At 37.4% G+C, this 60,948-nt stretch overlaps 2 protein-coding genes and 1 long non-coding RNA gene across 5 annotated transcripts; all 3 read left to right on the forward strand.

Annotated features, from left to right (window-relative positions):
- The first annotated feature begins 26,521 nt into the window (after nt 1-26,521).
- On the forward strand, nt 26,522-27,927 carry LOC145033594 (uncharacterized). Of its 3 annotated transcripts, none has more exons than XR_013677616.1 (3): nt 26,522-26,718; nt 27,121-27,460; nt 27,557-27,927. It is a non-coding gene; the product is annotated as an uncharacterized LOC145033594 (long non-coding RNA). The 3 variants fall into 3 exon arrangements; XR_013677615.1 differs by having other exon boundaries at nt 27,145-27,460; XR_013677617.1 differs by having other exon boundaries at nt 27,161-27,460.
- A 1,373-nt stretch (nt 27,928-29,300) lies between these two features.
- Nucleotides 29,301-31,980, forward strand: LOC145035781 (uncharacterized). The gene has a single exon (XM_078984291.1). It carries the CDS (start codon nt 30,947-30,949, stop codon nt 31,841-31,843), a length of 897 nt encoding a protein of 298 aa, XP_078840417.1. The 5' UTR covers nt 29,301-30,946; the 3' UTR covers nt 31,844-31,980.
- Nucleotides 31,981-50,566: 18,586 nt separating this feature from the next.
- On the forward strand, nt 50,567-53,887 carry XK-1 (xylulose kinase-1). Its single transcript, XM_078984293.1, has 10 exons — nt 50,567-50,703; nt 50,802-50,897; nt 51,041-51,219; nt 51,323-51,462; nt 51,536-51,794; nt 51,885-52,017; nt 52,119-52,207; nt 52,452-52,729; nt 53,186-53,255; nt 53,479-53,887. Exons 1-10 carry the CDS (start codon nt 50,646-50,648, stop codon nt 53,668-53,670), a joined length of 1,494 nt encoding a protein of 497 aa, XP_078840419.1. The 5' UTR covers nt 50,567-50,645; the 3' UTR covers nt 53,671-53,887.
- Nucleotides 53,888-60,948: the final 7,061 nt, after the last annotated feature.

The raw sequence follows: 60,948 nt of genomic DNA on the forward strand, positions 1-60,948 counted from the left end.
ACACTATCATTTCTAATAATTCACCCCATTGTAAATCTTTGGTCCTTGATACCGGTTGTGGTATTCACATTTGTTGTGACTTGCAGGGACTAAGAAGAAGTGAGAATGTGGAGCAAGGAAGAATAAACTTAATTATGGGGAATAGGAAAGTTACACCTGTCACTAAGATTGGAGTTTATACTTTATCGCTAAGTGGTGGGTTAAATTTAGATTTGAATAAATGTTGTTATTCGCCAGAAATGGCAAGAAATATTATTTCATTTCATGCATTGTATAAACAAGGTTTCACCTTTTCATTTGATAATGAAGTTGGTTCGATTAATGCTTTCTTTAATAATGTTCTTTATTTTAAAGCATTACCTTGTGATGGTGTGTATGAAGCTGTATCTGTTGTAGATAACTTAGGAAATAATGTTTTGTGTATTGATTCTCTTAATAATAATAACTTGGATAAAGCATCATTATGGCATTGTCATCTTGGACATATAAGCAAGAAACGCATAGGCCAACTCCAAAAGGATGGAGTCTTGGAGTCGTTTGACCTAAATTCAAATGATAGTTGCGAATCATGCTTACTTGGAAAAATGACGAAGTCACCCTTCACAGGATCGTGTGAGAGGGGTGAAGGTTTGTTGGACCTTGTACACACGGATGTGTGTGGACCATTCAAACATGCCACAAGGGATGCTAATCGTTATTATTTGACTTTTACTGATGATTACAGTAGATATGGATATGTCTACTTAATCAAGCATAAGTCAGAGACTTTCGAAAGGTTTAAGGAATTTAAACAGGAAGTCGGGAATCAATTGGGCAGGAACATTAAGATGCTTTGATCCGATCAAGGTGGTGAGTATCTTAGTTCAGAGTTCCTCGACTATCTAAGGGAATGTGGGATTGTCTCACCATTGACACCTCCCAGGACACCGCAGTTGAATGGTGTGGCTGAGAGGCGTAATCGAACCTTGTTAGACATGGTTCGTTCCATGATGAGTCAAGCTTCGCTACCAATCTCATTCTGGGGGTATGCCTTAGAGACTGCCACCCATATCCTTAATCTAGTCCCTACAAAGAAAGTTGCCAAAACTCCTCACGAGATGTGGACTGGTATAGTACCCAAACTAGACCACATCAAGATTTGGGGTTGCGAGGCTTTCGTGAGACGCGAGACTCATGATAAGCTCGAACCTCAAAGCGAGAGGTGTATTTTCATCGGCTACCCACAGCAATCCTTTGGTCACCTCATCTACAGACCTAGTGATAATGTGGTCTTCGTAGCAAGAAGAGGAGTCTTTCGAGAAAGAGAGTTTATAAGCCAAGGAGACAGTGGGAGGCAAATTGATCTTGAAGAAATTCAAGAGTCAAGTGGTGAAGGAACTTCAAACTCTGGCCCTCAACTTGAGGAGGAAACTCCTGTTGAGCCAATTGATGAATCTGTACCTCTGAGGCGTTCCACGAGAGTTAGGAGTGCACCTGATGTCACACCCCAAAACCAAGAACGGCGGAAACGTTCTGGGGCGGAAGACGTCATGTAAAGTATCACAACACAGTAAATGTAAATAAGCAAACAACATCATCCATTGCATTAAATATATATAATTTTAATACAAGCGTGTTCTTTACAGTTTTAGACACCAAAAATATAATGCGAATCAAAATAATATGATGAGTCTTGAAATGCGCTCCATCTTCTCAAAAGTTAGCATCGGTACCTGTCTACTGATGACCTGAGAATACAAGTTATTTTGAAAGAGTTTGTCAGCTTTAAGCTGGTGAGTTCATAAGTATTTTAGTGTCGATGTTCGTTTTCAAAACGTTTGAACCTGTGGTAAGTATAAGTTGTAAACTGTATGTAATTGTTTGTAAAAGTTTGAATCTCTCAGAAAAACCTATATTTTCTGTTAATGTAGCCTTCTACCAAGGCTTAACTGTTTTGTATACTCGTTTGTTGTAAAAGTGTGTAATTTCCCAAGTGTAACTATTTTTAACAAAATATAGTTTGTACATTTAAGTTTAAGTGAGGTTATCACTAAAATGTAATGGGTAAATCATTGTAGTACTATAGTTTTGTTTTATAGGAACTACTGCTGTACTAACTACCTTAAACCGTGTTTATATTAAGGTATCATGTGATAAATTGCACCATACTATCGACTGGTAACAACGACAACGTATAGTCGAAAAATAAGGTATGACGTTTGGCACCCGCAGACCTGTCGGTCCCACTGTAGCTAGCAGCGAGGTGTAGGATAGTCAATCCAGTATAGATCTATACGCAAACTCAAACTCTCCCTCCAAGAGACTCTGGCTACAACTCGGGTCATGACAATTAAGACATGCTCCCATACAGTGGATCACAATTGTTAACGTATTCATGTATATGCAATATAATTTTACTTGTTCTAGTATCGTTGTATATGTTCTCTTAGTAATAAGTATTGACTCCTGAATGAACTGACTCGTTGATCTAGAAATTGTAGTAGTATGATCTTGTGTTACCCCGATGGTAACTTACTAATGATGTGCTGATGAGTATGAGTATAGAAGTACTTTTATGTCTATATATGTATAGTTGATATATAATTAATATTGAAACGACCTTCGGATGGTTACCCGAAATCCCACCAGACCACATCTCAATGCGCGAAAAGGAAATAAGGTGGATAGCCTTCCTAAGCCCTTTAAACATTTCTTATATATTTATACATATATGGGCATGCAATTTATAAAAAGTAAAACTAAGTTTAATAAAAGCATTTGATAAGTAGAAGAGTTTGTAAAACATTTTGAAGTGAAACCGTTTGATAAACAGTTTGAACAGTGATAAAATCATTGGTTTTCTAGTTATTAATCACATGTGATTAAATCAATCACATGTGATTGATGCAATAACTGTAAGTGTTTAACTTGTATCCCCCCCATAAGATATTTAAAACATTTAAAAGCATTTCAAAGGTTGAATAAAGGGGTATGAACTCACTTGATTGAAGTGGTCGATTTGAAGTAGTCGAGAGAAGAATCGAGCAGAACTTCGACAGGAAGAGTTGAAAACGCGGGAAAATCTCGGGATTCTCGGGAATCTCGGGAACAAAAAACCTTCCTTCGGGACTTGAAGGTGAAAACCGGGGCTTTAGGAGGGTCTCGGGGGCTTAAACGCAGAGTTTCGGCGCGAGAAAGAAAAGAATGGAGCACCTAAACCCAACACCCCAAGAGTTCTATTTATAGGGCTGTTTCTTGTGTGCCACGTCGTGGCTAAGGTTGGCCACGTAGTGGGGAGCAAGCCTTATCCTCTTCCGTTGATGGGACGCTCTCAGTCACTTGCCGGGTCGCGGCCAAGCTGTGCCACGTCGTGGCAAGCCTGACAGCCTCGGATTTCGGACCCCGAACTTGTAAAATCCGTAACTTTCGCATACGAGCTCCGTTTTCGATGTTCTTTATATGCACGCGTAGCTAAAAACATGATCTACAACTCTCATTTAGACTTCATCGGCAAATTTTGACTTTATTTTTAATTATTTATTTTTAATTGGCCGGGACACGAAAAATCCGTATAAAATCCATAACTTCTTCATCTGATGTCCGTTTTCGTCAGACTTTTCGCTGTTGCGCTAAAAATGTTGAGACCTTCGATTCTCATTTAGGTTGTCTTGGTCAAAAGTCTCTCGAGCTCTATTTCGAGTTTTTAGCTGTCAACTGCTATATTCGGATCTTGGAAAAATCATAACTTTCTCATACGAAGTCAGATTTGGACGTTCTTTTCGTGTACACTCACGGTTTAATGTTATCTATAACTTTCATTTAGATACCTAAGGCTAAATGCTATTGCATTGAAACTTTGCGTTTTTCGTTTAATTGGTGTTGTCGGTTTTGTCGGAAATCTTAGAATGGTCATAATTTCTTCGTTGTAACTCGGATTTTAGTGTTCTTAGTATTTATGTAAACCTTGACACAATGTCTAACATAATAGATATTCTTATAAAGATTCTTACATATTTCATCTTCGAAGTTAATTTCATTATTTCAAAAGTAGCTACAATACTTGACTTTTCAGGCATTACAAAGAGTTGAAATATCGGGTTGTCACATCATCCCCCGTTAGAGGGAATTTCGTCCCGAAATTTAAAGTAAGAAAACACTTGTGGATTAGGGAAACAGATGTGGGTACTTGCGTTGCATCTGATCTTCGCGTTCCGATGTGAATTCAGGTCCTCGCTTTGCATTCCAGTGGACCTTCACGATAGGATGCAACTTTGCTTGGTTTGTTTGACCTCTCCGGATCCAAAATTCACATTTCGAGAACTTCGCATAAAGCTTCTCTTTTCGTAATGTCTCTAGAACTTGTTGTAGGTGATCGCCATGCTCTTTCTTACTTCGGGAGTAGATCAGGATGTCGTCAATGAAAACGATGACGAACTGATCCAAATAAGGTCGGCATACTCTATTCATCAGATCCATGAAGATTGCGGGCGCATTGATCAACCCGAATGGCATCACCACGAACTCGTAATGTCCGTAACGAGTTCGGAAGGCTGTCTTCGGCACATCCTCCACTAGCACTCGTAACTGGTGATATCCGGATCTCAGATCAATCTTAGAAAAATAGTTCGCCCCTTGCAGTTGGTCAAACAGATCATCTATGCGAGGCAGAGGGTAACGATTCTTGACCTTCAGTTTGTTGAGTTCTCTGTAGTCAATACACATACGGAATGATCCGTCTTTCTTCTTAACGAACAAGACCGGTGCTCCCCAAGGTGAGAAGCTTGGTCTTATGAAGCCCTTGCTGAGCAGTTCATTAAGTTGACCAGAGAGTTCCTGCATTTCAGCCGGTGCTAAGCGGTAGGGCGACTTGGCTACTGGGGTAGCTCCTGGGACTAAGTCGATTCTGAACTTGACCTGTCGTTGCGGAGGTAACCCGGGTAGTTCTTCTGGGAAAATGTCGGGGAAGTCGCTCACTACAGGGATGTTCTTTAGTTCTTTCGTTTCGAGGCTCGTGTCGATGACGTGAGCAAGGAATGCATGGTATTCCTTACGCAGATACTTCTGTGCTTGAATACTTGATATGATGTGAAGACTTGCACCGGGTTTGTCGCCGTAGACTATAAGAGTTTCGTTAGACGGAAGGTTTAGACGGACTGCTTTCTTGTAGCACATGATGTCGGCGCGATGAAGGCTTAACCAATCCATGCCAATGATAACGTCGAAACTTTTTATTGAGACTGGCATGAGGTCGATTGGGAATGAATGGTTATCTAGAGTTAGGGTACAACCTAAGTATATGCTACTCGTACTTTCAGTTTTTCCATTAGCCATTTCTACTGTGAATAGTTCTTTGAGTGCGTGCGGTGGTTGATTAAGCATGCGAGCAAATTTATGGTTTACGAAGCTTCGCTCCGCTCCACTATCGAATAGAAGGCATGCATAGGAGTTATCGAGGAGGAACGTACCAGTCACCACCGTCGGGTCAGCAACTGCTTCCCCGTGGCCTATAGCTAGTACCCTTCCTGCTCCACCAACATTCTTTGCTTTGGGGCAGTCTCTCTTATAGTGGCCTGCTTCGCCACATCCATAGCAGGTCGGGCTCGCGCCAGAGCCGGGGACTTGGGCGATCGGTCTCGCCGGAGATTTACAGAAACGGACTGTGTGTCCTCTCCTGTGGCAGTTAGAGCACTGCATTTCATGGCAGGGGCCATTGTGGTGGTAGTTGCATTTGTTGCACTTGGGCAAACCTCCAGCATTCTGTTCTATCGGAGCAGTAGTAGCAGCAACAACAGGGGTTATTGCAGCATGCACTGCCACAATTTGTTGCTTTTTGGAAGCTCGATTCGTCTTCTTCCTTTCCTCCCAGAGTTTCCGCTTTGTGTCAGCGGGTTTGGAGGGTTCTGAGATGGCTAGCGTTGTTGTTGTTGTAGGGGTTTTGTCCCCATGGTCAATGAGTCGTTGTGCCAGTCGTTTGGCACTGTCGAAGGTAGCGGGGTTTGATGATAGGACGTTCCCCTGATACGGAGGCACTAGCCCCATATGTACATTTCGATCTTTTTCCCTTCAGTGGGAACCATATTAGGGCAGAGGGCCACCAGTTCACTGAATCTGGCGGTATAAGCAACAATGTTGGTGCCCTTCATGGTCAGGCTCCAAAGCTCTTGCTCTAGTTTCTGGATCTCGCCCCTCGGGCAGTATTCCTTAATCATGAGGTCTTTCATCGTTTCCTAGCCTATGTCGTTGGCTACAACGAGAGTTAGAGATTTAACGTGGCCGTTCCACCACGTCAGGGCCTTTCCTTCAAAGGTGCATGCAACATATTTCACTTTGCTCGCAGCAGGGCATGAACAAATTTTGAAGACTGCTTCAGTCTTCTCGAACCATTGCGAGAGGGCAATGACTCCGCCGGTCCCATGGAAGGACTTCGGCTTGCAGTTGGTGAAATCCTTGTAAGAGCACTCTCTCGAGCGCACAGGGGTTTCAACTGGGATTGATTCCACAGGGGTCCCACCTCTGCTGGCATCAGAAGAGTGATACTGAGCCATGGCAGTTGCCACCGCTGCAGCTACGGCAGCATTCAGGGCTATAGTATCGATGACCGGAGGCGGAGGAGGTGGTGGTGCAGGATTATTCCTGGGAGATTTGCGAGGAGGCATCTTTCAGCTATAAGTTTATAAAGATAAGAAAAATGGTAAGAATCAATTTGTAAGCAACGTGAGAGTGACACATGGACTAACTAACCATAGCCCAACAGTTGAATGAGTGTTTGAAATCACAATAAGAAATATTAGCAGGAAAGCACAAGTGTATAGATTTTTCCCACAGATGAGATAGATTTCAATAATGATGGTATTACGGATGTAATAAGTTCAAGGAAAATCGACCTAACAGTAGGTCTTACATCATACCATATAGAAAAGTTTGATAGTTCTAGATTCCTAATTAGAGTACTGAAAGTTAGGAATATTTTACAGACAAGTGCTACTTAGAGCACAGATGTTAAAGGCTATTCTTTAATCTAGAAGATAATGATGTACTAGACATCATCTAACGGCGATGAATATTCCTCGGGAGAACCCTAAGGTCTCTCATCTGACGGACCACCTCTTGAAGGTGTCGCTCATGAGCCCTTTGACGAGCTCGAAGTTCCATGACTTCTGCTTGAGAGGCAACCAGACGTTGCTGTAGGGTTTCATTGGTTCTCCGGGTCCGTTCCATGTCTTCTTCAAGACGGCAGATGCGGACTGTGTTGACACCTGAGTTGGCATCAATCTCCATAACCGGGTCGATGGCTGCTCGACCTTGCTCGACATTACGAGCTATTCTGCGGATAATGACAGGCAGAGCTCGGTCAGCAGCGCCACCCTCGCTGACGTTGTAAAAGCTTCGGTCCCCAAAGTATGGTAAGGGTTGACCCTGTTCATCACTCCAGCGATTTAAGTTGTTTGCCCACAAGGGAGTAGGACCTGGAAAAGTTGGTCGAGGGTTGTTGTTCGGGGCTTGACCTACGAGCGGTAGGTTGTTGACTTCAAGCTCGGAGTCAGATCCATTAGAAAGGCCTTCTGCAAGGTGATCATCCAAAGGGATTGGATGGTCAACTTCGGGCTCTTCATCGATCCACCCAGCATTGCCTTCATTTGGAAAGTACGAGTCGCCGTGATGGACTCCAGCCATTTAGATCTACGCGAGAAGAGAGGTATAAGAATATAGTATACGTGTAACTAGTAGTACAAAATACACCTATAGTATTTAAAGTTTAAGTTCTACTGATCTTCCTGTGGTATTGTTGGTAAGTTTTTAGACTTGTTAACACATCACAACCATTCTAGGGCATATGCTAATCACTCCTCGGACCAGCATAGTTGATCAGGCTATGCTATTCCCAGGACTGACCATACATCCCCTAGCTTACCTGTGATATTTAACAATCGTAATACTTTTGTTCTTGTCGTTGTGACACTGGTTTTAGTATGAATGCAGACTAGTATACTTAATTAACTATTTTAGTATTTATAGTATAGACTCTCGGTCAGAGTGTTTTAATCCTAAATGGGTTTATAGTTTAGTATATCTTTTATGGGTTGATATACTTGATTCACTATAAACAATGCTTTGATACCAATCTGTCACACCCTAAAACCAAGAATGGCGGAAACGTTCTGGGGCGGAAGACGTCATGTAAAGTATCACAACACAGTAAATGTAAATAAGCAAACAGCATCATCCATTGCATTAAATATATATAATTTTAATACAAGCGTGTTCTTTACAGTTTTAGACACCAAAAATATAATGCGAATCAAAATAATATGATGAGTCTTGAAATGCGCTCCATCTTCTCAAAAGTTGGCATCGGTACCTGTCTACTGATGACCTGAGAATACAAGTTATTTTGAAAGAGTTTGTCAGCTTTAAGCTGGTGAGTTCATAAGTATTTTAGTGTCGATGTTCGTTTTCAAAACGTTTGAACCTGTGGTAAGTATAAGTTGTAAACTGTATGTAATTGTTTGTAAAAGTTTGAATCTCTCAGAAAAACCTATATTTTCTGTTAATGTAGCCTTCTACCAAGGCTTAACTGTTTTGTATACTCGTTTGTTGTAAAAGTGTGTAATTTCCCAAGTGTAACTATTTTTAACAAAATATAGTTTGTACATTTAAGTTTAAGTGAGGTTATCACTAAAATATAATGGGTAAATCATTGTAGTACTATAGTTTTGTTTTATAGGAACTACTGCTGTACTAACTACCTTAAACCGTGTTTATATTAAGGTATCATGTGATAAATTGCACCATACTATCGACTGGTAACAACGACAACGTATAGTCGAAAAATAAGGTATGACGTTTGGCACCCGCAGACCTGTCGGTCCCACTGTAGCTAGCAGCGAGGTGTAGGATAGTCAATCCAGTATAGATCTATACGCAAACTCAAACTCTCCCTCCAAGAGACTCTGGCTACAACTCGGGTCATGACAATTAAGACATGCTCCCATACAGTGGATCACAATTGTTAACGTATTCGTGTATATGCAATATAATGTTACTTGTTCTAGTATCGTTTTATATGTTCTCTTAGTAATAAGTATTGACTCCTGAATGAACTGACTCGTTGATCTAGAAATTGTAGTAGTATGATCTTGTGTTACCCCGATGGTAACTTACTAATGATGTGCTGATGAGTATGAGTATAGAAGTACTTTTATGTCTATATATGTATAGTTGATATATAATTAATATTGAAACGACCTTCGGATGGTTACCCGAAATCCCACCAGACCACATCTCAATGCGCGAAAAGGAAATAGGGTGGATAGCCTTCCTAAGCCCTTTAAACATTTCTTATATATTTATACATATATGGGCATGCAATTTATAAAAAGTAAAACTAAATTTAATAAAAGCATTTGATAAGTAGAAGAGTTTGTAAAACATTTTAAAGTGAAACCATTAGATAAACAGTTTGAACAGTGATAAAATCATTGGTTTTCTAGTTATTAATCACATGTGATTAAATCAATCACATGTGATTGATGCAATAACTGTAAGTGTTTAACTTGTATCCCCCCATAAGATATTTAAAACATTTAAAAGCATTTCAAAGGTTAAATAAAGGGGTATGAACTCACTTGATTGAAGTGGTCGATTTGAAGTAGTCGAGAGAAGAATCGAGCAGAACTTCGACAGGAAGAGTTGAAAACGCGGGAAAATCTCGGGAATCTCGGGAATCTCGGGAACACAAAACCTTCCTTCGGGACTTGAAGGTGAAAACCGGGGCTTTGGGAGGGTCTCGGGGGTTTAAACGCAGAGTTTCGGCGCGAGAAAGAGAAGAATGGAGCACCTAAACCCGGCACCCCAAGAGTTCTATTTATAGGGCTGTTTCTGGTGTGCCACATCGTGGCTAAGGTTGGCCACGTTGTGGGGAGCAAGCCTTATCCTCTTCCGTTGATGGGACGCTCTTAGTCACTTGTTGGGTCGCGGCCAAGCTGTGCCACGTCGTGGCAAGCCTGACAGCCTCGGATTTCGGACCGCGAACTTGTAAAATCCGTAACTTTCGCATACGAGCTCCGTTTTCGACGTTCTTTATATGCACGCGTAGCTAAAAACATGATCTACAACTCTCGTTTAGACTTCATCGGCAAATTTTGACTTTATTTTTAATTATTTATTTTTAACGGGCCGGGACACGAAAAATCCGTATAAAATCCATAACTTCTTCATCTGATGTCCGTTTTCGTCAGACTTTTCGCTGTTGCGCTACAAATGTTGAGACCTTCAATTATCATTTAGGTTGTTTTGGTCAAAAGTCTCTCGAGCTCTATTTCGAGTTTTTAGCTGTCTACTGTTATATTCGGATCTTGGAAAAATCATAACTTTCTCATACGAAGTCAGATTTGGACGTTCTTTTCGTGTACGCTCATGGTTTAATGTTATCTATAACTTTCATTTAGATACCTAAGGCTAAATGCTATTGCATTGAAACTTCGTATTTTTCGTTTAATCGGTGTTGTCGGTTTTGTCGGAAATCTTAGAATGGTCATAATTTCATCGTTGTAACTCGGATTTTAGTGTTCTTAGTATTTATGTAAACCTTGACACAATGTCTAACATAATAGATATTCTTATAAAGATTCTTACATATTTCATCTTTGAAGTTAATTTCATTATTTCAAAAGTAGCTACAATACTTGACTTTTTAGGTCATTACAAAGAGTTGAAATATCGGGTTGTCACACCTGAGCATTACTAGGGATTCCATATTATTGCAGAAGGTGAGACACTTATTAGTTATGGGACACTAGTAAGTCAAGATGACCCTAACAGCTATGAGGAAGCCATGGCAGTCCCCGAGTTTACTAAATGGAAAGAGGCTATGGATAGCGAGATACAATCCATGTATGACAATCAAGTTTGGAACTTGGTTGAGAATGTACCAGGTCGTAAGACAGTAGGGTGCAAATGTATCTTCAAGAAGAAGACCGACATGGATGGTAATGTACACACTTATAAGGCTCGACTGGTCGCAAAGGGCTTCTCTCAAATTCCTGGAGTGGATTATGATGAGACCTTTTCTCCAGTAGCCAAGATTAAGTCTATTAGGGTTATGTTAGCCATAGCCGCATTTCATGACTATGAAATTTGGCAAATGGATGTCAAAACCGCTTTCCTTAATGGAAAGTTGACTGAAGATGTTTACATGAGTCAGACAGAAGGTTTTGTCAGCATCGAGTACCCTAATAGAGTATGTAAGCTTGAGAAATCCATCTATGGATTAAAGCAAGCACCTCGCAGATGGAATCTTTGCTTTGATGAAAAGGTCAAGGAATTTGGCTTTTCTAGGAGTGAAGATGAATCTTGTGTGTATGTCAAGGCTAATGGGAGTATAGTTAGCTTTTTGGTATTGTATGTGGATGACATACTACTCATAGGAAACGACATTCCAACCCTGCAGGAAGTAAAGTCCTGGCTTGGGAAGTGTTTCGCTATGAAGGACCTTGGTGAAGCTGCCTATATTTTAGGGATAAGGATCTTGAGAGATCGGAGTAAAAGACTAATTGGACTTAGTCAGAGTACCTACTTGGATAAGGTGCTGAAGAGATTCAGCATGCACGACTCCAAGAAAGGAGAGTTACCCATCCAGAGTAACGCCAAATTGAGTAAGACACAAAGCCCTAGCACTGAGGCTGAGATAGCAGAAATGAGTCGAATACCTTATGCTTCGGCTGTAGGATCGATCATGTATGCTATGACGTGTACTCAACCTGATGTAGCCTTTTCCCTGAGCATGGATAGCATGTTTCAGGGGAACCCTGGCTAGGCACACTAGATTGCGGTAAAGAATATTCTCAAGTACCTACGAAGGACTAAGGACTGTGTCCTTACCCTCGGTGGGAGTGATGACTTGAGATTTGTATGGTATAGTGATGCTAGCTTCCAGACTGATAGGGATAATTTCCGCTCTCAGTCGAGCTGGGTCTTTACCCTAAACGGAGGAGCAATTTCTTGGAAGAGTTCCAAGCAAGAGACAGTGGCTGATTCAACTTGCGAATCAGAGTATATTGCAGCGAGCGAGGCGGCAAAGGAGGCTATATGGCTAAAGAACTTCATCGGAGACCTTGGAGTTGTACCAGCTATTAAAGAGCCAATGGAAATTTTCTGTGATAGTGAAAGCGCTGTTGCCTTAGCCAAAGAACCAAGGGATCACGGGAGATCCAGACACATCGATAGAAAATACCATTTTATTAGACATCGAATAGAAGAAGGACTCCTCGTGGAAAAGAGGGTATCATCGGATGAGAACCCAGCAGATCCCCTCACGAAGGGACTGACTCGGGTTAAGCATCTCCAGCATGCTCGGAGCATAAGGCTGAAGAATGATATTAGATTTAGTAGTTAGGTAACCTCGAAGTTTGTAAAGTGTAATTGACATTATATGATGAATAAAAGGTGTTTTATTTATGAGTAAAGTGTTGCTATCTCTTGTCAATTGTTTACTATATTTCTTTTGCATGTTTTGACTTCCAGAATAATTTTGTTTGGTATATCATATTATTCAAACCTCCACAGTCGGTCATATGTCGGAAGTAGGTATGAATCAAGACTGTCATGATTGGTTTGCAGAGGTCTAAGGTGTTAGACAAGGCTACAACAATCTTGATTGCTCATAAGTTCCGAGCATTGGAATCAACCCACGCTCACTGGAATCACTTCATGGAATTCTATCTCGAGTGATCGTGAGACGGTAATATCATATAAGTCTTTAAACCTAGAGATATGATTTGTTACTTACAAGTTGGTTATGCATTGATTGTACGAAAACGCATTGGTAACTCGATGTTATAAATCGTGCTTTTGTGTGTAATTCAATGAGTGGTAGAACAAACATATGAGTCAAAGTTTATCTGTTCCTTCTTGGATTAGAAGCTGATATATGGGCCCCTCGATGATTTTGTTTTGACCTATGTACCGGGCCCGGTCAGAACTAAGTTGATGTGTTCAATTAAGTTCTTTGTCAAACAAATCGGAAATCGGGAAACAAACTGTTGGACAATAAGTAAAGACATTGCTCCATGTATTTGTCCGACTGATATCTAGAACAGAGGATTATATGATCACTTATCTTAAATGACGTACCATCATCTTCTCAGTTCCGAGAAACCTTCAAAAGAGCTACGATTGCCGATCGGTTCCTGAAGTCATACTTGCAGTAATAGTTATTAGACTTATCCAAGTGGGAGACTGTTGGATAAGGTGTCTAAGTCCATAACTATTTCTGGTATGTACTTGACCCGACCCGGCATGGTCCATTTGGGTTGCATGGCACCATGCAATTGGATAGACTAAATGAGAGAAATAACACTTGGAGATTATTAATATATTATAAGTTCTAATATATTAATAATATTATTTGATTAGTTTGATCAAGAATTAATTTAGAATTAATTAAGTGATCAAAAGATAACTAATTAAATATATGGGTTGATTATGTAAATCATCCATATCTTGTATAGTGGGCTAAGAGGCTCCATGGATTATCAAGTTGGGTTCCACCCATAGGATGCTCCATGGGAGTTACAAACCCATGGGTCATGGAAATGAAGAGTCATGACACATTAGGGTTTACATGGTGTAACCCTAGATGTGTCAACATTATATAAGAATCATATTCTCCACCAAAATCGGCTACACATGTGAAACAAGAGGGCTAGGCCGATTTCAAGTAGTGTGCATTCTCTCAAAAGTCTTTCCAAGAGCACTTGGTGTTGTGTGAAGCATTTGAGGCATCATACTTGGGGTGCTAGGCTCATAAGGTTTCAAGGAACATAAGCAACAACAAGGTAAGTTATTCTATCTATCATTCAAGTTAAAATTGTTCCCCATGTATGCTAGATAGGAATATAGCCTTGGAATTCAACTTTGCATGATAATTAGACAAACATAGATCTAAGGTTATTATGGTTGCATGTACACTTAGGAAGTGTTAGAATGCTCAAAATCCAACATTAAGTCCATCACTCTTCTAAATAAATCATATCGTGTGATTGGGCTTCATACATAGTCCAATTCCAAAGGCCTAAATGTGGGTCCCGAAGTCCAAAGCCCATAAATCCAATATTTGGGTTTTCTAAACCCTTATTAGGGTTTCCAACCCCATCTTAGCCCAATAGACCCAATAGCTAGGTCCTTTGATAAATTAAGGTTCATTAAGCCCATTGGGGTTTCACTAGGCCCATTCGTCACATGCTTAGACTTTTAAGTCAATTAGGGATTCATTGGGATCCTTAGGGTTTCATCCCCTTGTCCAAACATCCTAAACGAATCACAATACAAACGAGGCATACCGCCACCGACATGGCATACCGCCACCGACATCCTAAATTGTAGTTTCATCCCCTTGTCCAAACATCCTAAACGAATCACAATACAAACGAGGCATACCGCCACCGACAGCCACCACCTTACGGTGGTGGTTATGAATTTTTCTATTATTATTTTTATACAAACTACAATTTACAGCCCAATCCGAATAAAGTCGCCACCACCTTACGGTGGTGGTTATGAATTTTTCTATTATTATTTTTATACAAACTACAATTTACAGCCCAATCCGAATAACATACTCACACGCTAATCTAATAAAAACACACACATAGTCGCATTGTGGTGGCAGATGGTGGTAGATGGTGGCAGCCACCACCTCACAGTGGTGGTGGTGGATTTTCTCATGAAATTGGGCCAAGATAATCATACACACATTCTTGTATGTTTGCAAATGAGTCCATCCACCCACCTGGTGGCGCACGACGATGAATGTTACACAAGGAAGTGGCAGCAACGGTAATAGTTTCGTTAGCGGTGGTAGCCACCATGGCCAGAAGCCATGGTGGTTTGTCTTTGGGTTTTTCTATGCATCAAGCGTCCATATCTCAATCTGGAACCCAAAAATACTCCTATGCTCGCGATACACGGGATGAAACACTTACACAACAGCCACCCTTGGGGTGGCAGATGTTGATCGGAGTAGAAATTACACAGGCGGGAGCGACGACATGAATGGCTATATCCGGACTGAAATGTCGCCCTAATGGTGGCCTTCGTTCCTAGCCATAACAGGAACAGTGACGGCTGGAGAAAGCATGGGTTGCATGGATTACCACTGATAGGAAAATAGAATTCTAAAATGAATTTATGTATAGTGCTACTCCAATTACCAAAGACTGTTATACAGAATGATAGCATTTGGGTAATAGTCGACCGAGTGACTAAGAGTGCATATTTTCTTGCCATGCGTGAAACAGGTCCAATAGAGAAATATGCACAAGTATACTTGGATAAAACTTTTGCAAGACATGTTGTGCCGCTAAAGATTATTTCTGATCGTGATACTCGCTTCACTTCTCATTTTTGGACGAGTATGCAATGTGAAATGAGATCTCGTGTTACTCTTAGCACAACTTATCATCCCCAGACAGATGGTCAGAAGAGAACAATCCAAACAGTAGAAAATATATATTGAAGTTATATGAAGCATTGTATGCGCGTAAATGTCATACTCCATTATGTTGGTGCAATGTAGGATAGAAAGTCCTTAGTAGCCCTGAAATGATTCAAGAAAACACCGATAATATTCAAATTGTACAAGAAAGAGTGAAAGCGGCCCAGGATTAACAGAGGTCCTATGCAAAAAAGAAGAGACGACCCATAGAAATTCGAGGTGGGTGATTTTGTAATGCTTAAGGTATCCCCATGGAAAGGAATTATGAGATTTGGGAAGAAAGAAAAATTGAGTCCCAGATTGGTTGGTCCTTTCAAAATCATCCTGAGAATTGGTAAACAAGCATACCGCTTGGAATTGCCGGAATATTTGGCAGGTATTCATGATGTGTTTCATGTGAGTTATCTGCGTAAATGTTTGAGCATATATGATGAAACGATTCCGTTATCCGAGGTGAAACTGGATAATAGGTTATGATATGTAGAAGAACCTGAAGAAATATTAAATGAAAGAACAATTGAATTGCGTAATAAATAAATAGAGTTGGTGCTTGTCAAATGGAAACACCATCGACGCCCAAATTATACTTGGGAAAATAAGAATGAGATAAGAGCGAAATATCCCTAGTTATTTAACTCATTTTGATTTCGGGGACGAAATCCTCAAAATGAGGAGGTATTTGTAAAATACACATTCACTTATCGTGTTTTATAATAAATAATATTATGAAATATTTTATGAATTTGAGTATTGAGTTCTAACAAATAGTTTTTACTAGAGTTGAAGTAAAACTATGTTTAATATCATCAGAATGTTTTGGAAGTCTTATGAGATTCCAATCAAATGTCAGTTATTGAAATTAGCAAAAAAAATGAAGTTGGAAATAAGTGAAGATAATGTTAATGAAAGTTGTAAAGAATCTCGTTAGAAACATTTAGATAAAATCTCATCGAAATCCTAGTTATAACGAAGAAGTCATGACTTATTGAAGTTTCGCGACAGAACCAGCACAACACTATTTAGCGTAAAAATTGAGTTTTCGATAAACTACTTTTTTAGATTTAATGATCTAAATACAAGTCTTAGTATTCGTTAAACCGAGAACTTTCATAAAAAGAACGTCCAAATCTGACTTCGTATGAGGAAATGATTTTTTTAAGTTTCGGTATAACAGTAGACAGCTAAAAACTTGAAATAAAGATCGAGTGATTTTTATCCGATGCAACCTAAACGAGAATCGAAGGTCTAATCAATAGTAGTACAACAGTAAAAAAGACAGACTAAAACGATCGTTGGATGAAGAAGTTATGAATTTTTAACGGATTTTTCCTGTCCCGGCCCGTTAAATATATAATAATAAAAATAAAGTCAAAATTAGTCGATGGAATCTAAACGAAAGTTGTAGAGCATAATTTTACCTACGTGTGGATATAAAGAACGTAAAAAACATAGTTCGTATGTGAAATATACAAAATTTTGAAGTTTATGGCACAAATTACGAGGCTAGTCTGAAGGGTACGCCCAACGTACAGTACTTACACCCAACGTACTTGATCCGATGAACACATATCATGCACTCTTGACACGTCTAAGGCTCGGATTCCGATCAGTCGACAACTCGTAGGTACGCCCCGCGTATGAGGGGTACGCCCGCTTAGAGGACCGCCAAGCAGTACGCACAGCATACCGAGGAACTACCCCCCGCGTAGTGAGCTACTTTGGACCCTATATAAAGGATGTGAAGGCTGTCATATTTTGTTTACAAAATATCTCATTTTACACCCTATACTCTCTCTAAATTTACCCTAACACCCCCCGAAGTCCTGGTATCATCCCCAATAACCGAAGCAAGTCCCGACGCTCCGAAGTTCCTGAGAAAATCATATTTTTCAAGTCAAAACTCTGCCCGAGTAAGGCCGGTTTTCAACTAAAAACCCCAGTTTCATCACAGAAAGTCATATTTAGAGTCGAAGTGCTGCCCAAATTAATCCCCGGTTATTTCACGGTGAGTTCAATATATATGAACAATTATATGTTATGTGTTATATGTATTATGTGATTTTCCGTGTTATTATCTCATGTTATTATTTCATGCTATTATGGTAGCAAAAGTTGTACCTTTGACCATGTGATCAGTGAAAGGACTTAGATTTACGAGGGTATTGGTATGTAGCCTCTGGCCGTGTAGAGCATGCCTCGTAAGAGAATGACTTCTACCTTTTTGGCATTGGTAGATGGTTAGATAAGGCTAAAAGCCTGAATTCTACCAAAATGTTTAATCAGAAAATTTATGTCTGTTGTGCCATTTGGGCCGAAGCTTTATTGATGTATATCAAGTATGGAAATTGTTATGTCTCATTGATTGTATATCTTTGAATAAAATTATTGATTGATATGGAAAGCTTGTCACATGATTCACATATGCCTTTGTTGATCCTTGTTCCTCTTTGCTTCTGCCATATTGAAGTGTGTGTGTGTGTATATATATATATACATACATACATACATATATATATATATATATATATATATATATATATATATATATATGACATAACGTTATATTGTATCTATTATTGAACTCACTAAGCGTCACCGTTTATCCCTCTCAGTGTTTAACCCTTGCAAGTAATAAGGAACCAGTATAGACATATAGTGTTAGAATATTTTGAATAGATAATACTATTACTCGTGTGATTAGTGTTCATGTATGTATAAAACTATAGTATCCTAGGTGGTTGTGTAATATATAACACTTTGTAATAGTCGGTTTGTATCCAATCGTTTGTAATCAAACTATCAATGTAAAAATACTATTTATAAATATGCATGTAGCATTTTTTTGAAGTAATTTGGAGTAACTTGGAATAAAAATGTTTCAATTATGAAAGTGTAGGTGTTTCACAATGCCAGATCTCGAATCTAATAAATGACTTAGAGTCATGAACATGAGATGAAATCCATGTATGAGAATCAAGTATGGGTTTGATTAAAATTTATCCCTATAGCAAGGCTAGAAGGAGTAAATGATTCTTCTAGAAAGAATAAATTATATGGATAACCATACACATTTAAAGCAAGGTTTGTAGTAAAAGGATTCTCTTACATTAACGTTATTGACTGTGGTCCTCATCATACTCATGACATTGACTGTGATCAAACCTTTTTTCACAAGTAGCTATGATTAGATCAACAAGGATATTATTTTCTATAAATTTATATTCTTAATATGAGATATAGTAAACAGATTTCAAGAAAGATTGCTTTTCTTTATAGACATCTACTAGAAGATATCTATATAGAGTAGCATGGAGGTTTTCTTAATTCAAGTTATCCTAAAAAAATGTGTAGAGCTTGAGATCCACTTGTGGATATAAAGCAAACATCTAAATGTTATAATCATCATTTATTGTAAAACCACAAGGTGTGTTTTTATGTCAAAATGAATAGAACATGTGTGTTAATTTACTAAGAACTAGTGGGAGCATAGTGAAATTCCTAATCTTGTATGAATGAGTCATACTTAATCATTTGAAATCACATTCTAACTAAGCAAGGTCGTTTTCACCTTGACTTGAACAATGTTTCTAAAATGAAAGACTTAGGAAGGAGAAGATACATTTTTGGGATATAAAATCTACAAGGAATGGATAAAATGAATGTTAAAAGTTTCATGTCCTTACACATATATTGTCAATGTCTTGAAAAGGATCAAGACACAAGATTCTTTTAGAGAATTCTTGGCATTGTCATATGGCACCATTTTGAGCTTGCCTTAAAAGTAAATAGCTCATACGCTTGAACTAAATGAAATGATTTATATTCTATGTGTTTGGCAAATGAATTCATCATTTACGTCATATTATGCATACGACATAGTATTTGATCATGCAGTAAGCATGTCTTAGGATACTAATTGAATACATAGTTAAGTCACTGGATGACTAAGAGAGCATTCCAAGAGTAATTTAGAACTAAGAGAATGTATGTGAGACAATCAGCTTAGAAAGAATATTTAGTGAAAGAGCTACACAAGATGTTAATTTCTAAATAGATATAAATAATTATGAATTATAATGAGATTTTTACTTAATCGAGGATCACATAGAAATCTTTGTGACTTCGAGAGTATACTTAATCGAGCTAAGAGAGTTTATGTCACGAAAGAACACCAATCATATCTCTAAGATATTTAACTACTATACCTAGAGTAAAGTTAAGTATGGAGATGAAAGTATTCACAGAATTCACACAAAATTAAATTTTGACAGATCCATTGATAAAGTCATTCTTTTGAGCTAAGTATGATTGGTCACACTTCAACTATAAGACTTTATTATTCTATAAATGGGTTTTTGATTTGGATTTAGTATTTGGATATTGGAACATTATAACAACTATTAGATAATGTTACGATATATTGGGATATAGTCATCATATTAGTACTTGTTATGTTCTATATTAACATGTTTAATCCATGAATAATGTTATTACTCTAAAAGTTCATAGTCAGTTATAATTGTGGGAGCAATTATAAAGTAAGACTAATATAAATTGGAATGGTTGACTCTCACTGGATGAAAGTAGGCAAGTGGTTGTAACCAAGTTTCATAGGTACTTGTCAGAGAACTAGTATTGAACCGAACCGCATCAAGATCATCTCATGGATTGCTATCATGAATGACACTTGATTAAAAAGTACTATCTTTGTATCCTTAACACTTAAGATACATAGTGGGACTTAAGTATAGGGAGTACTATGCTTTGATAATGGTCAAATGTTGTTCCTTAACCGGGCAGTTATAAAAGCCATTTTAAGGTATGGTGTGAACTATATAAGAAGCTTATGTAGTCAAGATGAGATTTTTTCCTCTTATGTGTTGAGAGTTAGACATCTAAGGCACCTTACAAAAGTTGAACATCTAATAAGATTGATCGCAATCTGAATCTCACGTTCAACATGATGTCTGTAGCAAAGGGATAACTGATAAACTTACCTTATACACCAACTGTAGCTTTGAGCTTTTTGGGAATTGGGTGTTGATAGAATGGCACAAACAGTCGTATGGTCTTAGGGGCAGTGAAATGTTGCTAGATGTTCACCACTGTCTATAGCAGTCTAATATGAGTCTTGTGCAAGTGGGAGATTGAAAAGCCTAGTGTGTTCAAGAGTCATATTAAAGTGATTGGTAAATAACATATGATACTAATGGGTCACACTAACTACAACTGATTATTTATTAGAAATTGATTTTGATAAATATTCAATAAAACTCTTATAATTAAATTTGAAATTATTTATTTCATGGAAATAATAAATTCTATTAGCAAGTAACTTAATCTATATCATATGGTATGATTTATAAGTCATGTGCAAACTTTTGTACTAGTTGAATCCTTTTGTCTTTTTCCTAAAAGACAAGGTTTATATTTTATAAAAGAGTTTATAAAGTTTGATTTTATTTCTTCTTCTTTATGCAATTGTTGATATATGCATAAAAAGAAGAAGTGTATGACTTGTCTAATCATCCTTTAAAGGCATGAGAGACATGCTTATGACAATGGGGACAAGTTTGCTTAAAGTGCTAAGGACTAATGGTTAATAACTTCACTTTATGCATATAAATAAGAGAGCTTGCACTTGGATTATTTGCTCATTCATTCATTGATGCAAAATCCGAATCTTCTCTTCCCTCTCCATTTCTCTCTAGTTTTGGTTAGAAAACTTAAAGAACACTTGCATATTCAAGCCCTCTTTAAGTTTATATTGGTTATGAGCTTAAAGCTCAAGGGTTTAAGAGTTTTGGTGTCACACGCCCAAACCGAAGAAACGACGGAAACGCCCGGGGTTGGGTGACATCATCTTGCAGTATCATCACAGTGTGTATAATTGAAACAAGACAACATCATCATCACACATACAATAATACAACAGTACTTTAAATCATTGTAATTGTTTATAAAAGTTACATACCAAAAATATAAAGTGTATAATAGCAACAAAAATCCACATGATCTTGATGTTGGCCTGCTTAACAATTTCCTGAGAATACAAATTATTTTCAAAACGTCAACATATATAATGTTGGTGAGTTCATAAGCATGTTTGAATGAAGATTTTTGTATCCTTTAGTAAACCCCAAAAAATCTCATATTTTTTTGTAAAAATGGTTTAAAAGTTTTGTATCAAATCTTGTGTTAAAGCATGTATGTTTCTGTTGTGAAAATATATAAAAAGAGTATTCCAAATAATCCTATATTTTCTGTTGTAAGTAGAAGGTACTGTATAATTGTATGTTTTCCCAGAAAATCCGATATTTTTTGTTTATAGAAGTGTTGTGGTCTTAAAACCCTAAGATCGGATACTAGTGTATGTATGTATGTTTTTGTATCATCAAAACTGTATATTTATTCCATAAATTTTACAGTGGAGTTAACCTTTATGTGAGTCGTTATAACCATACTTGATAATGACTGATCCGCCTGTCATGACGTTTTTCAGGCACCGACTTGTTTAAGGTAAGGTTTGTCACCCTAGACTAACCTAGTCTAAATGTAGCGAACAACTCAGGTATGGGATGTCAACCCCGTATAGATCTATATGCAAACTCTCGCTCTCCTTCCAGTAGACTCTGGTTATAACTACAGGCTTACAGTTGTACACTAGATAGATACGAATGAATGAAATGTTTCATAAGTTCCTTAACTGAATTTATGCAAATATTGTATTACACTATGTAACGCAGTAAATAATGTTTCCGTATATGTTTTAAGTTTACTAGGCCAAACAAGCATGTAAATAGACCACAAAGACCCAATAAACATGTAATGTATATTTCAGGCCTAATAAGCATATAATGGACCATTAAAGCCTAATAAACATGTAAGGTATATACTAGACCTAATACGCATGTAAATTGACCACTAAGGCCCAATAAACATGTAATGTATATTACATGCCCAATTAAAAGTGTAAATGATGTATTTAGTCTGTTTGTTATTACGTTGGTTGTTTAAGCTCAATTGCTTATCAAAATGACATAAAAGGCCCACTTTTTGTAATAATGAAATTTTTGGTCCATAAAACTGAAATTTACAATTAGGGCACATTTTTGGTAAAAATATCACTTTAGGTCCCTTAAGACCAAAAGTTTACATTTAAGGGCTTATTTAAAATAAAATAACATTTTAGCCTACTTTTGTTAGAAATAACATTTCGACCCAATTTTTATGAAAATTGATATTTTCAGCCCAAATGTATAGAAATTTACCTTTTTGGCCAAAGTTTAACTAAATTGGCATTTTCAACCCATTTAACCAGAAATTTACATTTTGGCTCAAATTTGTTTAAAATGACAATTTAATCCACAAAAGTCAAAAGTTTATAAATTAAGCACATGAAACTGTGAAGGCCCAACTTTAAGCCCATTTTGTGAAATTAACACTTTTGGCCCTTTTAAAACCATAAATATCTTTAAGACCCATTTTTATATAAAGATGACCCTTTTGGTCCTTGAAAAACCATGAAGATCCTAAAGGCTTCACCTTTTTGTTTATTTGTCAAAAATGGCCCCTTAAACGGTTTTGGATTGTTTTCTAGTGTATCATAACATGTTTTAAACTTTCCATTTTCATAGTAAGTTGCATGTAATGATTTAGTTTACAAATAGCACCAAGTTTTGTTAGCAATTTCAAGTTTCATGAGGTTTTAGCACACAATCACAACATATAACATGGAAAACACACATAAACATGCATAAACACATAGATCTAACACAAAGAAACTTGTATCATCCCCCAAAAACAATATAAAACCGAAAACAAGGGGTATGAACTCACTTTGGATGGTGGATTCGGTTTTGGTGAGGAGTTTGGAGGAGATTTCGGCCTAGCAAGCTCCTTTGGAGAGATCTTGAAGATGTGGATGGTTCTAGAGCTTTATATACGAAAATAAGGTTGTAAGAACAAGGGTATTGTTATAGACTTGAAACAAAACAATGGGGTTTAACCAAGACTTACCTAGTTTTATGAAGCTTGAAAGAAAACTACTTGAAGAACAAGCAACCACACGAATTTTAAAACAAGGAGGTGATAGAGTTTCTTGAGAGTTTTTGAGAGGATTTAGTGTTTGAATTGTGGATGAAGTGAGGATGGTGGTGGGGAGGTGGTGGTTTTTGCATGAGGGTTATAAGTTAAATGCATGGAGATATAGTAAACAATAACATTGTTGTTTGGTGGTTATTAGTGAGGTGTCAAGTGTTTAGGTTAATTAGGTTTTTTTATAAAAACCGAGAATGGAGTGATAGGATGAAATAAGAGGGTGTATTGGGCTTAGGCTTAAAATGTAGATTAAAACACATTGGCCCAATAGAGATTTTTTGGCCCATTGGGTCCTCTTATGAGTTCACGGCCTAAAAGGGTAAAAACAATGGTTTTTGGCCCATTACAATTATTTATGTGGTTTTTGGCCTAATAAGGTCCATGAAAACAAGGTGAGACATTTTAGGCCCAATAAGGCCCATGAAAAGTCTCATGGCCCAAAATGTTATAGTTTAATGAATGTGGGTCTATTTAGGGCCCCAATTGAGGTTCCTTAACCCAAAATAATCCAATTAAGTTTTTTATTGGCCCATTAGGCCCAATAAGAGGGTCCTGGTCCAATAAGAGTTTGAACTGGGATATTAGGGTTACCACCCAAAGTTGAGTGTATGAAATGTTTTGAATTAGGTTTAGGGCTTCACGAGTGAGTTTTGATTCGAATAGTTGTTTTTAAATGAGTAATATGTATAACCTTAAACTTGAAGCTATAGGATACCTCAAGAGTTGATTACATATAGACAGAATTACCTAGCCCAATTATGCTAGTTGTGACATTTGGACTAGCATCTACATCAAGTTGAGTCATTTTTGGTGTCTCAAAGGTTCCAAATTCTTCATCAACTTCCAAGCCTCCCGAGAGGATCCAAAGAACTACAAAGGTTGTTATTTCTTCACCTCTTTGGTTGGTGTTTTAATCTTCCTATAACTTGCAAGAATATCCTTGGTGGGTATAAAATGTTTATGTTATTTCAAAAATTAAAGTCTTTCGTTGCCATATTTTTCAAGTTTATGAAACTATCTTGAACTAAAACCCAACATATATTTGCTGCTCACTTAAAATTTACCAATTATAGACTGGGAGCTAGTTGAAAGTCCTTCAGTGTGTTGATGAATCATGTCTCATCTAACTCTTGTTGTGGTCCCAAAATAGCTTCAAACATGAATCTTTTCTCATTCTCAGAAACCTAAGGACAATTTGAGAGTCATAACAAGCTCTGGAGTTCCTCAAAATCCAAAAGCATTCATGGAATGGACCTAAACATCTAAATGAGCCCAAACTTGAAACAAGAAGAACAAGGATCAAGATGTGAACTTTATACCTACAACAACTCCAAAATCTAAAGGGAATGAGAGATCCAAGCTAGCTCCTTGCACCACAATGTACTTCCTTCTTCTTCAAGCTTCACCAAAAGCCAAGAATAAGGCCTCTATTCAATCAAACAAGCTCACAAACATGAAATGGGGCCAGGGTTTCATTGAGAGATGTTGGAGACTAAGAAGGATACCCTCGATCATGAGTTAATGACGTTAAATATGGATGAAACCCTAAAAATTCATGGGTTTGGGCTACATGTTGTCACGTCGTGACACTCAATTTTTCACGTTGTGACAACCATTACGAACACACGATCTTTAATTGCCATGCCACATCGTGACACCCTTGATGTCACATCATGGAATACGGTTTTCCTAAAACCATGCTTTTAACTCCTATATACCATCCATTGATTCAATCTGGGAAATGGGTGTTACACCTGTCATGATCCAACCATGGTCTTCCATGCTACAACCTAGTTGCAGTCTTTCATACAAGAATCACAAAGACAATCTAGCAACCTACATAGTATAGTAAGAAGCCTCACACGAAGTAGCAAAACACATAACTTAGTATTTTCTATTATGTATTTTAATAGATATTTTAGCTTATAGAAAAACTACAAACCTTTTTCCTGAAAGAAATATTGTCTTTTGATTCTAAGAATAGTCTTTATAGCTATTAAGCAGGTATTTATGTTTCTTTTAACAAAATCAATAATAAAAAACAAACAAACAAACTATTCTAGTAGAAGTTGAGCGAAAATGTGAAAATAGTAAAATGGATACTTTTTTTTTAAACGAATCATACATCAAGGTATGGGACCTTTATAGATTTTGGGAAAATGTTAGGGTGGTAAGAGGGTGTTTGGATAGAAAAAAAATAGGGAGCTTATAGCTTATTGTTTATCCCTACTGCTAGGGGTGAGTAAAAACCGCACCACAACTAAAATTAACCGTAAAAACCACAACCACAATAAAAATCGATGGTGAGGTTTTCTGTTTTTCAAAAAGCGCAAATTTGTGGTGTGGTGTTGTTATTAGTTTTCAAAAATCGTAAAAAAAAACGCACCGCATATATTATATACAATTTTTTTTTATTAATTATTAATATATTAAATATTAAAAATAAGACAAGTTTCATTGATGAAAGATGGATAAAATACTAGAAGACAAAAGTGTTGGTTTTTTGTTATGTTTAACTTTGAAAAATGGTGAAATTAGACAATTTTAAGATATTTATTTTAAATTACTATTGATTTGATGTTTTAAAGATATTAGTTGTTTGTGATTTAGGTTAATTGTCTTGTACCTTATGGTTACCGTAACACACACACACACACACACACACACACAAAAAAAAAAAAAAAAAAAAAAAAAAAAAAAAAAAAAAAAACGCACCAAACGGTTGTCAAAATGGATTAACCGCGTTTGCGGTTAGTGGTAAGGTTTTGGCTAATAACTGCACCGAACCGCACCACGCTCACCCCTACCTACCGCTATAAGCTAAGTTTAAGTGTTTTGATAGAAAACATTAAAAATCAGCTTATTGCAATGGAAATAAGTTAAATAAACTAATTTTAAAAAACATTCCCCCTCTTATTTATAACTTATAGCTTATTGAATATTTCTGATCCAAAAACTTTGCTTTCTCTGACGCTAACAAACTAATATGCAATAATCTAACAAGTTGGTTTATCTCTCTAAGTGTAGAAGAAAACGGACAACAGAAAAGCTGGGAGTACCAAAATCCTTCGATGATCTGAGAACCATCCCTTCCCACTCTCACATTCTTGAGCCACCCTTTGGTGTTTCCACTAGATTTTCAATTGGTATGTTTGTTTATTCATAAGTAGTATACATCTTTTTATAATTCATGAAATTTAGAATTTCATTTGATCGATTTACGTTCAATTCGTCAATTTCAACTTAGGGTTTTTTTATGCGTCTCTATTTCTATTTTGAACTAATGGAATTTGGAATCGGCATGTAATTTAATCGTTTATTGCATATAATTGGGCATGTGATCTGTTGATTTCGTTTCTATGGCTGATGAGTTTCATTAAGGAGCTGTTAGATCAGCTTACTTAAGGCACCTATGTCAATAGGACTAGGGGTTATGTATGCATTGCAAGAGGATTTTACTTCCATGATCACATTAGTAAACAACTTTAATGTTTAATTTAGGATAACAGAACTTGAAATCATTCACTTGTATTTCATTATCTGAATAGCTTGTAAGCTTGGTTTTCAATTAGTGGCTTCTATAAACAGCAAAAAGATCGAGCCTTGGTTCCAGCCAATTGAGAAAGAAACAACTTCTAGCTATTTGTTAATGATGGTTCATTTATGGAAAGGTTTAAACAGATTTATCAAGAAAAGGGAAAGGGTGATTTGGAATCTGTTGTTCATGGTCTTGATTTAATCGGTTCTTAAGTGAGATGCAACACCACCATGTCCAAGTGATCCCACAATAAAAAATGTTGCAGAAAAATTAGCAAGTTTTGTTGCAAAAAATGGAAGACAGATTCAACATGTCACACGTCTCAAGAATCCCGGAGATACCCCTTTCAAGTATGCTCATTAATCATTGGTCTTACAACAATCATAATTCAATCCTTTTTTATACTACTATAGTTCGAAGTATCATTTATGATATGTCTTTTGCAGATTCTTGTTTGATGAAAGTTGTGCTGATTACAAATATTATGAATACGTGCCTATAAATTCATGGCCAGCTATAATGATGTTGTTGCACAGAAAGCAGCCAAGGAAGCTGCTGAGAGAGCAAAAATCCAAGCTGACAATGTGGGCCATAGACTTTTGTCTAAAATGCATCCCGAAAGAAAAATGAAATGGGGTTTGGTTATTATTATTTTGTGAATGAATTTGATGTGTGACAAAATAGGAACATGGTGTGTTTTGTTTTTTCTTGATAATGTGTGTTTTGTTGGTTTTCAATTCCTACTTAAGATTTGTGAATGAATTTTCTTTCTACATTGGTTTTTAATTCCTACTTAAGATTTGTTTCCGTTTGTTTATGTTTATTGTTTTGGTTGATGTTTTAATTTTTATTATCGTCGATACGGTAGTATAACAAAATGAACAAACTGAATTTAATTTGGACAAATCATATTGTAAGTACGAATTGTTGTCCAAAAATAAAGTCATGCAAACACATTTTAATAACTATATCGATTTCTTATCCCACAACAGTTATGTTTGATATTTAATTAGCTTTGAGGGTGAATAGAATCTAGGGGTGTGCAAAAAAAACCGAAAAACCGAGCCGAACCGGCCAATCCGAAACAGAAAAAAACCGAAACCAAAAAAAACCGAAACCGGAAAAACCGGATATCAACGGGTCGGTTTTTGGTTTTCATATTTAGGTATCCGCGGATACCCGAACCGAACCGTTTGATTATATATATATATATATATATATATATATATATATATATATATATATATATATATATATATATATATATATATATATATATATATACAAAGTAAAAAAAGTATTATTTCATTAATATTGTTTTGATTGATCTACGAGTCCCATAACCTAAACAAAAATCCATATCGACAACTCCAATTTTGTTATTCTATGTTCATTTGATTTTCTTGTTATTTTTATTATTGTATTTATTATACAAATTATAATATATAATATTTGAACTTCATTATGTTTTTTAAACTTCATTATATTTTTTGTAAACTCTTTGATTTACTAATTTTAAGAAAGAGATAACTAAAATGGAGTTTGCAATTTCAATTGAATTTAATTTTTTATATTTTAGCGGGTACCCGTGAACCGAACCGTGGTTACCCGCTTTCATACGGTTCGGTTCGGTTCGGTTTTTTTTGTCAATATGGTTCGGTTTCGGTTAGTGCGCATGAGCTACCCGCCCCGAGGTCACGGTTCACAATTTTATTATTATCCGAACCGAACCGTCCCGTGAACACCCCTAATAGAATCATACTTGAGAGTTGAGATGAAGCATGTATGCACACATTTGGATTGTTTTTCCAAGTATACTTATCCGTCAAAGTTAATGAAAAAGAATAACAAGGAATAATTAGTTACCCCAAAAATTAAGAGTTAAGATAGTCAACAATCATGCAATGAGACAAAAGACAAAACTCTAAACAAGTCAAGCTACCTACCATTCTTCCATTGGCTTGTCATAGGTTATCTAACCTTCTCCCTAGTGAAACAATATCTTGTCATCTTGTGGCCCTTAATTCTCTACCAAATCGTACAATTTAATCTATTTTCACACAAAACAGTTATATTGTTCTTCAATGGCTAACTTGAACATGAACATCCTAATTGATAGCCATTTTTATGTTTTCTTCAATGGCTAACTTGAGCATTCTACTGATAACCATTTTTTTATTCTAAAGGTACATATACCCTATCTGTATCTTTCTATCTCAAATAATAAAATTGGTGTTAGAAAACCTTGATTATGGTTGCTTTCGTTCTATATGCAAAATTGTCTCGGCTTTGATGATGGAAGATAAGAGGAAGACAATAAGAAGGAAGGAATGTTGCATGGTCTAGAGCTTGCAAATTAACTACTTGGAAAGTCTTCGGACCAGGCTTCATTCCTTTCAACTTTTGCTTTCCTGTTATGAGAAAATTGGAGATCCTATATGAGATTTCTTGAACGCTTCTATCTTTAACTTGTAAGTTCTTGTTAAATTACTAGCATTATATTTGGCGAGAAAATCTTGGATTTTTTTTTTCTTTTGGAATTTTTCAACAAACACTATTTCAGACATATACATGTAGCATTGCACCGTTCAAAAAAAAAAATGCCAAAAAAGAAACGAACAAAAACTATGTAACTATACATAGTGCACACAATACATCTGTATCTGCGTCGTTCAACTCTGCACATGTATGTGCATATGAACCGTACTTATATGCACATAGTTTTTTTTGTACATTTTTTTGAACGATGTATCTGATTTGCTAAGTGTATATGCCATACATGGTGTTTTGATTAATTGTCTTTAAAATTAGAATTTATCATTTGTTTGTCTTGATATCATAAAACTTAACGACTCAAGTGTTATATAAGTTCACTAAAATAACAATTTTACGCTCATATTTATTTCCATCCCACAACCGAGTTACAAACGTGAAGTATGTACCAAATCAAGAGTTTTCTCACCAAAGAAGCTGGAAGTTACAATTTTTAATTGTATAGAATTGTTTGTCAAAAATAATTGTAAAGTTTTGAAACGTGTTAAATGATCAAATATAAAACCTCAAATTTAAAAGCTTTCAAAAGCATACTTCATGTAATTTTATTACGATTTTTTTGTTTAAATTGAAAGTTTTAAGTTGGTAATCGCGAAATAAAGTTTTAAATCAGGTAATCGCGAAATAAAGTTTTTTCTTATAACTCAAATTTGTTTTTATAAACTAAAAGTCAAAAACTCCAAACTTTACAAAGCCCATTACCGAACATACGTTTAAAATAAATAACGTTATTTTCCATAGAAAATTGATTCCATGTTTTTTGCTCTAATTTTCTTGGTCCATTGAGAAATCCTGCCTCTTAACTACGTCTCCAAAATTATCTCCATTTTTTTGAATCATTAAATTAACTAAATTTTAAATCAATTAATTATTTCATGTATTATTTTATCTTCTCTCTGAACACTTGCGGAGATTTATGTGCATGTTTCATGTCTCCCTCGTTTCTTGTACCTCAAGAAATACCACCCCTAAAACGTTTTCAATCATCTTCTTGCAAAATATAACTTCAATTATATATACGATATGTGTCTTCAAGCTCTATAACTCCTTTAAAGGCTTTGAAAAATTGGAACGCCTCGTCTTTTTATCCATTCGAATGATAAAGACAGAAGATCAACCGAAAATATTTTTTGATCAAGAGGAGCATTAATCTTTTCCAAATATCTCAAGGGTTTCGTGATCAAGCTTTCGGAGCTTCATGTGTTTAAGCATCATAATTTGATTTGTGATCTTCATATCAAGAAAAATGAGATTTGAAGATAATTAACCCACATGATCAAAAAATGCATCCTCATGTAACATCATCCATGTTTTTTTCGCAAGGCGAAGAAGCTACATCATCTTCAAAAACCGCACAATGCACGGTGTCATGCATGTATCAAGCGCACATTGGCGGCTTTTGGCGGACCGTGACGGCCCATTGGACCAAAAACATCATGCACCACTCATTAAACATCTTGGTAGACAGCGTCGAATCTCCCGATCGCCGCCATCACTGCAAGGTCGACCTCAAGCCATGGCATTTTTGGGGAAAAAAGAGTTACAAGACCTTTGAGGTTGATAGTCTTCAAATTGATGTTTATTGGGACTTCCGGTCAGCCAGGTTTTCTGGCTCACCGGAACCATCTTCAGATTTCTACGTCGCATTAATTTGTGATGAAGAAGTTGTGTTGTTGATTGGTGACTTGGAGAAGAAGGTATACAAGAGGACAAAATCACGGCCGGGGGTGGATACAATCTTGTTCTTCAAGAAAGAGCATGTTTTTGGAAAGAAAAGCTTTACAACAAAAGCAAGATTTGATAAAGAAAGAAAAGATTACGAAATTTTGGTGGAAAGTTCTACTTCTTCAGGGTCTAAAGACCCTGAAATGTGGATCAGTATCGATGGGGTCGTACTGATCCATATAAGAAACTTGCAGTGGAAGTTTCGTGGGAATGAAACGGTGTTGGTGAACAAGCAACCGATTGAGGTGTTGTGGGACGTACATGCATGGCTGTTTTTGAGCCCTGGTTCGAACCATGGGTCATTTATTTTCAAACCTGGTCAACCTAACTCAGAAAGTGATAAAGAGGATGATAGCCAAGATGGGACCGAAGAGGGTGATAACAATAGTGTAAACAAGGATTATTCTAATGCGCCACAATGTTGCGTTTTTCTTTATGCATGGAAGATAGAGTAAGCAATGCACATATACATATACATTAGTCGATACACATATACATATAGATACATATATCTCTGTGCTTCTCTCTCTCTCTTGTTTTAAAAAGATATTGTTGTACAAAAGTTTCTAACACTTGCAAATAGCTCCTTATAACGCAGCAAATCTAGTTAAAAAAATGGTATGTTGCATGCGTGGCAGAATGCATAAATATTGATTTTCATGTTTAAATGATATGTTCATTTATGGAAATTAATAATTGAAACAAATAAGAATTACTGATTTTCCTAAACTATATACATTCACAAAATGATATATAGTTAAGATATTGTGCCTATCAAAGAAAAGCTCACATTTTCGCCCAGGTATCAATAATCAATGTGGTCATCACTTGCGAGCTTCGTCATCAGGGACTGGATCGCCAATCAATCGACTCTCAGTCGTCATCTTTTAAGTCAACGATTTCCTTCTTCTCCGATTTTCGTCTAGAGCTTCTGGTCAGAGTCCTGATCACCAACAACAAACCTCTCTAAAAGTGTTGTGCCAAAGGAAGCAAAATCATGAATGTGTTTATATCTTGTGTAAGAAAGTGGAAAGAAACAACAAAGAATTAAATAATAAAATAGATTGTTAATGTGTTTATGCCAAGAGAAATAGAGGAAAATTAAAGCAAAAAAGAACTACATAAAACTTTATATCTTTATATAATGTATGTCAATTAAGTGTATCCATAATACATTCAACTCATTAAATACATCATTGTTCTACTCTCCATACAAGTTTTCCTACAATACATTAAACATTAACCCCATGTTGTATTCATCTTAGGTCATCACAATAAACTTTAACCTTGTATTTAATAACCCCATGATGCATTCATCTTAGGTCATCACAGAGACAAGTAATAATAGTAGAGTGCATCAAATTTGAATTGGATTGAGCCAGCGGTATCCGGTGTTGCCCTCCCTCTTTGAAGTCGAGGGTTCAAGTCCCACGAGGGACATAGATGAAGAATTAGGAGTAGAGTAAAAGTAAAATAGATTTATCGTTCAAAAAAAAAAACGTGTTCAATTTCAAATACACATTCAATGTCCAAATGAATATACTTAATTGCCTCATCGTCGCAAAAGGTTGTTTACGTTAAATAGAAAATATGTATATTAATATTGACATGGTTCAGATATCCATATGTGCAACTTTCAATTCAATTAATGCAACTTTCAGTTTAATTTCAAATCTTTAAATTGAAGCCTAATTATTTTATTTGTTTATTTATTTAAATTATTTGTTCAAATCTAAAAAGAAATGAGGAATTCAATTTCAATAATACAATATTTTTTTAATTTTCGTTATAAATTTAAACTTTCTAATTGTTAAGATCTTCATATTTAATTTTTTTAAGAAACATATATAATATATAATATGCAGGCCTCATAACTAGTAAAATAATAAATGAAAATGAGATTATATAATACATTTAAGACTAAACTGCACAAATGGTCCCTGTGGTTAGCCGAAAATTGCTACTTTGGTCCAAAAAGTTTCGGACTAGCACCAGAGGTCCAAAGTTTTCATTTTGTTGCGGGTTTGGTCCAATTTCCTTTAAACTTTTTCATAATGACAATTTTACCCTTACTTTTATATTTTTGAGTTTTTAATTTATTTGAATATTATTTTTTATTTTTTATTTTTTATTTTTTTCTCTTTCAAAAAAAATTTATCTAAATATTTTTCTAAAAATAAAATTTGTCTTTTCTACTTGATTTTTATAATTTTTATAAAGAAATAAAAATAAATAAATAAAATATGCAATCTCTCTCTCTTTCTCTCTCTCTCTCTCTCTCTCTCTCTCTCTCTCTCTCTCTCTCTCTCTCTCTCTCTCTCTCTCTCTTCAGCTAACAAGAACACCGGAAAGTTTGAACACTACCGTCGGAAAAGATAAATGCCACCACCGAAAATGATGAACGTCACCACCACCACGACAGGTCAAAACATCTAGCCAATATGACCACTGTAAGTCAACATCACCACCATCTCCTTGAAAACCTCATATCTGAAAAGTATAATCGAAAACCACCGCTACTGCTACCATTTCTGTGGCGACTCCGACAAAAGGGTTCTAACCCATTTTCCCACCACCCATTTAGCCGGACCACCACCATCGATGGCACCCATTTTTCCACCACCTGGTAACTTCAAACCATGAAAAATCTTATCTGCAACTTGAAGAAGGGAGGCCCAACGCCATCTTCCTCATCAAATATTAGGTCTCCGCCGCCTTCGTTTCTCTACATCTCCGGCGCTTCGTCGTTCCTCAAATCTGAAAGCCTCCACCATCGTCGTTCCACAAATCTGAAAGCCTCCACCAACCTTCAACAGGAAAACCCTCATATTTGATAGCTTCCACCGCTGTTTGGGAACCCTAACCCTAGCGCCATCAAATCTGAACCGAGACGAACGATATAGTGAAGTAGAGACCCTAAACGGACGATTAGAGTAGTGTCGCTAGCGTTTATCAATCTCATAGCTTGAATCGTCGTCGAAGAAGGATGGAGATGAAGAGAAAAGAAGGCAGAGAAATGGGTGACATCGGTATGTGCTTAATGGGGGTGAGTTTGAAAAGGCCTCCATCGTCTTTCCAGATTCAATGAGAATGTGTTCCACCAGACGATAATGACAATAGAATGGTGGTGTTCCGCCGAAATCAAAGTCGATGGTATCGTCGGAGTCGGAGTCGTTGGCGGTGCCGAAGAGATGTCGCAGGTCTGGAGCTTCAGAGTAGTTTGAGGTGAAAGAAGAAATGGTGGTGCTCCAGACGGTAGGTAATACACGGTGGTGGCCTCCGAAACCCTCAGTCGCCGGAACACTCAATCACCGGAAGCCTAAGTCACCGGTGATTGTATTTTCATTTTCAGAAAGTTTGAATGAGGAAGATGGATTTGTGGAGAGAGAAAGAGAGAGAGAGAGAGAGAGAGAGAGAGAGAGATAGAATTGTGTATTTATTTTTTATTTTTATTTTATTCAGAAAACATTAAAATAATTAGAAAAAATGAAAAAATAGAATATCAAGGGCAAATCCGTCAATATAAAAAAGTTCAAAACAAATTGGACCAAATTCGCAACAAAATGAAAACTTTGGACTTCTAGTGCTAGTCCAAAACTTTTTGGACCAAAGTGGCAATTTTCGGCTAACCACAGGGACCATTTGTGCAGTTTTGTCTACATTTAATTTAACATTCTACCATAAACTTTATGATGAAAGTAATTCGAAAAAACTAATTATAATTAAAATGGTTTCTTTTTTGACAAAACTACAAAAATGGTCCATATGGTTAACTGAAAATTGTTACTTTGATCCAAAAAAGTTTAGACTAGCGTTCATAGTCTAAAAAAAAATTATCGCGATTTTGGTCCAACTTGTTTTGAACTTATTTATTTCCCTATATTTTACTTTTTCAGTTTTTTTATTTTATTTTATTAATTTTTTTATTAAAATAAAGACAAAATTGCAAAAATGATCCTTATGGTATGCATTTTTTTGGGGTTTCAGTGCAAACCTCGATTTTTTTGGATTTATGATCCTTTTGGTCTAGTTTATACGTAGAATTGGTCCCCCGGCTTAACTTTTGTTAAGTTGTTGCTGTTAAGCCCCTCATGTGCCTCCCACATGAGGGTATATTTGTCTTTTCATTTCTAAGGGACCATTTTTACACCTGAAAAAAATATATCCCCTTTTTTTAAAAAAAATAATAATACCTATTAATTTATTTTAATAATTAAAAAATAAAAGTGGTCTCTCTCTCTCTCCCTCTCTCTCTCTTTCTCTCTCTCGTTTTAGTATAAGAAGATACATCATCTTCTTCAAAACCCACCATCAGATCCTCACCACCGTTCTTTCTTTTAGCTACCACAAATCAACCACCAAAAAATACAACCAACACCACCCTTGTTATTGTCCTCATCTCCCTTTCTTCTTCTTTTTCTATACCCTTTTCGTTTCTCTTTTATTTTAAAGAAACCCAGATTTTGAGGACACTCCAACCCTCTTGTTTGTCGATGATGAGGAAGCAAAGTAAGACTACGTATGAGATTTTAAGAGTCCATATGAAGGAGGATTGGTTCATCTAGAAGAGCCACCGCTCCGCTAGTTGTTTCCATCAAATCAAGAAAAAATATGTGGGTCGTAATTTGAAATTGATGGGTAAGTTTTCAAATGCTATCTCAAAGTAGATTTGCTGATCAATCACATTTACAACAAAACACCACTCATCCGTTATACCTAGAGTTAAAAGCCACTTAATAATAGGATATGGCCAAAATCATGTTCCTTATATTACATTGGAAACTATATATAGATACAATATTTACACATTGCTACCTCATAGTTTATATAACTGATTTGCTAGTCTAATATACCCCCTCAGTCTTAGGAAGAAGATCACATATGCTTAGACTAGATCTAAAATCAAAAAATAAAACTCGTGGAAGACCTTTGGTGAAGATGTCGGCAATTTGGTAAAGTGAGGCGACATGTAAGACCCGAATTTGGCCGCGTTGAACTTTTTCACGCATAAAGTGAATGTCGATTTTAATGTGTTTTGTTCGCTGATGTTGAATTGGGTTTCCTGACATGTAAATGGCGCTGACGTTGTCATAGTAGATCGGAGATGTGCGTCTGGGATGATGACCAAGTTCGAGGATGAGGTTTCTGAGCCAACAGATTTATGCAACGACGTTCGCGGCAAATCGATACTCTGCCTCTGCACTAGAACGAGATACAATCGTCTGACGTTTGGATGACCACGAAAAAAGAATGTCATCCAGAAACACGTAATAGCCAGAGGTAAATATGTGTGTGTATGGACATCCAGCCCAAACTGCGTAGGTATAGGCAGTGAGAGTGGAAACGGAGTTGCAATGTAAGTATAATCCCATGTCAATTGTGCCTTTAACATACCTAAGAATGTGTTTAAGAGCATTCAAGTGATACGTACGAGGAGCATGCATGTGCATGCAGATTTGTTGGACGACATATGAGATATCCGAACGTGTGAATGTGAGGTATTGTAAGGCACCCGCGATGCTGCGATAAGTAGTTGGATCATCAATCAGTTCTCCTGTTGAGTTATTAAGTTTCCCTTCTGTTTCGATAGGAGTATGTGCAGGATTACGAGTCATGTTTGCTCGTCGAAGTATATCAGCGGCATATTTCTGTTGTGATAAAAATAATCCTTGCTGGTCACATTTGACAGAAATACCCAAGAAGTAGTTGAGGTCTCTCAAGTCTTCATGGCAAACTTGGTAGACAGACAGGTGAGGAGATGTCATTGTAGAGTCTGTGACGATGTGGTGAGAATAATATTGTCAACATATAAGAGAAGGTATGATGTATCATTGTCATGTTTGTAGATAAATAAGGAGTGATCGCAAGTGCTATGGTGAAAACCAAACGTGGTAACAAGGTCTGTGAATCTTTGATAGCATGCACGGGGTGCCTGTTTCAAATTGTAGAGAGACTTCTTTAGACATCATACATGATGTGGAAAAGAGGGATGTTGGAAGCCCATGGACTAATGCATGTACATTGTTTTTGCTAAATGCCCATGTAAGAAGGCGTTTTTGACGTCGAGTTGATGTATTTCCCACTGATTTTACATAGCAATGCTAAGGACAGTGCGAATACTTGTTCGTTTTACAACTGGGCTGAATGTCTCATCACAATCAACTACAACCAGTTGTGACATGCCATCATAAACCAAACACACTTTGTAGTGCTCAAGAGATGCGCCAGATTTGGTTTTATGTTTAAAAATCCTCATGCACCGGATAATGTTCATGTCTGAACGTCGAGGTACTAGTTCCCACGTATTATTATCAATAAGGGCATTAAATTCATCTGTCATGGCATGGTTCCAAACAGGATTGCTAAGGGCTTCGGTAGGAGTGCGGGGAAACGATTCGAAAGCAATAGAGGTGTGGATATTGAATATTTGTTTGGGTTTTGAGGAGGCGGTCATGCTTCGAGTGTGCATGTGACGGTTGTGTGGGGGTGGTGGATTCAGGAAATCAATGGTGTGGTTAGGTGGGGGTGATGGACAAATATAGGTGTCGTGGGTGTGTTGCTTGGTTGTTTTGGTAGCGGCTTTTAGGTTTGAGGTTCTACTGGTTTATGTCGGTGGGTGTAAATTTTAATAGTATATTTTGGTTGAGGTTGTGTGGAGGAAGGTAATGATGATGAAGTGGTGGTTTCGGTTGGATATGTGTATGGAGGTATGGGTGGAGATGTGGTGGTGACGGATTCCCAAATAGAGGGATGGAGATCACTCGATTAGTTTGAGTGAAGGAAGTCATAAGAAGGAGAGGAGGAGTGAATTTTAGCAAACAAAAAGACATTTTCATCGAAGATAACGTGACGAGAAATTATTATCTTCTTTGTAGAGATTTCATAGCATTTATACCCCCTATGGTTGGAGGGGTAGCCGAGAAAAACACATAGGGTGGATCTGTTTTCAAGTTTGTGGATAGAGGTGGATGGAGTAAGAGGGTAACATAGACAACCAAAAGTACGAAGGTGGGTGTACGTAGGATGTTTAATGTATAGAAAGAATGATTTGGTGGTGTTATGTTTGGTTTTGGATGGTAGGATGCTTAGAATGTAAGTGGTCATTTGAAAAGAGTGGTACCAAAAAATTGGGGGAAGAGAGGCGTGGGTTAAGAGGGTGCGAAAGATGTTGTTGATTGATCTAATTTTGCTTTCAGCTTTCCCATTTTAAGAGAAGGTGTGAGGGTAAGAAAATCTGAAAACCATTCCGTGTTGAGTACAAATTATGAATTGAGTGATTATTGTACTCGGTTCCATTATCACACTGAAAACTTTTAATTTCACATTCAAATTGTGTGTGAATGAATTTATAGAAGTTTAAGAAGGTGGGATATGTTGGGTTTTGAACAATCTAACACTTCCTAAGTGTGCATGCAACCCTAATAAACCTTGGATCTATGTTTGTCTAAATACATGCAAAATAATAATTTTCCAAGGTTTATAACCTATCTAACATGGCATGGGGAACATTTCAACATAAAAGAGTTAGAAGAGATTACATACCTTTTGGTAAGTTTGGTTCTAAGGAGTTTGAGGGCCAAGCACCAATAGTGTGAATGCCTCAAATGGAATCACAAACACCACAAACTCTTGGAAAACTTTGAGAGAGTATACACCTTGTATAAAATCGGCCACACACATGCACACACACTAGTTCACTAGTTTTCTCTTAGGCTCCATTTCATGCTCCATAAGCATGCTTATATAGTGTGCATGGTTAGGGTGAAACCCTAATAACCCATGTCTTTTCCTTTTCCAAGGGTCCATGGGTTAAAAGCTCCATGGATCATCCATGGACTTCCACATAAGCCTAGCCCATTAACAAATGAGTATTAGCCCACACTATATAAAACAAATAGCCCATAATTTAATTAGTCGTCCTTTTAATCTCTAAATTAATTCATAATTAATTTAAGACTAAAACTAATTAAATAATGTAACTTCATATTAATATATTATAACTCATAATATATTAATAAACATATGTGTATAACTCTCATAAAATTATCCATAATAGTTTGGATGAGATGCAACCCAAATGGACCATGCCGGTCGGGTCAAGTATATACCAAATAAGTTATGGACTTAGACACCTTATCCAACAGACTCCCGCTTGGATAAGTCTAATAACTATATTTGCCTATAACTTCAGGAACCAACCAACAATCGTAGCTCTCGAAAACTCCCTCGAACAATGAAGACTCTGTCGAACTATGAAGCGCCATTTTAGATAAGTGATCACATAATCCTCTGTTCTCATGATATCAGCCGGACAAACACATGGAACTATGTCTTGCTTATTGTCTAGTAGTTGTTTCTCGATTTTCCGATTTGTTTGACGAAGAACTTCACTGAACACATCGGTTTAGTTCTGACCAGGCCTGGTACATGGGTCAACACAAAATCATCAAGGGGCCCAGATATCGCTTCTATTTCTAGAAGGAACAGATAAACTTCGACTGATATGCTTGTTCTACTACTTATTGAATTATACACAAAGGCACGTTTTATAACATCAAGTTACTGATGCGTTTACGTGCAATCAATGCACAACCAACTCATAGGTAACAACTCATATCTCTAGGTTTAAAGATTTATATGATGTTATCGTCTCACGATCACTCGAGATAAATTACATGAAGTGATACAAGTGAGCGTGGGTTTATACCAATACTCATAACTTATGAGTACTCATGAATGTTGCAGCAACCATTGCCATGTCTAAACACCTTTAAGGAATCTACAAACCCAATTCATGACAATCTTGATTCATACCTACTTCCGACGTATGATCGATTGTGGAGGTTTGAATAAATTAATTATTCTAGAAGTCAAAACATGCAAAACTGAAACAATAGTAAATAATTGACAATGATAGTAACACTTTACTCATAAATAAATCACAAATTTTATTCATCATCAAACGTCGATTACATTTTACAAGTTTCAGGAAAACTATCTAATCTGTAAAACTAATATCGTCCCTCAGCCCGATGCGTCTCGCATGCTGAAAATGCTTAACCCTCGTCAGTCCCTTCGTAAGGGGATCTGCAGGATTCTCATCCGACGATATCCTCCTTGTCATAAGGAGTCCTTCTTCAATCTTGTGTCTTATGAAGTGATATTTTCTGTCAATGTGTCGGGATCTGCCATGATCTCTTGGTTCCTTGGCTAAGGTAACCGCACTATTGTTGTCACAGAAAATCTCTATAGGTTCCTTAATAGCTGGTACAACTCCAAGGTCTCCGATGAAGTTCTTTAGCCATATCGCCTCCTTCGCTGCTTCACTCGCTGCTATATACTCTGATTCACAAGTCGAATCGGCCACCGTCTCCTGCTTGGAACTCTTCCAAGAAATAGCCCCTCCATTTAAGGTAAAGGTCCAGCCCGACTGAGAGCGGAAATTATCCCTATCAGTCTGAAAACTAGCATCACTATACCCTAATACTTTCAAGTCATCACTGCCACCAAGGGTAAGGATCCAATCCTTAGTCCTCCGCAGGTACTTGAGAATGTTCTTTACCGCTGTCCAATGAGCCTTGTCAGGGTTCCCCTGATACCTGCTGACCATGCTCAAAGCAAATGCCACATTAGGATGGGTACAAGTCATAGCATACATGATCGAGCCAACTGCGGAAGCATATGGTAATTGGCTCATCTCAGCTATCTCTGCCTCTGTACTCGGACTCTGAGTCTTACTCAGTTTGGTATTGCTTTGGATCGGTAAATCTCCTTTCTTGGAATTCTCCATGTTGAACCTTTTCAACACCTTGTCCAAGTAGATACTCTGACTAAGTCCAATTAGTCTTCTACTCCTTTCTCTTAATATCCTTATCCCTAGGATATAGGTAGCCTCCCCTAGGTCCTTCATAGCAAAGCACTTCCCAAGCCAGGACTTAACCTCCTGCAAGGTTGGGATGTCATTTCCTATGAGTAGTATGTCATCCACATACAGTACCAAGAAGCTAACTATACTCCCACTAGCTCTGACATACACGCAAGACTCATCTTCGCTTCTCAAGAAGCCAAACTCTTTTACCTTCTCATCAAAACAAAGATTCCAGCTACGAGATGCTTGTTTTAATCCATAAATGGATTTCTCAAGCTTGCATACTCTATTAGGGTACTCTGCATTGACAAAACCCTCTGGCTGATTCATGTACACATCCTCAGCCAACTTTCCATTAAGGAAAGCGGTTTTGACATCCATTTGCCATATTTCATAATCATGAAATGCTGCAATGGCTAACATAACCCTAATAGACTTAATCTTTGCTACCAGCGAAAAGGTTTCATCATAATCAACACCTTGAGTTTGAGTAAAACCCTTCGCAACCAGTCGAGCCTTATAAGTATGCACTTTTCCTTCCATGTCTGTCTTCTTCTTGAAGATCCATTTGCACCCGACTGTTTTACGGCCTGGTACATTGTCAACCAAGTTCCAAACTTGATTTTCATACATGGACTGTATCTCGCTATCCACAGCCTCCTTCCATTTAGCAGACTCCGGGCCTGCCATGGCTTCCTTAACACTGCTAGGTTCATCCAAATTTACAAGTGTACTATCACTAATAAACGTATCACCTTCCATAGTAATATGAAAACCATAATAAAACGAAGGTGTGTTCCTAACCCGTGTGGAACGCCTCGGAGGTACAGACTCGTCAGCTGGATCAACAGGAGTTTCCTCCTCAGGTTGATTGCTAGTGTCTGAGGTTCCTTCACCAATTGATTCTTGAATTTCTTCAAGATCAATCTGCCTCCCACTGTCTCCTTGGCTTATAAATTCTTTCTCGCGAAAGATCCCTCTTCATGCTACAAAGACCACATTCTCACTGGGTCTGTAGAAGAGGTAACCGAAGGATTTCTGTGGGTAGCCGATGAAAATACACCTTTCACTTCGGGGTTCAAGCTTATCATGAGTTTCACGCCTCACGAAGGCTTCGCAACCCCAAATTTTGATGTGGTCCAAATTGGGAACCTTCCCAGTCCACATCTCATGAGGTGTTTTGGTAACCTTCTTTGTAGGGACTAGATTAAGGATATGGGCGGCAGTCTCTAAGGCATACCCCTAAAAAGAGATTGGTAACGAAACTCGACTCATCATAGAGTGAACCATGTCCAACAAGGTTCGATTACGCCTCTCAGCTACACCATTCAGCTGTGGTGTCCTGGGAGGAGTCAATTGTGAGACAATCCCACACTCCTTAAGATAGTCAAGGAACTCGGTACTAAGATACTCACCACCTCGATCGGATCGAAGCATCTTAATGTTCCTGCCCAATTGATTTTCTACTTCCTGTTTGAATTCCTTAAACCTTTCAAAGGTTTCGGACTTATGTTTGATTAAGTAGACATACCCATATCTACTAAAATCATCAATAAAAGTCACATAATACCGATTAGCATCCCTTGTGGCGGTTTTGAATGGCCCACATACATCAGTATGTATTAGGTCCAACAAACCTTCACCCCTCTCACAAGTTCCAGTGAAGGGTGATTTTGTCATTTTTCCAAGTAGACAAGATTCACAACTATCATCTGATTTAAGGTCAAATGATTCCAAGACTCCACTCTTTTGGAGTTGGCCTATGCGTTTCTTGTTTACATGTCCAAGACGACAATGCCACAATGATGCTTTATTTTGGCTAGTAGAAGAATCAATATACAACACATTATTTCCTAAGTTGTCTACAATCGACACAGTTTCATACACGCCATCACAAGGTAATGCTTTAAAATAAAACACATTATTAAAGAAAGCATTAATACCACCACATTCATTATCAAACGAAAAGGTAAAACCTTGTTTGTACAAAGCATGAAAAGAAATAATATTCCTCGCCATTTCAGACGAGTACACACATTTATTCAAATCTAATTTTAACCCATTATTAAGCAACAAAGTATAAACTCCAATCTTGGAAACAGGTGAAGCCTTCCTATTCCCCATGATTAACTTTATCTTCCCGTGATCCACATCCTCACTTCTTCTTAGGCCCTGCAAATCAGAACATATGTGAATACCACATCCTGTATCAAGCACCCAAGAGTTAGAGTATGTTGAGTAATTAGACAATATAGTGTAAATACTTGCATAGGTGGGTTTCACTTTCCCATCCTTTAGATCCTGCAAGTACTTAGGGCAGTTTCGCTTCCAGTGTGCCTTTTCATGGCAATAAAAGCATTCAGCATCCTTGGGAATGGCAGAAGGAGTGGCAGAACCGTTCTTGGTCTTTGATGAGGAGCCTTCAAGAGACTTTCCCTTGGTACCCTTCGAAGGGTGCTTCCTCTTTTTCCCTTTGCCTTGCCCAATAGCTAAAACAGGGGTAGAAGTTGGAGTAGGAGTAGTAGAGGTAACAACCGCTTTACCCTTAAGACCGGATTCCGCGGTCTTTAAGAGTCCTTGAAGCTTGCTGAGGGTAACTTCCTCCTTGTTCATATGATATGTCATTCGAAAATGATCATAACAAGAAGGCAAGGAGTGCAAAATGATGTCAATTGCTAACTCCTCGGGGATGTTAACATTCAGCTTCAGCAAACGGTCCACATACTTTTGCATCTTTTGCATGTGACCCGTGACGGATTCACCGTCCTTCATGCGGGTAATTATTATGGAGGAGATTATTTCATACCGCTCCTGACGAGCACTCTGATGGTACCTTTCCATCAGGTCTTTTTGGTGCATCTCAAAAGGGTAGAAATCTTCATACGACTTTTGGAGCTCGGCTGTCATCTTGGCCATCATGATACATGCCATCTTAGTAGCATCTATCTCATGAGTCCTGAATTCAGCGATCTCCTCAGGAGTAGCAGTAGACTCATCAAGTTCTTTTAACTCCTTATCGAGGACATATTCCTTGTCCTCGTAACGAGTAACCATCCTAATGTTCCTAATCCAATCCATGAAGTTGGAACCATCAAAGATGACCCTCCCACAAAGATTCATGAGAGAGAAAGAACCAGTTGGGTTAGAGCCTGAAGCATTAGTGTTGGAAGACATCTGAAAGAAGAAAGTAAGTTTAGATTAGATATTTAGGATCCTTAATAAGACACCCAAATGTAATATTAAGGCTAGGATCCAATCACAATATATTACACTTAGAAGAGGGATGCCGTAATCTAAGTAATAATATATTTGAAAGGTAGGTGAATGACGATTCACCAATTTCCACCATGAAAACGAAATGATTTATTAGGTTTAATTGGATTTGAAATTCCTAGATTCTTTTGAGATTCATTGAACTTTTCAATGGCATGTTTCAATCTCGATTGTGCCCTTCAAGTTTTGTGATTGGGATGCCGAGGATCACAAAACAAGGTGTGAATAACCATGCTAATTCACTTGGTACTCTTAATATTATCACCTAATCAATGTGCCGGTTAACCACACACGCTCCATTGATCTATGACAAACATTAAGTCACCCTTCGTGATCCTTACTAGTCCTAGTTAGTGTGCCGGTTAACCACACACGCTCCACCAACGACTTGGTAAGGTACAAAGTGTGAATTCCATGGACTAGCACCATGTTCACATTTTCCTAAAATAACTAAGATTGGGAATTAAAAGAGTTTAGTTATTTTATAATATTCATTATACTTTTAATGAGGATTTAAAGTCATTGTTCTACCCGTTCGGCTAACGACCCTCCACCGATCAAGCAAGCGGTGGGTGAGAGTATACACCCATTAAGTCGCCTTTTTATAGGCAACAACCTTATACTCACCTTATAGACCGGCTTCGTGAATGAGACCTACTAACGGTAAAACGACTTATTCTTATACATATATATAATAATTATCCATTAATGTTATAAATAGTATAAGGGTTGAATTTTAACTATTAAAACTCTAAGGTTTGGAATTAAAGTTTATTAAAGTGTGTGAAACTTTATAAATTCCAAAACTTGAGGGCAAGTTTTGTAACTTTGCAAAACTCTTCATTTCATAACTTATGAATTAAAGGTTCATAAAAATGAAGACTCTTCATTTTCATGTAACTTATGTGTTTTAAGTGTGTGTTAAATGAAAGTGACCTTTGGTAATCCATAACTTGAGGACAAATTATGGACTCCATTAAAACGCATAAATGATAAAGAATTAATCCTAAACAATTCAGCAAATAATTCCTATCATTTTCTAAATTCATAAGAACATGAACATGATCATCAAAAATTCAAGAATTATATGAACACATAAAATCATGGAATTTTGATATATGCTATTGTAAATGGATTAGAACAACCATTACACCAACTAAAATAAGTTTTATAACACCAAAACAATTTAGGGTAATGTTTCTAGTCCATTTCCAGCAGCAAAAGTCGAGAATCTGCACTCTTTCGATCCTACTCGTCGAGTGCATGAACTGACTCGTCGAGTAGGTTGAAGTTTTCCTTGGACTCGTCGAGTCCCCCCAATGGACTCGGCGAGTCCACCATGCAGACAGCAACGATTTCGACCTTTTTCACTATTTTGCATCAAGTATCAAACAAGCAAGCCTAGGCTCTGATACCACTGTTGGGTTTTGAGCAATCTAACACTTCCTAAGTGTGCATGCAACCCTAATAAACCTTGGATCTATGTTTGTCTAAATACATGCAAAATAATAATTTTCCAAGGTTTATAACCTATCTAACATGCCATGGGGAACATTTCAACATAAAAGAGTTAGAAGAGATTACATACCTTTTGGTGAGTTTGGTTCTAAGGAGTTTGAGGGCCAAGCACCAATAGTGTGAATGCCTCAAATGGAATCACAAACACCACAAACTCTTGGAAAACTTTGAGAGAGTATACACCTTGTATAAAATCGGCCACACACATGCACACACACACTAGTTCACTAGTTTTCTCTTAGGCTCCATTTCATGCTCCATAAGCATGCTTATATAGTGTGCATGGTTAGGGTGAAACCCTAATAACCCATGTCTTTTCCTTTTCCAAGGATCCATGGGTTAAAAGCTCCATGGATCATCCATGGACTTCCACATAAGCCTAGCCCATTAACAAATGAGTATTAGCCCACACTATATAAAACAAATAACCCATAATTTAATTAGTCTTCCTTTTAATCTCTAAATTAATTCATAATTAATTTAAGACTAAAACTAATTAAATAACATAACTTCATATTAATATATTATAACTCATAATATATTAATAAACATATGTGTATAACTCTCATAAAATTATCCATAATAGTTTGGATGAGATGCAACCCAAATGGACCATGCCGGTCGGGTCAAGTATATACCAAATAAGTTATGGACTTAGACATCTTATCCAACAGGATATGCATGGGATTTGTTTGTGAAAGGGTATGTCCAAAGATAATTTGTGTAATCGTCTAAAAATAAGATATAATAGCGGTGATCCCCCGAGCTGACAACAGGGGAGGTCCATAGATCACTGTGTACAATATCAAATGGAAAACATGTAATGGAAGAGGATGCATAAAAAGGTAATTTGACATGTCTACCCAAAACACACGATTGATATAAATGTTTGTCTGAAAAATTCATAACAGAAATGAAATTACGTTTATTTAAGACTCGTAATAAAGATGAATTGGGGTGGCCAAGGCGTTTGTTCCATAGATCTTGCGTCAAGGTAGCAAAGGTAGAGGGAGGAGTGACTTGAGCAGAAGGGAGTGAGAGAGGATAGAGTTCCCCACGACTGTTACATCATAGGATAGGAATCCGTATTTGATAATCCTTCATAAGAAAGCCAAAACGATCAAATTCAATAGATATAGGATTGTCAGTAGTTAAACGTCGAACAGACAAAAGGTTTTCGATTAGTTTAGGTGCATGCAGAATATTATTAAGTTGTAAAGGTGGGTAGGGTGGTTGAAGTGTTGTGTTACCGGTACCATGGATGGGTATTTTAGAACCATTGCCAACAACAATATTATTTTGTATGACATTATTGAAATAATTGGAAATATTACCTGATGTGTTGGACATGTGATTGGTGGCGCCAGAGTCGAGATGCTAATTCTGGTATGGGTTTAAAGTCATTGTGTGCAGGGCCTGTTCAATGTTGTTCGGAGTATGGGAGATCACATAGTTGTATGGATTAGCGCTAAGGATACCTGCAAAAGATTGAATTATGTTTTGTGTTTTGTTGCTTGGGGCTGTAGGAAAAGGAGCGGGTGGAAAATTCCATTGTGTTGGCTGCCAAGAAGTATTCCACCCGAAAGAAGTATTCTGTTGGTAGGAGCGTCTGCGACCACGTCCCTGACCTCGACCTCGACCACCACGACCTCACCCCCTACTGTTGTAATCAGATTAGTCAGGTTAGTCGTAGCCGCCACCCACGCGGTAGTGTTGGTCGTTTGGCAACTGTTGGTAATGACGATCCCTGGTGTTGGTGGTGGTATGTGTGTTAAACGTCGTCGTGTTGTCGGTTGTGTTGGAAGTAGCAACAAGACTAGTGTTGGTATTCAACTTGTGGTTCTTGCAGGTTTCTTCCAAGATAAGTTTCGACCTCGCAGTGTAGAAATCTGGTAAGGGAGTGGACTGTTGGAGCATGGTGGCGAGACTTTCGTATTTATCTCCAAGGTCATTTATTAACTAAAGGACCAGACGATCATTGGTCATGGGTGCATCAACGTTGGTGAGTTGATCAAATATGGTTTTGAGTTATTGGCAATATGCAGAAACGTTTGAGAAAGATTCCAGCTTGACATTGTTGAACCTGTTTTCAAGGTACATTGTTCTTGATGGTTTGCTATCAATGAAGATATTTTCCAACGATTTCCATGCTTGGGTGGCTGTGGAATCAAGTTTGAGAATTGTGGTCATAAGATCTTTTGAAATTGTACTTTATATCCATTGAAGAACAATGGAATCTAGGCATTTGGTGAGAGTTGCATCAGCAACCTTATCTTTGTCTTTCTTTGTAGAAGAAGAAGCTTCTGTTGGAAGAATATGGTGGATAACATCATGGGCACGACAATGGATTTTGAATAGTTCTACCCTTGACGTATATTGTTTGCCATCCATCTCCAGAATAATAGGAATGAAGTTCTAGATATTAGTGAGAGTAACAGCATGGTGCAACGAGGCTATTGGAGTGAAAGGGAGAAAGAACTCGAAGTGGGGGTAGAGAAGATGACAGATGTGGGAAGAGGCTGCCGATCTAGGGCTTGTAGAGGAAGAACAATAAGCAATCGCTATATTTTTGGGAGAAAGGGATGGAGCGGCTAGGTTACAAAGGTACGCTCTGATACCATAATAGGATATGGCCAAAATCATGTTCCTTGTATTACATTGGAAACTATATATAGATACAATATTTACACATTGCTACCACATAGTTTATATAATTGATTTGCTAGTCTAATACTTAATTTGCAGAAATCGAGCCATCCATTTACATTTAATGGATCTTACCCAAATCTACAATCAAAATGCACAGCGAGTGTATGTGATCGAGAACCCAAAATGAGGGTCTTTCTTCTTCCCTTCTGTTACAGCTATTAGTCACTTCCTCAGCCATTAAACCATGTTGTTTGTCCCTGAAAACCTCCATTACAGACGACCCATAAGATTTTATTTCCTCATGGAACATCCCTACCCACCATTACTCCTAGTCTGACCTAATTCGAGAGAAAAGAAAGCAAAATTCCAAGGGTAGGAGATGGGTACGTGGCAACGAACTCGACTATGTTCATCGTAATGATTTCATAAAGAGCTTGACTGGGTCCAAGATTCAAACTCAACAAGAAACCACACGAATCTGAACAAGACAAATTATGTGATGGCGTGATGAATACCAAGGTTGGAGATGGTGGTTGAAAGGTGGTGTATGGCGGTGGTTTGTGTGATATGCTTGAAAGATGAAGATGATGAAAATGGACTTGAAGGTTTGTGGCAGGGAAATGGTGTGTAATGTGTATGTTTCTTCAGGTTTACCACAAAATGAGAGAGAGAGAGAGAGAGAGAGAGAGATACCTCTTTTAATTTGTAATTATTAAAATAAATAAATAAATATTAAATTTTTTAAAAAAGGGGAATATATTTTTTTCAGGTGAAAAAATGGTCCATTGTAAGTGAAAAGACAAATATACCCTCATGTGGGAGGCACATGGAGGGGTTGATGGCAACAACTTAACGGAAGTTAAGTCGGGGGGGGGGGGGGGGGGGGGAGGGGGGGGGCAATTCTACGTACAAACTAGGCCAAAAGGACCATGAATCCAAAAAAGTCAACGTTTGGACTAAAACCCCAAAAAAATACATACCACGGGGACCATTTTTTGCAATTTTGTCAAAATTAAATAAAAAGCAAAAGAGATGGTGTTTACTAGAGGGCAAGATGGTGCTGAAAACCCTCCAAAGACTCTGATGCTGGAAGAGAATCGATTTCTGGAGTATATGTGTGTCGATTTATGGAGACCTTGTTAAATCTAGGTTTTGTTACTTTGTATGTTAGGTTTGATCTTCATATGTTCTAAAGAAACATAGATTGGTTGTAATCTAATGTTTGTTTGATTGGATTTCTAGGTTTTATGTTAAATCTTCATGAGATAGATCAATGGTGGAAAAATAATTTGATGCTTATGTATGTGTGTTGAATCTGGTCTAAATCTTCATCTGGTTCCAGATCTTCATAATGTTCATCCTAATAGTTATGTATGAATCAAGAAGTGAGAGATAGTGGGAGTTTACAAATATGATACTTCTTGAGTTTGAGTTGAATATCTGGATTTTTTTTAGTTAATCTGGTGGTAGTGACCGATGGTGTTGACGTTAGTGGTGGTCGAGTTGATAGGTGGTGATGGAGAAGTGGGGTGTTGACCGGTGGTGGTGGTGACCGGTGAAGGGGTGTTTAGGAAAGAAGGTGAATAATAGGAAAAATTGGTCTAGTAGTAGGGAATAGAATGGGGAGGGATTATGATGGGGTTTATTTTTCTTTTTGCTTTTTTTAATTGTTATACCTAAAGAAAAATAGAAAACAAAAATAATAATGATAAATCCATCATTTAAAAAAAAAAAATCAAAATAAATTGAATCAAACTCACAATAAAATCAAAGTTTTAACAGGTAATGATAATACAAAATTTTTGGATCAAAATGATAATTTTCGATATATCATAAGGACTATTTTTTCAGTTTTATCTTTTTTTTAATTAATTTTATTTTATGTTTATTCCACTTCCCCTCCAACGAACACATTTTATCCATTTGTTTTAAACAGTAGGAAGCAAAAGATGGCAGCTTCGATTCATCACTCAATTTGGTCTCTCCGGCCATCTTCAACTCAACGCAGTACATCTTTAACTTCAAACTTGTTAATTTTGCTTGAAACTTAAGAGTTGTAAAGTTTTAATCTCTATTAATTTCCACTGATATTTTCAACATTTCAGGTTATTGTAGTTCGAAGAAATTAATTTCAACAACTGGGTGCTGGAACAACATCGTATTCAAATCAAATTCAAAAGGCAGAATGCAATCTAACAGGAGTAAGTAATTGTGAACCCTTAGCTGGTATCAAATTCATCTTGCTACATAATTGAAGCCCAGGGTTTCAACATTTCGAATCTTTCTTGTATTTTCCCAATAATTTAGGTGTATATATTCTGAAAAATCGATTTTAATGTTGCAGATAAATCCGATATGAGACCTAAGAGGAGTAACTGTAAAGAAAATTCCAGCACTGATGTTGAAATTGGGGAAAGACTGTATTTGGGGATGGATTTTGGTACATCTGGAGCGAGGTATGCAATTATCGACAAGGAAGGGATCATACATTCGGAAGGAAAAAAGGATTATCCTCTACTTTTAGTAAGATTTCTATCATTTTCTTTCTTCTCATATGAAATAAATGGACCCATAATCCATATTTTTAGTAAGATTTACAAGATTATTATATATGTTGTCTAGGAAGAGTGATGGATCAGTCGATTGGGTGCAATCATGGAAAACAACACTTTTTTCTCTGCTGGAAGCTATACCGATTACAATGCGTTCATTAATCACTTCCATCTCTATAGACGGGACTTCTGCAACTACTCTCATTTTAGATAGGTATTCATTTATCTACATATATCCCAATATCAATGGGTCTACATTTTTATACCAATTTTCGTGATATCTGCAGAGAAACAGGGGAAGCTTTAGCAAGACCTTTACTCTACAATGAGAGTTGTCCGGATGCTTTACCAATTGTAAAATCCATTGCCCCTTCAAACCATACAGTATGCTCAGGTTCTTCAACCTTATGCAAGCTCCTTTCATGGTGGACCTCAAACCCAAACCATTCCAATAAAGAGTCTGCAGTTCTAATGCATCAAGCCGATTGGCTTTTATGGCTTCTCCATGGTAAGATTGGAGTTTCCGACTACAATAACGCGTTAAAGGTATATATTTCTATTATTTACAGTTTTGAATACTCGGTGTAAAAGTTAAATGTTTGACCTTGAAAGCATAAAGTCAATTTTGTTGTATAGGTCGGCTATGATCCTGAACTCGAGTCATATCCACCATGGCTGAAATCTCAGCCGTACTCATCTGTACTACCAACCGTCCAAGCACCAGGAACTGTAATCGATACCCTTAAAGAGGAAATAACAACAAAACTCGGTATTTTTTTTTGTTAGTAAAAAAAATAAAACATATTATATTAAAAAATTGGCAATAACAATATTACTTTTATTAATTAAATTATTTGATATTGGCCATAGGTTTTCCTAACGATTGTGTTGTGTGCACCGGAACCACCGATAGTATCGCTGCATTTCTTGCAGCTAGAGCTACTCAACCCGGGAAGGCGGTGAACTGCTTTTAAACTTTAGGCTACATTCGTTTTCTTCTTTCTGTTCGTTGATATCAGTCTGAGTCTCAGTGTCAGTCTCAGTACAATGTACACCAAAGGCAGTCGAATTATTTTTGTTATGTTATGTCATGTCATAAGAGACGGGGTTTATTGGAATGGAGCCTACTATTGAGAAGTGATTATATAAATATAAATTTTAATTATATCTGGACTGATTTTGGAAAGGTTGTATATATAATAGGTGACATCACTGGGTTCAACACTTGCGATAAAACTAATGAGCACAACAAGGATTGATGATGCGCGATTCGGGGTGTACAGTCATCGTCTTGATGACAAGTGGCTGGTCGGAGGTGCGTCAAACACTGGTGGAGCGGTTCTCCGGCAACTTTTCTCAGATGAGCAGCTGAAGGAGTTAAGTAAGCAGATAGACCCAATGGAAGCTTCATCTTTGGACTATTATCCATTACCCACACAGGGCGAGAGGTTTCCTATTGCGGATCCCAAGATGGTACCCAGGTAAACTAAAAACCGCTATGTACTTTCACAACTTTTTTTTTGGTAGTGATTAAATTATGATACTTGCATTTAACCAGGCAAAAAAAAAATCCTGATTTTAGAAAAGGTTAAAATACAGAAAAAGACAATGTACTTTCACCTTTTATCGATTTAGCCACCAAAATGTATTTTTAATTACTTGATTATTGAGTAGGTATTATAATTCTCATTTAAAAGTAATCGCTCGGTGGTTGACTCAATAAAATAGTGAAAGTATGTTGTCTCTTATGTATTTTAACTTTTTTCAGAAGTGGGCAACAAGGAAGATTGGGTTTTTAAACAGTTGAAAAAAAAAGTCACTAGTGAAAATAGTTAAGCGGCTAAATCAATAAAATGATGAAAGTATGTTGTTTTTTTCTGTATTTTCCCTTATTGAAAATTGGAAGGAAAAAAAAAAAAAAATTTCCTGCGTTGTAGGTTGAGTCCTCGCCCAGAAAGCGATGTAGCTTACTTGCATGGAATTCTCGAATCAATAGCACGAATCGAGGTAAAAACCTTTTGTCAAATGTAAATGTAATTGTTCATCAACTGTTTTCTACAATGACGAGGAGGGCATTTATGTCTTTTCCTGTCCCACTTTTTGGGTGAATTCAAAACTTGCAATTTTCCCATTGACATCATTATCTGTCCTAGCCTAGCACACGTCAAACACAGACAAAACAGTCATGTTCTGTCATGTCATGTCATGAGCTGTCTTGTGTTTTGCTTAGGCAAAAGGGTATGCATTGTTGAAGGATTTAGGAGCCACCGAAGTTGAACAAGTGTTTACGGCGGGTGGTGGATCCAAAAATGATAAGTGGACAATGATTCGCGAGAGGGTACTTGGTCTGTCTGTGAGTCGAGCACTTCATACAGAAGCAGCTTATGGGGCCGCTCTATTGGCACTGCGGGCAACCCTGTAGCAATAAAGCGACTTTTGCTACATTGGTCCATCTTTGATTAAAAAAAATCATTGTATCATTTTAACTAGAAATTATATGTGATTCAATTGATATCCACATGTTAAATTAAAAGTATTTAAGTATTTCAGAGTTAATGACTTGTAAGGATAACGAATTTTGCTCCATATACACATTACTTTGTATATGTTTTATCAATGACTTGTGCACCTTTTTTTTACCGTTAAAGATCCATATATTCACAATTCTAGCAAATTGCTAGGATGAAAAAATATTCAATCACAAAGGATTCAGAATTCAAGCGTTCCAAAGTACATCCGAATTTGAAGCTCGAAATGTATTTTTCCTAATTTTAACCCCATCTAAAACCAAAGAGTTTTTGAATCACTTGTAATCCCAACTTTTTATTTTGAAAAATTTGTGCACTTTTACTAACTAATTTATTTTTTGTATATATTTAATCACTATTTTTTTCACAAGTTTTACCACCAATCTTACATAATATGAATATGTATTAGTACGCACTAATATGTATAAATATTTATATAAAACACATATTTACATGTAAACAAAATATTTTTACAAATAAATGTGTTTTCCGCATATAATTATATGTTTTAATGTATACATATGTATTAAGGGTCTTTGTTAATTTTGCACAATCTTAAACTCTTGGTCTTTTTTACGTTTTAGAATGTACTACGGAATCTTAACGGTCAAATTTCTAGTATAATGATTGAAAATTCAATACCATAAAGGTTGAGTTAAAACAATATTAACTCTATGTAACTTCGAAGTATATGACTAAGCACGATAATTATTTAATAGTGAAATACAGTTTTTTTAGAATGGTAACAAATACTTCTTACCAAACTCATATCGGATGGAGTGTCGTGTATATGCACGTGATGCCACTAACTGCATTTTGTTGTTATGCAAAAGTTTCAATTTGCTTTTTGGTCTACTTTTCTTTGATTGCAACTGCAATCAGTAGCGAGAGCAAAATCTAATGAATGATGGAGAATAATAATATATACATAAATTATAAATTATTATGTTTGTATAATTTATGTTTTACCTATAGTTTTAAACTAACCTATTTATAGATTTTTATGAGGATTAAACTGAATACCATTAAATAAATAGAAAGAAAAAAAAACGTACTTAAAATACCTACACGCTACGATTTATAATCATCCATTGATATTATGATATAGTGTTATCTTTCCTTATGTCACTTTCATTTTGTTGTTATGCAAAACTTCCAAGCTTTTTGGCCCGCCTTTGTTGCATCATAATTTGTATTTGCATCGTGCTATTTTGTTTAATAAAGGGATAACGATTTAAAAGGGTAATTTATTTTTAGATTTGTATATATTTGATTACTGACTTTTTTTTTTTTTTTACATTTACCATTTCAATTTGTTAAACTGTACACATATTATCCCTATGATCAGTTATTCCAGATTAGCCGAGAAAAATGACTTAATAGAATAACACATTTCTCATTTTGTACACATTTAGTCCATAATATTTTTGTCTACATTTAGTCCTTAATTTTTTATTTTTTTTTTTCAAAATAAGTCATTTTGTTTTTGTACTCATTTAGTATTTATGAATGATTTCTTTAGGTTGTTGATGTTTATGTCCATCATGATCCCAACTGCTTGGTTGCGTAGGTTTTGTGGTTTGGCTTAGGTTTTGTGTTCTGAACGTCGTAACTTTTTCATACATTATCAGATTTTAACAATTTTTATATCAATATGTTCAATTTTTGCGTCTACTACAACTTTCCTGAAGATTATTATCGTTAAAATGTAATATATTTTTACTTACGATTTTATAAAAAAAACATCCATACATACATTCATAAAAAAAACATATGGATATAAAGATCATAAGTAAAAATATACTATTTTTTCAACGTGAGTAATCTAAAGGAATGTTGTAGTAGACTAAAATACGAACGTATGAATATAAAAATCATTAAAATTTGAGATCGTATGAAGAAGTTATGACGTTCAGAATACATAACCTAAGCAACCAAGTAGTCGTGATTGTGATGGACATAAGCATCAAAAGCCCCAAACACTTCATTAATGATTGTCTCGCGTAAGATGTCGTAAGAAAAACCTAAAAAAATGATTTATAAGTACTGAATGAGTACAAAAACAAAATCGACTTATTTTGCAACAAAAAAATATTAGGGACTAAATGTGTACAAAAATATTAATGATTAAATGTGTACAAAGTGATAAATATATTACCCTATTAAGTCATTTTTACCTGCTAACCTGGAGTAGCCAGTCATAATGACAAAATGTGTACAGTTTAACAAGTTAAAGGGGTAAATGTGAACGATAAAAAAAGTCAGTGATCAGATATGTACAAATCGAAAAATATATTACCCTTTTAAATCATTATCCTTTTAACAAAAGACCTAAACGTTTTTGTTAAAGAAATTCGATTCAAGTTGATAATTATTACTGATATTTTTATTAAATGGGATATTTTTATATTTTAAAAGATAAACATTGGCTTGCTTCGTGTTGAGGGCTGGGTGCCTAGATGATGAAGATAAAGTGATTATCCATTAGATTTTGATTTTGATTGATGATTTAGGATATCAAATCATAGTTTGGGCTTCTCATCCAAGTTAAGATTTCAATTTATGAAGCATTCAATTTCATTCATTGATGATTATGATTTTTGAACTTATATTGAATCTTTAATGGAGTACAGCTTGTGTTTTCTTTTGAATTGGTTTCTAAACTATTGAACTTCAATTATTAACATTAATAAAATTTTGATCGTCAATTATGTTCATATGTTATGGTGTTGAATCATCAATAAAGTTTACATCGTGTTCGGAAGATAATTGGAACTCGACGAGATGAGTTCAGGGAGGACTCAACGAGTTGATTCAAAATATAACGATTCTGAGGTTTATGGGAACTCGGCGAGTTAAAGGATAACTCGACGAGTTGAGTCTACTCGGAGCGTTGACTTTGACTTTGACTTTGACCTTGACTGTGACTTTTACCATAGTTGACCCTAAAGGGTTATGAGTATGAAATGGTATCTAACGGGTTGTTTTGGTTTAAGGATTGAGTAGAGCTAATTCCGAAGCAGAGACGTTCAACTTTCATCCAACGTTCGAGGTGAGTTTTCCTCCTTTTTGAACAGGTCAAAGGCACCAATGTCATTTATGACCGTATATATTCCGGATTAAGCTCCGATGTCGGGCGGCGCCCGATATATGTTTATATGTTTTTCGGATTATGATCCGATGTCGGACGATTCCCGAGGAATGTTTGTATGCTTGATGTATTCGTGATTCTTGCATGTGTTTGTATTTGTATGCTTCCGGACCAAGGTCCGATGTCGGGCAGTGCCCGATGAATGTTTATATGCTTTCCGGACTACAGTTCGATGTTGGGCGATGCCCAAGGAATATTTATATGCTTATGTTATGTGATTAGTATATGTGTATTTGTTAATATGATATGTGTATACCGAGCTTTGCTCGATGTCGGGAGGGGCACGATGAAGGGTGAAGCCCATGATATTGTAACACCTCAAGTTTCAAGACAAATTTTTCATTTTACTTCTCCAAATACTACTTATAAATTCAATTCATCATGTAAATTGTACGTATTATCGAAACAAGATCAAAGTATCCTAAAATCCTTAAATCTTCATAAGCCGACGAAATGTACAATCATGCCTCCGCCTTTCCGGAATCTACAAAAGTACCTGAAACACATATAAATCAACACTGTAAGCACGAAGGTTAGTGAGTTCCCCAAAATATCACATACACAAATAATTAGCCTATCATGACTATATCTTAATAAGGACCCTCCAGTCATGTGTCTCAGTGAAGACCCTTTGGTCTCACATCTCGGTATGGACCCTGCGGTCATAACTCTATATATGCACAAAATAATATAACAACATAAGTGTAACGACCCAATTTTTACGTCCGAAAATTTCATTTTAAAATATTACTTTAGAAAACATTAATAAATAAAAACATTGTTTGATCACACCATAACACATCGCAACCATGTTCCAAAAGGTCAAACCATACATCCCATCAAAATATCAGAGTACAATCCCAGTAAATCTCGTAAATGCGGAAACCGAAGAGTGTGTGTATGACGTGCCGCTACCGCGCCGGCTCCTTCCCCTTCGGTGCAGAGGTACCTGAAAACAAAACTGTAAACGTAAGCACAAAGCTTAGTGAGTTCCCCCAACGTACCACATACCACACAAACACATAACATACGTACTGCCAGGCTATTCTGGGGTGCCTGACTACCCGGTACGGCCATTCTGGGGTGCCGACCTACCCATGCGGCCATTCTGGGGTGCTGACTACCCATCGGTCCTAACAACCGATCCTCGGGGACTGGTCCCCTCCCGCTACCTCTATCGCATAACACAACAGAACCAACATACAAGCATACCATCACATACAGTCAGATAATTCTGGGGTGTCTGACTACCCGGCGGTCCTAACAACCGAACTCTACTACTATTGCATATAACGTATCATGATAGCATATAACATAACAGGTAATAGCAAACCTACATGATTTCACAAAGACAATCATCTTTCATACGTCTCCTACTGGTGGGCCGGCATTGTGGCCTTAGACCCACCGCTACTGGAAGGTAACTCACCTCAAAGTAGCTGCTGAACTGATCGGGAACTAACTGACTGCTGCTGCTCCGGGAGTCCTCCGGCTGCAATTCCCACAACATACTCAATCAAACACTGCTAACTATCCTTTAGGTAAAATGACCATTTTACCCCCGGTCTAGCTCTAAGCCAATGCTAGAGTCAACTCTCAGTTGACCCGACTCGCCGAGTGGATCTCCACTCGCCGAGTCCCTAGCAAACTATTGTCCTGGGTCCCTGGTTCTACTCGTCGAGTTGGGCTATGACTCGACGAGTTCATCTTCTAACTGTCATTCAACTCCTTCATCCTACTCGCCGAGTTGTATGAACAACTCGTCGAGTTCATCTTCATCCGAAGAACACTTTATGCTAAGACTCGCCGAGTTGTATGAACAACTCGCCGAGTCTGTTCTTGATCTATGAAGATTGCCTTGGACTCGCCGAGTCAGGGCATTGACTCGCCGAGTCCTAACATGGGTGAGTTCAGCTCCCAACTCACCGAGTCACCCCCTGTGACTCACGGCTCAACTCGACACATCATGAAGGGACCAAATCGGTGACTCGCGACCAGACTCGCCGAGTCGCCAATACGACTCGCCGAGTCGCCACCATGCATCCACCAAATACACCGATTTACTCGATTTCAGTCCATGCCATTCATAGATCTAGACTTCTAGGACACAAATCACACGTAAAGTTTCCAACTTTACGTGTGGATATTCACTAATGTGGATTTTAGGGTGCAAAATGCCTCAAAAGGGTAGATCTAGGATGAACAAGCCACATGGGGCCATAAAGCTAATAGATCTGAGCTCCTGGAGCTCAATCTTGCCTAGATCTAAAGGTTAATCCACTTATTACGAAACATTAAGCACAAACAAGCTTGAAGAATTGCTCAAGAGTGTCTCAAATGGGATCTTAAGCATAGAAACAGGGGAAAAACGAGATATACCTCAAGGAAAATGTTGAAATGACACAAAGATGGCTGATCTCCTTCGCCTCTTCTTGATCTACTCCTCTTTCTCCTCAAAACCTTCAAGAACACACCAAGAACACTTCAATCTCTCAAGGAAATAAGGGAAAACGATGTTGGGGAAGTCCTGGGGGTGAATGGGGACGAGTTGGGGCGGAATGAGGGTTTAAATAGGGTGCAAACCCTTGAAACTTAGGGTTTCATCCAGCAGCAATGACTCGCCGAGTCGCCCACTTAAACGTGTCCTGAGTTTCGTCCCTACTCGGCGAGTCGGACCTTATGACTCGCCGAGTCCAAGGCTAAAATAGGGCAATGCTCAAATAAAATTCACATATCGGAAACCAGGTGCTACAAATCTCCCCCACTTATTTTAGACTTCGTCCTCGAAGTCTGCTGCCCGATCCTGAAACAGCTCGGGGTAATGCTCCATCATCTCGTCCATCGGTTCCCAAGTCCACTCCGAACCCTTGCGGTGCTGCCATTGCACCTTTACTAGTTATACCCTCTTGTTTCTCAACGTCTTGGTCTTTCTGTCAAGTATTGCGACTGGGCGCTCAATGTAATTCAAGCTGTCATCAACCTGAATATCCTCCAACGGTACTACTGCTGAATCGTCCACCAGGCACTTCCGCAGCTGTGAAACATGGAAGGTGCTGTGGATCTGACTGAGCTCGGCTGGCAGATCCAGCCTATACGCCACCTTGCCCACCCGAGCTGCAACCCTGAACGGCCCGATGAACCTTGGGCCCAACTTTCCCCGCTTCCTGAATCGAATGACACCTTTCCAAGGCGACACTTTCAGGAGGACCATATCCCCGACTTGGAACTCCAAGTCGGATCGACGTCTATCGGCGTAGCTTTTCTGCCGAATCTGTGCAGTCTGAAGTCTGCTCCGAACCTGCTGGATCCTCTCGGTCGTCTCTAGCACCACCTCGGTGCTTCCCATGACTCTCTGGCCAACCTCCCCCCAACATATCGGGGTTCTGCACTTCCGCCCATACAACATCTCGAACGGTGGTCGGTCAATGCTCGCGTGATAGCTGTTGTTGTAGGAGAACTCAGCCAAGGGAAGATAGGTATCCCAGCTACCACCGAAATCCAACACACACGCCCGCAACATGTCCTCCAAAGTCTGGATGGTCCGCTCACTCTGACCATCTGTCTGCGGGTGAAAGGCGGTGCTAAAATGCAGACGAGTGCCCAACTCGTCATGGAATTTCTTCCAAAATCTGGAAGTAAAACGCACATCTCTGTCCGAGACCACCGATACTGGCATCCCATGCCGTGCCACAATCTCCCTGATATAGATGTCGGCCAATTTTTCGGCCGATATGCTCTCCTGAATTGGAATAAAGTGAGCACTCTTGGTCAATCTATCCACGATGACCCAAATCGAATCCACTCCACGTGCGGTCCTGGGAAGCTTTGTGATAAAATCCATCGTGATATCTTCCCATTTCCACAGTGGAATGTCCAACGGCTGCATCTTGCCATGCGGTCTCTGATGTTCGGCCTTGACCTTCCTGCAGGTCAAACACCGCTTGACGTACCATGCCACATCCTGCTTCATGCAAGGCCACCAATAATCCGGACGAAGATCCCTATACATCTTCGTCGCCCC

The sequence above is a fragment of the Lactuca saligna genome, chromosome 3, assembly GCF_052625555.1.
Source record: "Lactuca saligna cultivar CGN05327 chromosome 3, ASM5262555v1, whole genome shotgun sequence".
NCBI lineage: Eukaryota > Viridiplantae > Streptophyta > Magnoliopsida > Asterales > Asteraceae > Lactuca > Lactuca saligna.

Coding starts and splice junctions, on each gene's coding strand:
- LOC145035781 (XM_078984291.1), top strand. CDS start 30,947: ATGCATCCTCATGTAACATCATCCATGTTTTTTTCGCAAGGCGAAGAA.
- XK-1 (XM_078984293.1), top strand. CDS start 50,646: ATGGCAGCTTCGATTCATCACTCAATTTGGTCTCTCCGGCCATCTTCA. Junction 50,704..50,801: donor GCCATCTTCAACTCAACGCA/GTACATCTTTAA, acceptor TCAACATTTCAG/GTTATTGTAGTTCGAAGAAA. Junction 52,208..52,451: donor CTACTCAACCCGGGAAGGCG/GTGAACTGCTTT, acceptor TATATATAATAG/GTGACATCACTGGGTTCAAC.